We start from the raw sequence: 72,089 nt of genomic DNA, 5'->3' as shown, positions 1-72,089 counted from the left end.
TAAGTACAGCTTCGGTTACTGGACACTTGGGTACCTCTACATTTTTCCGTTGGTTTGAACAAGGTCTAGATTTCATTAAGGGTTAAATCTACTAATTGCTTATATACCTAAAAGAAATTTATAGTTCAGAGATGAATTTTATTTCACACTCTCCTGATACCCAGTTCAATAGTCATTAGTCCGAAAAAAATAGTTGCAGATAACTAGAAAATTTAATGGAAAATAGTAATACTTTCATTCATTTTGTTCAGATGAAGACATTTTTCTATCAATTCAACTCCGACTTCGGTAATTAGATTTGTATATCAAAATCTGGTATATTTTGGTACGCCTATACAATCCATTTTTTGTTTTTTGATAATCAGGTACGCCTACAATCCATATTTTAATCGAACAATTTCTTTAACAGAAATAAACAAGTAACTCAAAACATTCGAAATCGCCGCAAGTGTTAAAAAAAATAAGAATTTCCTTCGATTTTCAATTTGTTGATCATGGGACCCGTAATATTTTTCCGCCTTCTATATGTATTATTATTTTGGGCCGCTCCCAGGACGCTTTCCATCAAGTATTGAGCAAATTTCCAGTTACGCGTGTAATTTATTCGTATTAACGTATAGTTACCATTAGTGTGATAGGGTAGAATTAAATAGTTCCACAAAGAAGGTTTGATTGAAGGCCATAAATATAAATTATCTGGTCTTCAATCAAATTTGCTTAGACTAACGAATGTATTTGCTACACATTCATGATTTATTTTACTGAGGCTGCGTGCCATAAGTCAGCATTAAATTTTCCAGATTTTTGGATAAGGCGAATTTTTGAAAAAAAAATGTGCGTGCTCAAAAACATCTTCTGGCAAAGGATTTTCTCTCAAGAAGTATTGCTGGCGAGCTAGACAGCGCACCAAACAAGACAGCTCTCCCACAAATTGGACCTAACGATGAGCTTCCACGGCCAATATTAACGATGCTACAAATGCGGATTTATCGGCTTATAAAAAGCTTTCTGAGTGAAGAAGACTGTCGCTGCAACATAAGCTTGCTGCTGGACAGTATACAAATGCTAGAAAGTTGCAAATTTACAACGTGACAAATCAAAGGAAAAAATATGTTTGCGTTTGGCTGAATTTGGTTGACACAATAAATATTCATAAAAATATATGACACAATATAAGTTGAAATGCATCACCATTGTAGTTCTCTGTAGGGATAACGTAACAATTCATTAATTTACTCCTGGTTCCTCCATTTTCACTGTTGATATGTGATGACGTCAGACTAGTGAGCTGCTACAATTTACTCTATCCTTTGTATTGACCGAATCCTGAATACCATCTGATTTTCTAAGGATCGTTGCGGTTATTTTTTGGATATTACCGAATTCAAAATATGGCGTCAGTGTGCAGAAGATGCCGGCAGCTATGAAGCTCGGCTCTTGACTTGAATGCGTTAGACGTCATTTACATAATCTGATCAAACTAAAGCCAGCAGCTGCAGTCGCTCAGCCTGAGCGTAAGATTTTTTTCTCTCGATTTTCTGAATGCTTAGTTCCCTCCAAAAATATATGTGTTCTGTGTGCGTTATTGAGTGCTTAGTAAGCACTCACGCGCACTAATTAAGCGATTAATTTAGCAAAAAGTGCGATTAATTTAGCAAAAACACAATTAATTTAGCACTGGCACAATTAATTTAGCACTGGCCTAATTAATTTAAAACTAGCACAGTTAATTTAACACTAGTACAATTTGTTTAACACTTGCACAATTAATTTAACATTAGCAAAATTATTTCACCATTAGCACAATTGATTTTACAGTTGCGCGCTTAATTTAACGCTAGCACAATTAATTTATTTCTAGCACAATTGATTTACCACTTGTACAATTAATTAACACGTGCACAATTAATTTAACAACAGCACAATTAATTTAACAACAGCACAATTAATGTAACAATAGCACAATTATTTTAACACCAGCATAATTAATTTACCACTAACGCCACTAATTTAACACGAGCACAATTAGTTTAACACTTAATTACACAATTAATGTTACGCTAGCACAATTAACTTAACACTAGCACAATTAATTTACACTAGCACAACTAATGTAACACTTCCGCTTTATTTTAACTCGTGCGCAATTAATTCAACGCCAGCACAATTAATTTAACACTACCACAATCAATTCAATTGAAGAACAAATACTTTAATCATCAGGACGTCAGCAGCAATCAGGTCAATAAACAATAATCAATTTATAAAACTTTTTACGACTGTGCAAGTTTGCGATAATCTCGAAATCATTTCTGTCGGTAGACGGAAAGAAAATCCCGGAAGATTTTTTACAAAAGTAAACGTAATTTCAAACCTTTTAATGTGTAATGTTACGGTTGGGGACAGGAAAATCCCAAATGTTCGTGCAATGAAGTGTTCGGCACTTCAAGTATCGAGGAAATGTTTGTCAGATTTAGCTTTCAGTTAACTTACAACATAGTCAGTAAATAAACATTCGATAGTTTTTTTTTGAGTCATCTGTCATTTGTGATAGCAGTGATACTGACAAGACAATACCGTATACTCGGTGAATTGAAGAAACTATTGGGCTTTGTTACATAATTTTAGGTGAGATGCAATAAAATTAATAATGAAAATACTTGGTTCCCCTCTACTAAAACTGCAGTTTATTCAATATAAACAAAACATGGAACAGAATTTTTATCAATTATGTAACGGCAGCGATGCTATTAATATATTTTCTTGTGGCTCGCAAACCCGTTAAATCGTCCCTTAATTATACGTTTCGACTCGAGCAAGAATAATATCATTAAGAGTAGGCCGAGCTGGTTAGAGATGCATATCAAATGAGTATCTTGTCTGTCTCCGCCTCGATCAAAGTTACCAGCAATACAATGCGCAAAGTCATCAAAGTGTGTGCTGAAAATCAAGTTATCTTTCGTATCTCCTCTATAATGGCCTACAAAGCTCGATGAGTACAGGCAATCGCTGGTAATATACAGACCATTAACCACGATGCATGGCGGCTACCTAGCGCCTCTAAACAATACTCTCGTAATGAACGGTTCGACCATGGCCTTACCTCTACAAAATCTTCCATGTGATAACGGCTTCTAGGAAATGATGTCAAAATGGAGCGTATCAATGGTGGAAGTGATAAACTGGATATCATTGGGAACTCCCTAAAGAAATATCTGCGCACGTAATGTATTTTAAGGTGTCTAACACAGCATTCACATGACATATTTTTAATCTTCAAGTTAGTGTATAAAAGTTTGCATTGAATGCGAATTGCATAAATTTTAAGAGGCAGTTACACAAATCTTATCGTGCGCATATAACTTAATAATCAATTAATTGCTAGTACAACAAACGGATGTGAAATAGTGACTAATATATGCACACTTAGCCGTTGTACTTAATACTTATCTCTAATTGCGTAAATCGCGACCATATCAAGAATAATGGACTCTAGTTCTATCTAAAGTAATTCAAATTTTTCTCACTGCGCTGTTGAAGTAGCGTAAATTTTTTCACTCAGCGTAAACTTTTTCACTCAAAATAGCTGTTGTTGCAATGGGAACATAACGCACTATGTAGTGTTGTGAGCTCCTAGCAGTCCACCTCAGTTTCCTGATGTTTATCATGGATTTTATTTGCTCTAGATTAACTTTAATGACCTTGCAAAGCATTTATGGGGCCAGAAGTTCAACGCAATCGCACCCCCTGATGGTTGCAACACAAAGGCCACCGTGACGGACGGCGCGAGCTTGATCGCTATCTCTTTCTTCTCTTGCAGCTGCTCCACACAAACTACTAATGTACCCTAATTAATTCAGTGAAAAGTGAGTGGCAATAGCCCTGTTATGGCTTCTTTAATTTCCATGCCCTTTCAAAACTATTTCGTGCAATCATGCAGTAATGAGCCACGAACAAAAGCGCCGGCATTAATTTATCTCAAATGTATACGATGGTGTGCGGATTTGTTCCATATTTTCAAGAGGCTATTAATTTCTCGTGGATCACAATATGTGCTACGTAATTGCACAATCAAAGAATTAATCTTCTTTCATAAATTTGGTGAACTCGTCTGGCTCTGTGCATTTCAAGGCGCGCCGGGACATCTTAAATGACCCTAATAAAGGCGATTTGCAATCCTCCATATAGTTATTTAATACTAATAATGAATTACGGTTCATTTAGGTAGATATTTCCTCAATGAACTATTTTCTTTACGACTTTTAATTGCGAACAGTAATTCAATCAATCAATCCTCTGAATCAGTAATTCAATCCTTTCATGAGAAAATTTTTACCCTCTCTTAGATATTTCTCACACATGAGCTCGAAGAATTAACGTCTTAAGCTAAAGGCACTGAAAATTTTTCTCCACATGTATTTACATTTTATTTATTTATGATCTCGAGAACACAACATTTTCCAATAAATATTTCTCTTTTCACACTGGATCTAATAACTATTATAATTTAGTTATTAGTTTTCCTGGGTATATTTCAAGCCGTTTATTTCATATGATTCTTTCCCATCTTTATTTGATGTTATTGTAATATAGAAATTTACTTCATATATATGATTCCTACATGTCTTTTGATGTCCATTTAAATAATTTATCGTTCCTAATGGTTTAATTCTACAGAAAATTTTAATATAATTTGCTTTATAGTCCGTGAAAACAAAGACAATATATTCATTTGTCAGGGAATTTCATGATAATATGAACATTTATGTCTAATACGTTGTCTGCATATATTCTGCATTCCTCTTTACAATTCTCAAACTCGGGTGGTCAGAAACTTTTATTTGCATGGCGTTTCAAACAGTTAGGCCTAAATGTTCTCTTGAATTTGGCGCACTTCAGTGCATTTCAGGCGACCATGGGCAGTTTTCTTAGGTGTATTAAAGTAGTCTATGAATAAATTAAAGCTTGCTGCATGCCCCTTGCTTTGTCTTGGGGGTAACGATGGACGCAGTTGAGCAGTGAGAGCTACCGCACATCAACGGGAAACAGAATTACAAGTACTTTTATTACAATTGGTTCAAATAATACTGTAAAAAATTATTATTTTGAGCCCATTGTAATAAAAAAAATAAATTCTTTGTTAAAAATATTATTACAATGGGCTCCAAATTACACTGAAGGTCTAGGATTTTGTAACATTTGGTTTGTTACGATTGAATTTGTCTACAAATGAGAATTGGCTTTTTATTGTTAGGCTGCAGAAAAAAATAGCATGTAACCAAAATAAATCTATGATTTTAACATGTAACACTCAACGACCCTCTGAGGGGAACGGTAAAAATTGTGGTTCAAAGACCAATTTTTATAGTTTCAAAAATTAAATTTTAATCAAACTGATTTTTATTAAAATTAAAAGTATATTTAAGAAATTTAAATGTAGATTCAGCGTTCAAACTAGCTCAATCAAAACGATATACATAATTATTTATTGTTATTAACTTAAACTTTATTTATTTTAAACTTTAACCTGGGCATGAAACAGGATACACTCCGAAATTCGCACGAAAAGTTTAATAAATTAATTTTTATGACGAAATTCATTGGAATGCCCGTTTCATTTATTTCTATATGATAATCTAAACCAATTATATCTCAATCACTGTACACTTCATCACTAAATAAAATGCTAACTATTAGCCATGCAAACAATTTTCGACCTGCCATAAACATTCAATATGTTTGGCCTTATTATTATTTACAATGACGTGGCCATTTTTTTCCTTACCTGTGTGCCGAAACGCAATATTTTGCTGCTCAGAATGTTAGCTCGTTAGACGGCACCTCGTTAACTAATGGGTAGAGCCATTCAAACACAGATATTTCCAAAAGAACTTTTTCATTGATTTCTGAAAGAAAAACCATATTTTGATGATACACGGATGATTTTGCTTTCCTCAGAAATTCAAAGAAGTGGTTAAAAGATACAGTGCAGAGTAACTTTGAATTCAAGGTTTCTGGTCGTTATATTACAACACTACACAGAAGAATAATTTGTCTTTGAAGCTTTCTGCACACATAAATCATAGGATGTAATAACCGATTAAAACTATATTTGCAAAACTCACAGGATAATGCGCAAATATTTCGTTCGAATCATAGGAGGCCAATAATGTTTAGGTGATTTCGAATCGAACTATGAGTTATTTGCTGGTATAAATATGCACAGAATATTTATCCTACGCAAATCGCAGAAACACTATAGCAAAAACCGAACATTTTCCTAGTCCGGCACTGGAAAGGCTATTACCCTTCACGAAGCGAGGCTGGTAACGCCTATCACCGGTTGGCGAGAGTAGGAGGTAATTCAACGCTATAGCCTCGGTCAATTGCCGGCAATGTACCCTTATAAACAGCCTCTAAAAGGCCTACAAAATAGGCAATTTCAGGCATCGCGCCAGCCACGCAAACTTTCGAGAGGTGAGGAACGGTACTCTTCGCATCAAAAAGAACTCGTTCCCTTAAAGCTCCAGGAATTATTCAACGCATGAATGTAATCACTAGAGGATCAACTGAGTTTAGAGGGCTGATTTTTTTCAGTTTTGGACTACACAATGTATTGCATTGTAGTTCATATTCGAAACTTTAATTGTTGAGTTCCCTCGTTTGTTTATTTAGTTGGACATCTAATTTACCCTAGTGCATTTAAAGATTATTTCCTTGTTCCTACCAAAGTGGATTTGTTTGGATTTTCATTCTGACACTGATTTCCTTAATTATCCTAACTTTAACATGAGTTGAAAGAACAATGAAACAAATCTTTTCATCTTCTTTCCTTACGATGTGCTGAAAAATAATTCAAAGTTTGTAGTCATTGCCAAATTATTCTTATATATGTTCGTTTTACGACATTAAATTGATCACTTAATTTTTAACTTTGGCCATAGTATCCTCAAAAAACTAGCTTTCGAAATCCCCTTTTCAATTGAAAAAAGGAAGAAGTAGTTTCGAACGGAGAAGCATTTAATCGAAAATTTTCAGACAAGTTGGTTCTAAAATTAACTTTTACTGATTCAAATTCGATTATGAATGTGTTTCATTTGAATGAATTCGACGCTCGGTCATGCCACTACGAGAAGGAAGACTCATGGTTCAATAATTCTGTTTGCCTAAGAACAAAAAATTGCATTATTGAGTCGCAAATTCTTCACTTTCGTTTGAAATTAAACTCTAAACTTCAAATAAGAACTACTTTTTGCGACCAGCGGAGTTTGAAGTGATGAGAAACTTTGCGACATAAGGCAAGTTAATAAGAAACTTGGGATGAAAGTCCTTTTGAAGTTTGGGAATGGCTATTCGACTGCATTGAGAATCGGTAATGGTTTGACCGATTCTCGGAGGGAAAGCAGCGGGATTCAATACCGAAGAATCTGACCTGGAATTCGAACTTATTGGCGTCGGGGGTCGTGATAGGAAAAATGAATTGACGCGATGGTCACTTGCCGTGCTTCAGGAATAATGCATAGACAGGGTCTCTGTAGCTCGGCTGAAATTCTTTTAAATTGCAATCTGAAAGCCGCACCTTTTGTATTCGCTAGGCAGATGGGAATGCGACTGGCCTGCAATTCGCTTTGTCAGGCTTCAGTGCTCTGCATGTGCTAGGGAATCTTTGATTCGTTCAGAGTCACTTTCCAAAAAAAAAATTGCAGGATTATTAAGCCTAATTCTAAGTGCTATAATCAAATTTTTTTGTCCTGAGTGACTCTGAAGCATGGATAAATTGACGTTTCTCTCAATTACACTGAAATCAGTTTACGCATAATCAATATTCATGAAAGAAAATTTGTATGCAGGGAAATGAAATGAATGCGTTTAACACAAAAACATAATTACGAAATATTTTGTGTTCCTTTGAGTCATAAAATGCAAAAATATTATCAGTTACACTAACGTTTATCTACTTTTTAAATAGCAAGTGAATAAATTATAGCTCGGCAATAGGAGTAAAAAATCTCAAAAATAATTATAATAATTATCCACATTTTATGATTAAATCAAAATCCAAAACCAGTCATCAATTCCTGTTTGACCATGGGCGAAAAAACTCATTTAAAACATTCGTGTACAGGCACCAAAGCCGAAAAGCCTCGTTTCCGAAAATTGAAATGAAGTGAATACTTCCTGGTGACAAAATCTGTAGCGCAGAAAATGCGAGGCTCGCGCTCATCAGCATATTATTGAGAATCACCGGCGTCAGCGCTAACGTTTTACGTTTTATTGAGAACCACCGGCGTCAACGGTAACCTTTTTACGTTTTACTGAGAACCACCGGCCTCAACGGTAACGTTTTACGTTTTATTGAGAACCCGTTGCATCAGCTCAAAAGCTTCACGTTTACGACGGAGCTCTCGCGGACATTGTGAATGCTCTAAGTTGACGCTTCCGGTGATCGTGACTGTCATCCGTTCCTTCCAAAATCCCTCATTTGACATGCCTGGTTTGAGCTTGACGATAACAATCCTGAGTTTAACTCTGATATGATTGACGCCTTACGAGCTGCTGCTGATCGCAACGGGATTTTCCGTGAAAGAAAATTCAAGCTGCTCAGTGCAAAAGCTCAGAGTTTTACAAAATCAATCAGTTTCCCTATAATAACAACGTTCTAGCATCAGTAGCTGTAAATTAAATTTAAATCGCCAATAAATCATTTGCTTCGTGCGATTTATGAGGCACCTCAGAATAAATTTTCTCCCCCTGCCCTGACTTAATATTTTCTCCATTAAGTGGCGATGCGTTTTTTCCACTGGACCGTTACACGGCGACAGCTGTTGATGTCTCGATGAACTATTAGCAGCGTCGTGAATTTTGAAACTCTTATTCATTATTATCTAAGACAGGAATGCGACGAATCATTAACTCTGACATGTTATATTTCTTAAATACCCAGAACACTTCAAGTCATTAATTTTTTTGCAATCAATCTTTGAATTCATTGACAATTAATCACGCACATTCATTGAATTCGTTCATTTAATGTTTAACATTCATATAATGTTTAATTACATTTTCATCGCGAACGCCAGGTCGAGACTAATATATCAATCGATATGTTTTAGATAATATTCCTACAAAAGGGCAACCCAGATATCCCATTGAAAAAATGTATTGCTAGGATTGATTTGCGTAAAAAGAACGAGGAACACCCGAACCAAAAACCAGCTGCCGCATCGGGTTCGTCTACTCGGTGCACGTTTTCATTATTATTATTAAAAATTGATTCATGACCCATCAAACTTCATCAGGATTGATCATTCCAACTTAAAAGCAATTTTTGCATAATTACAAAGCCCAAGAAATTAAAATTCCATTTAGAAGTTTCTTAGAATCTGTAAGTTGAACGTGGGAAATAATGTAACACAAATCAATACGAAATGACATCTCTCACAACGATGATAATTAACATCAATTTATTAAAAAATTTAAGTGTCACTTAGAAGTTTCATAGAATCTGTAAGTGAAAAGTGATGCAATAATGTGACTCATATTAATGTGGAATGACGTCTCTTACAACAATTATAATTAATTGGCACTGATTTGTTTATCGCCACATTCAAGTTATGGCTGTAGAAAATTATCTCATCGTGCACGTCGACATTAATGGAATACAAACAAAGTTTTTAATTCATGTCGCACAATTTACTTAAACAAATTAAATCATGGAGTTGAGATTCCTGGACTTGGAGTAAAATTTCTTATGAAACAAATTTTATTTTACTAGAAAGACTGACACAAATTACTTGTTCCATAATAGCCGAGGACAAATCCACAAAGTATATTGCAAGTTTTCTCCACATTTATCATTTATGACAGGAAATGCTTCAACTGCAGACTATATGTGTATAATGAAATCTAATGTGTTCATTGTCTAAGCGTGTCGGTGAGCGAAACATAGTCGTGAACAAAGGCCATGGTATTGATTAAAGATTTTCGTTCAAATTATAAACTAGCTTCGGTGATTTTCAATGATTATTGTAATGAAAATTCACTTAAAATGCTTTTATTGGGAAGAAATGTTATCATGAAATATCACAGAACGTTAATTGCTTTATTCAGTGATGATCCTATGTGAGTTATAGAATAAGCCTGTTATTTTTTATCACAATTAATGTCATCAAATGATTTATATGAATGTCTCCATATTGAAATGGATTCATATTTCGACATATTTATTCAAATTCTCAATTGAACCTTGAAGGGGACATCTTCCCATTCGCGTCTCGTGCACAGAATTTTGTCTCGGAATCCAGTACTATTCAAGACTATAAAATACTGGTACTACACCTACCAAATTTCTGTTAATTTCTTTCCTGAATGCAATCAACATAGTTCATTTGTTTCTGTTATAAACTAAAAAATTTGCCGCGTGTGTTCGCTTGAAGCCTGACCCCGTAAATATATCAGAGCTGTTCCAGTGTGTATTCACTATACCTATTGTGTCGGGACCTGGACCTGAAATTGAACTATTAGTGCAAAATCGAATTATAATTGGAAATAATAATTGGCCTTGTAAATTTTTGCCAAAGGTCAGAGTTGGAGCTTAATTTATAGATTGGAAAACGTAAATTCGATTTGACACAGAGGAAATAACTGTTTCATGTTCCTAAACCGGACTTCTATGTTGTGAAATATGAGTCTGAACATGTAATTTTTAAATAACTATAAGATGACTTTTAAAAATATTGATTTGATTGGGGATAGCATGTTTCTCACAAGTCAGGAATTTAAAGTGGCAGTAAATAAATCACATCAATTAGTCACAAATTTACGTTTCCTTCTTATTTCGTATTGGGATATCAATGGGTGCTCAGTGTTAATTGTTGCTTTGACTGATTTTTCCTTAAGAACATTGAAAAAGGTTTGGCCTGATGAAATTCGGAGTTACGGCAAGCGTGGTTATTCGCAATACAAAGGTTCCCAAATCTCTGGGATTATTTATCCCGGTTAATGCCAGGTTGACCTGCTAGTCTAACATAGTGTGAATGTAAAGACGCGTATTTAATTCGAGCGCATATCCACGACATACTCAATGTCGAGGCATCACGGTACACGCATCTGTATCTGATAACTTATTCGCCACGTGTAAACTGTAATGCGTTGCAAAACGAGAAAATTAGTGAGAAAATTTAACAATGGAAATGTGATTCTTAATTGGTTACGTACAAACTTTATTTTCAATGTAAAGATATGGATATTCCGCATGATAACCAAAACGAATTGAGAGGAAATTCTAGGCTAAACCTGGGGTGGGTTAGTGCGAATGTATTTTTTCAAGTAACATACGTACTTTTTGAAACTTAATACTCGGATTTGGGAATCAGGATGGAGGGATTCAGGATAGCGGGATTTGGGATTTTGTGATTTTAAATTTTCGTGTATTATCTGTTCCGAGTAGCGGAAGGTTATGTTGCTAGAATTGTTTGTTCTAAATTTGAGGTTTTTGCAATCGTATTTTTTTGTAGGCGTTGGAAATATAGGAAAATTTTGAGCGCGTATCCAAAATCTTTATGGTGTAGTGATTTGTTACTCTGATGTTCTCTCTGTGGGAGTTAAAGGAAATTGCAAAACAAGCGAGTGGTAAGAAGGATTGTGCACGTTACATTTTAAAAGTGACTTCAATTTTATTTCAAATAAAACAAATGTTCTACTATTGGTCATATTTCTCAAAGGCGGCGTTGATAGACTTTCTATCTCTTAAACTTACGTCTCCCGACACAAAGCACGTGATCGTTTTTCAATCAGCTTTTTCTAGACCAAGAATTTTCTTCAATGAAAGAAGAAAATCGTTTTTCCTGCAGCTTTTCTGGCTTAATTGTATTGGTCCGCGCCCGTGCATGCAGTTGAAAGTAAATATAAATACTTATATTAAATATTGAAATAAATTATATTAAATATAATATAATTAATTAAGAATAAATAGGAACACAACACAACAAACCTAACACCTTAAAAACCTAATCCTAACCTAACCATGCGTTTCAATAACTTCCAATCTACTTCACAAGTGACAAGTCCAGTAATTGAGTCCACATTTCGAGGCCTTCCTGAAATAGAGCAAAATAACGCTCTAAATACCTAACTTGAGGATGAATATATAATAACAAATTAACACACAAAAATAACCAATAACATGAAATGATTCACTTCTAGAATTGAACAATCAAAAATATAATCACAGAGCTATCGATTAACGTACCTCCACCGCAAGAACACTAGACACAATGATAAACAAAACTAAATACTGCTGGAGGTCACGGCTAAGGTGATTGAAAGCTGAAAATGATAAATCAAAATCCTAATACCTAACACAATGCTACTTAAGATTTATATATACATCAATAAATCTATTTCCTCTACAGAGGTAAAATGGGACTTCTGCAATAACGGATCTGCGTTTAGGTAATATTTGTTTAAATCATTAACTTTATACAAAATGATTGTGTTCGTTATAACTTTATTCTGCGGAAAGATATTTTAAAGCTCCAGAGATTATATATCCCGAGCGATTCCGGTCAAAAGGTGCTTACACAATGGTGGCTAACATAACTATGAAATAATAACCGTTACTCTTTACCGTGTTATATGACTCGTGAATATGTGTTACTTACTGGCCACTGGAAGACCCAGTAACCCTTTACACGAGGCCAGTAGCATGACAGGTAAAAGTAGGAGTAGGACGAGGCCAGTAGCATGACAGGTAACAGTAGGAGTAGGACGAGGCCAGTAGCATGACAGGTAACAGTAGGAGTAGGACGAGGCCAGTAGCATGGCAGGTAACAGTAGGAGTAGGGCGAGGCCAGTAGCATGACAGGGAACAGTAGGAGTAGGACGAGGCCAGTAGCATGAAAGGTAACAGTAGGAGTAGGACGAGGCCAGTAGCATGAAAGGTAACAGTAGGAGTAGGACGAGGCCAGTAGCATGACAGGGAATAGTAGGAGTAGGACGAGGCCAGTAGCTTGTCTCAGTTAGCATTTGAATGATGTATTGGCCGCCATTTCTGTCCACGTTATCCATCACTTTCAACTTATAGTGAGTAATTTTTTCTCATAAAATTTTAGTTAGTTAGTTTAAAACAATTAGTTTAGTTTAATTAAACAATTAGTTTAAAACACCAATTAGTTTAACACAAAGAATAAGCCACAAAAATCACCATATTTTTACTGAAATCATTTGAAAGTCCTGCTTAATCATCAGCTCGAACATTCTAAAATATGAAGAAGAAATTAATTATTGATAAATTCAAAATTAAAATAAAGATGAGTTAAAACCAAAATTGATAAATCATTTCAATTAAAAGATATCCAAACACATATAAAGCCTATTTATTCACCATTTCATGTATATAAGAGATAAATGCTGCATCCACTAAGCCTCCGCTTGAATATATACAGTAATTCTACAATTCGCAAATCAGAAGCACCAGAAGTGTAAGCTAAAATTTTACAGTAACTATCGATCGTTCTTCAATGACAATATCAATATGACAATGATGTTATCTACCCTTAAGTTTGTTCTGTGCTGCCTTCCTTAAATTATTGTAGGTGCGATTTCTCTTCACTGCGCGTGAAAAGGCGATGGATCCGCAACTCGCACCCGCGTCTGCGAAACACGCAAGTCCTGAAGAATTATAAACGATGTTTTTATAATGAACCTAAATATTTTCGAAAATTAAAAAAATGTGTAATGCGGTATAAGGCTTCTTAAAAAAGGTAGAAAAAGATGCTCACCGTAGCAAAAAGTATACCGAGTGAGTAAAAAAGGTTACCATACGTTCTATGCTGACAACTTTCATACTTTTAAAAAATATCATTTAAAGAACGCATATAAATACGTTAAAGATTTTATTTAGAGTTTAATGTGTTGTTGATAATTACAAGATTATTATTTATTCCTGTCTTAACTGAAACAGAACAGGATTTATCACCTCCTTGCTTTGTGCCACAGGGTGACGTACCGTAAGTGCTAAAAAATCCTCTAAGAAATATCGTTGCTTAATTGGCTGGCCCCATTATTGGTCCACGCCCGTGCAGATTTTGCAAAGTTGTAATGGTAGCCGCATTAGATTGGTGGTAGAAAGTTGTGGTGGTAGCTACATTAGATTAATAGTAGAAAGTTGTAGTGGTAGCTGCATTAGATTAGTATAGTAGAAATTTGTGGTGGTAGCTGCATTAGATTAATAGTAGAAAGTTGTGGTGGTAGCTGCATTAGATTAATAGTAGAAAGTTGTAGTGGTAGCTGCATTAGATTAGTATAGTAGAAAGTTGTGGTGGTAGCTGCATTAGATTAGTAGTAGAATGTTGTGGTGGTAGCTGCATTAGATTAATAGTAGAAAAGTTATGGTGGTAGCTGCATTAGATTGATTAGTAGTAGAATGTTGTGGTTAGCAGAAGCATTGATGCCAGAAAAGTCGGTCGAGTCGCAGAAGAAACAGAGTTGGACACGAAACTTCAAGCAACCTGAGAGTCGCTGTCGCTGAGTCATCCAACAAGCTGTCGAAAATTTTTGAAACGAGGTAAAGTGTGTAAAGGAGGGGTTTTTGAAAGGAGAGTAAATTTTTGAAAGAAGGGTGGTAAAGTACACTGGGCGAGTTATATCTCAAGTTAAATGTTCAGGCTGAAGCTAATTTAGACGTAACCTACTATAAAATGAGGCTCATAGCAATTTTGAACAAAAAACCGTGAACTGAAATTATTTTCTAAAAATAATTTTTTTTGGCTTTCTCTCTATTCACATACACAACAATTTTTCAATGATTTAATCTGAATCCCTGTCTTCTACAACTCAATTTTGGGAGAAAAATAAAACTAAGATAAATAACCAGCATTAAATACTTTATCCAAATCGCTTCAACTACACGTTATTATCCGAGTGTTGAATCCCATTATTGTGAGTTAAATAATTAAGCCAATCCGAAGCATGCCCAATCTACTGGCCAAGCTGGGGGTAAATGGTTCGATCTTTCACGCGATTGTATCTCTTCATTAGCATAAATTAAAATGGATGCAAGAACGAATATTACGAGTAAGAGAAAGTTAGATCTTTTCTTAATGACCGGTGCTTATCGACATGAAGAATTGCAATGGCTTCTGAGCCATTCTACCGAGGAAGCCTAAATGAAATGAAACGATAATGCCGGCTTTAAAATTTCCATAAAGACTGAACTACAAGCACAACCTGCTATCATGCAGGGACCTGAACTACAACACAACCAGCTATAATATCATATCATATCATGTATCATGTCATATCGTATCATATCATATCATATCATATCATATCATATCATATCATATATCATATCATATCATATCATATCATATCATATCATATCATATATCAAATCATATCATATCATATCATATCATATCATATCATATCATATCATATATATATCAAATCATATCATATCATATTGTATCATCATTTCATATCGATATCTTCACATCGAGAACTTGGATTTACCGATTAAGAGAATTCTTTAAAAAATTACTTACGACGCACAGCGTTCAGATAATTTTTTTAACGCCTGAAACTCATCATTTGCAGATCATTTGTATCAATTAATATGAATAATCATGAGCCTCAATATCATATAACACAAACGCAAATGCACATATAACCTTTCAGAACGAAACTTAATTGCATAATCGTAGCAGTCTGGCTCTTCAATAAAGAATAAATAAACATCAACATTGGGAAAAAGAATAAAAAATCAAACGATGCATTAACACAGTCAAATATGAACTGAGGCATAATGCAGTGTAACAAGAAATTCGCTACGCGTTGTTTCATATATGGCAGGGTACAGAATTACTCAATTTTTACTGCAATTTCAGAACGTGAAGTATCTACCAAGACGCTTTTTGGCGTAATCTTGGAATCTTGAGGCAATTTTTCGGCGCTGTCAACAGAATTTCTCACTCGGCTTTAGATCAAATTCAAATATTTTAACAGCTTCCTCGCGTCCAAAGTTATGCATCAAGTAGCCTTACAAGCGAACGTTGCTCACTTTTATTTTTAAACATTCTATCTCCACCCGAATTTTTTCGTATGCTATATTTCGTTCATTCTAGTTTGGTCATTTTTCCGCAGATATTGTCATATTCCCACTCAAGTGAGGGTTAAAGCTAATCCCGCGTAAAACTTCTTAAGTTTTACTTCTACAGAAAATTAAGAAACTTTATTCACATTGCATGAAGCAAATCTGGTTTTAAATAAAGTCGGCTAAAATAAGATATGGCTATTTTATTTGTGCATATTTAGGTGATAAATTTTTCGGTTAACGAAAAAGTTAACCTAATACTCATTGTAATTTAGGACCGTAATCTTTAATCTAACTTATAGTTGAGCTAGTGATGCAGTATCACATTTTGATAGTTTACACATAGTAAATCTTTTAAAATATAGTTCAATTGACTGAAAATAAATTTCCTTCAATAATTACCAAAAGCCTTGCTTCAGCTCCTTCGTTGGTTTTCAAATTCAGTTTTACTTCCTGTTCCGAGTCAAAGCAAATGATTCACTCAGTATAATCACGATTTACTAATGGCTTCACCACCACCATCAGCCTTTTCATTATTTGCGTCTCATCCATCTCAGGAACCTCGTCCATCAGTCTGATAATAATCTTTACTTACTAGCGGTCTCTGCCACGGCATCTCAGACGTTAAACTGGCTCCATGTTTTCAGTCCTGCAGTAGGCGACTTTAGTTCATGGGTATTTTGCATTAGCTCGGCAAGTTGTCTGCAAGATAAATGCTTCTGGTGTCTTGTGGGACGCGGGCATATGTCCTCGTTGAGCCGAGCTGAGGTATGGCGTCCAGTCACTCACAGTAGAACATTCGAAAAAAAACTTAGCTTTGAAATTCGAAAATTGAAATATTTATTTCAATTGCTGAGTGAAAATAGTGAAAAGTATTTAATACAAGCAGGTGTTCTTTAATATTTACTGATTGCGTCGAAATTATTCAGGGACAAAGTAGGTTTCTATATGCATCTTAGTCACATTCTACAATACTAAAATTACGCTTAAATAACGACTAAAGACGACGGTGTCAAATTTTGGGTTAGTGTTTTTGTAAATTGATTGTTGGAAAGGAAAAGTTTGAGTCAGATATCAGACAATTACAGTAAGCTGAAACATTAATAATTTCGACCTAACAGCATTCAAAGAAGTAATCGTAGAAGTTTGTTTTTCTATTTACAAGCCCCCGTTTATCTCCGGCCACAAAGGTTATGCAAATATTCAATATACTAAGACTTTAATTTGTGGAAAGCTTTTTAATGTAAGCAAAATAATAATGCGAATAACAATAAAATTGTTGAATATCGTCCATTCGTGCATGAGTTTCATTATGCGTGGCAACCTCAGAGCTCAGCTTGCTTCTCATCGGGACTTTTAGTGATATGGTGACTTGATATTCAATGCATGGCTTCGCAGTGCTGTCATATATTCTTATCTGTAACATTCTCTCATTGTATTATGCATACAGTCTTCTCCGAAATAGGTGAATAGTGAAACAACGCGCCCTGGGATGATAGAATTCATTATTCATTTCATTAGGAGCTCGATACGTGTCCTGATTGAGCCCAATCTGTTCAGATCTCTATGGCAAATTTTCATTACCAAGTATTGTGTTTTTCGCGATTGAATCTTGGTTAATTAAGTCCTTGGTTTCTTTCTAATAATGGATTTATTCTAAATCTAATGTGACTATTTTTCAAATATCATCTTCAAATTTTTCGCTTGCACGTATGTTTGTTGAAGCAAATTCAATCGTTGATATCCGTGAATAGCATTAATCATTCCATGATCTTATTCTGTGGATAAAATAACAGCATCACCACCAGCAATTTTTGAATACCAGCAACCTAATAACAACAGCAATAATCTACAGAGGGAGATGTAAGAAGTTATCATGTTCATGTTATTTAATCCTAATTTTAGCTATTTGCACGTTTACGGCTCTTTTTAGACAGTAAATCTATTGTTTATGCTCTGTGAAAAAGGATAATTCTGTAACATAGCTGTACATATATGTTCATTTGATAACGATTTTATCAGTTGAACTTGATTTCTTTTAAACTTTGTATTGGAATACCTCTGAAAAATAAGATAGTTAAGGAAATTTCCAATATATATCATATAAACAGTCGTATTCAAAACTTGAATCGCTTATTCTCAACGCGTTTTGTATATTGTTGCATAGGAACAATTTTATAAAATTTCAATTAAATAAATATTCATCTACTCACCATTTTACGGAAACTCAAGCCCTGAAAAATCATTGGCTATTTAAACTTCGCGCTCTGGCTATTCCTGTCATTCGTGATACAAATATTTTTCTTCTGAAAGGCATACTTTTCTATCACAGCATCCACACAATAAAATAAAAATTCGCTACGACTTCTCCGAATAAAATCCCCAGGGGAAATTTTTTTTTGCAGAATTCTTCTAGTAACTTCAGTAAAAAAGCATCGGATCGTTCGTCGCCGTTGGAAGTTTTTGTGAGTGAATGAATGATATCAAAGGAATGCGAGACTTCGTTAGAAGATCTTAACGGAGTTCGGCTTGTTTGTGAATACAAGTTATACATCACTAAAAGTTTAAGCAATTCATCAGAATATTTTCCCGTCTGTCTCAATAGATAAATTGTTAATTAACTAAATAAAATTAGTTTGTAACTTTTCGGAAATTATTTGAGTTTCATATGCATGTTGGTACGGAAAGTTGAAAGTTATTGAGTAGCTATTTAATTACGCCGGTGGATTGCACTGTGAGTAGGAAAAATTGTGCTATAAATTTGTTCACCTCTAATTTGAAAGTTAACTCAAAATGTATATTTTTTTTAATTACTACAGGTGCATGTTCAAATCATTTCTTTAAATTCACGTGCTATATTTGATTATGAAGTTCACAAGCAAAACTTGACCTAGCATAGTTTGTATCATATGATGCTATAAAATTTCGGGCTAATTTTGTTTGATGACTAAATAATTTTCAAATAAATTAATGGTCAAATTATGAACTTTAAATCTATCTATTTTCATTTATGACTCATGTGAACCATGGCAATGTCATCATGGCACCAATCCTTACAGCCGAGACGTTCTTTGAGGCAAGAAATTTCTTAAATGGACGTTTTAAGAACTTCCTTTAATACGCAGAAAAATCGTCATTGCCTCTTCCTGCTCGCGATACATCAAAAATTGTTGTTTCCTTATAAATTCTTGTTTCTTTTCCAGTTCATTTTCTTGCCACGTCTCTCGCAGGTATTGCTTAAGTTTAAAACACTGCCGGTGCACGTGTCAATATTCCGTTAATGGCAGTTCTGTCTCGTCGTGAAGTAGCTGAAAGTTCTTAGAGGCGAAATCAGTTCGTACGACTTTCCCATTGATACAACGCAAACCACAAAACAAACAAAAGAGGTTAAAATACTAAATTCAGCATTGTTTACTGGAATTTTGCTTTAATTTTCTACTTATTGCCATATCGGATGTTTATTAAATTCTCAAGCGAGTACTAAAGCCATCCTCGCTTCTAATGTAAATTGAGGTACATAGAATATAAAATATTACCGCATAATTGACATGCATTGACCTGCTTGCAGTCTTCGACTGCTCGGTATTTCGCCAGGTAGCACAAATAAATTTTCTGGCGCAATTCAATTGGTACTGCGGCGAAATGCATAAATGCATCCGTTGAGGCTTACAGACTAATGATGTAAATAGAAATAATAAAGCTTCCAGTATTCTTAAGCAATTTTGTTTTCATATTCGAGGACATCAGAAATTTTTACCCTTAGCAATATCTGCGGTGTGCGTTTAAAAGCTATCAATTCTTACCATGCAGTGGGCTTTGAAGCATTGCAATAGCACGACTCTTCTTCTCGAGGTCTCGAGTGCCGCGGCCTTTGGTGTATCACTATTGATTTGACTGCGTCATCAGGTGACCATCCTGCATAGCTCGGTCAGAGGACCAGCTCACATTTTAGCCCACAACGACCATCGCGATATTTTATTTGGCATTTCTCCACTGCGGTGCGATCATTTCGAGGCAGCAAAGCAAGCTCAAGGCTTACGGAGAATTTTTTGTGGAGTTTAGATTTTCGATGCGCGTTAAAGGCCAGGATATCACCCAGAACACTTAGCCGCACGAGCCTCCGATAGCCGAATGCTACCTGCCAAAGTCAAGGCAATATCCCATTGGAACTTTCTTACCCTGGCTGTCGTGAGCGCCTGAATGTTAAACAGACTAAACCCCAGGTGATCCCGAATCCCTCGCTCTTTTTCGAACCATTTGCTCTGAAATACTCGGGTGTACTCACTGAGAGTCCATAAAGAATTCAAATACTGAATTAGTAATTGAGGTCGCGAATGGACTGAGCAGTAAGTCAGAAAGTTCAAGTCTTCACAGCATCGTTCAGTTTTCCTCTCCCTAGCGGCATAACGATATACCACGTCAAAGTTTTGAGTGGAGTTTGGATTTCTTTTATTTATTCCATCTATTCAGTGTCCTTTATATATCGAATACTCCAAACATTATTCGTGCCGGCAGGTTAGAGCATCTCCCTTAGTTTAAACCGAGTGAAATTGTATTTCATTCCAGAAGGTTCTTTTGATGCACTTAACAGAAGCTCGAACAACTCTATTTCAACGAGTTGCTGGATGAATTTTCATGGAAAGCGCTTAATCTACTTGAACTGAAATTGGTTCGAGGTAAAATATTTTTCTTTATTCTAGCCGATATCTCCTTCACTTTCAAATAGAATACGGTGAGCTGCATCAATTGTATTAATATTTCCTATGTATTTTCTCTCTGAAGCTTCATCAATAGTTGGATACATCAAGAATTATTCTCTGCCCACACCACAGCTGCGTCTCTATAGACCGACAGATGCAGAGGAAATTAATTCTAATATCGACCACTGATCGAAGTAACATTGAAAGCCTATAACTATTGTACTATTTGTTGATTTGGCACTAAAGAGGGCAAAACGATAATAATTTATATCACATGAATGTAGTAAGATGACAGCAAGTTAATTTAATTTTAAACCGTCTGACTGGAGCCTATTGTGGCCTCGATATATATGACTGTTAAACCATTATTGAATCATATTCTCGTATTAGCCTGATCATGATGGAGTAATAACACGGAGGGCAGGCATAGCTGTCCGTTGCTGTCACATTTTATTGTTGCATTAATTTTCATGATCGAGCAATTGACTAGGAAGTGGTTATTTTCGTTTTTTTCCCGGTCAGAGGCAAATTAACACGCATGCGAGCACAACTGACGACTTAAAAATATATGGATAAAGTTTTTCTTTGTTTAATTGTGATTACTGATCATTCGTTAATCTAATCGTGTATACTCTACGTTATGCATGTGATATTTGAATTCGTTTTTATGCATTAATATTTTCGAAAATCATCGTCAAACCGTAAAGTGTACCGACAGCAACGCTCCCTCTGGCCCAGATGCATGGGAATTTCAAAGAGCCGAGAAGAACAGCCTTGTGCTAGACATGCAAATTGATGCAGGAGGTCGCATTTTATGATGAAGGCTTTGTCTACTCCACTTTCTTCCACAGGTTCTTCCCCAAAGGGCTCTAGGGTCTGAGGAACCGTTCCTCTCACAGAAATTAGGTGCTGATGAGCGCTCGTGACACCGAAATTTTGACAAGGAAATTTCCTCGTCATCAAATAGGCGACCAAAATCGTGGAATAATTTTAAGATATTTCTTGTTCCTGACGCCACTGAGCTTCTAGTGAGTTGCCGAGGTACACGTGGAACAGGTGATGTGATGAAAATGTTTGAAAAAAAAATGTCCCTGTCTTAGTCAAGAAAGGAACCACACACCAAGTGAATCTACGACGTACGAGATTTCGGTCAATTTAATAACTTTAAATTTTTAACATTCAGTATTAGATTTTTAAGCCAGAATAATAAAACACAAGCACTAAAAAAATTTTTTGGTAAACATACTCTGGTCTGTGACCTCAATGACAAAATAAAACATGATTATACAAAAATAATTTGAAAAACAAAACTAGTTATTTCCCGTAATCATTTTAAATGTAATAAAATAATAAACCAAGAATCTTTTCGTATTATTTTAATTTCTATTTAAACCCATGTAATGTTGTATTAATTTCTAATTTCAATACTCCCGTTGATATTGACTACTTAGAAGTGTCGTATATCATCTGGTCTTCCTATCTTCCTCCTTTCAATCGTTAGTGGATGTACCACTCAGGGGATGCATATACCAGTTAATCAATAATATAAATATATATTTTAAATGTCTAGCTTCAGCCTCTGCATTATCTTGTTATCTTTTCTGAGTTGAGCCTTTGCATCATCTAAGTGGATACAAAAATAATTGTAGCAGTCTTCGGGAGCATTTTTTTCAACGCTGTTTAAATTTACGCCTATTCTTCTCTAAAATTTTAGTTAAATTACTTTTATTTAAAAACTCGTAATTACATTTTCCTTTCATAATAAGTGTCCTCATAAATATTATGAATGATCTAAAAAATTTTTTTCCATTTCTTAATAACTGCCTGACGCCTTTAACTGTGCTATGTGATTGATTGTTAAGTTAAATCTTTCCTATTCTAAATAAACGCAAGAATGCCACAAAAAGGAAAATTATTCTCGCTATTAAGATGTAGGTACTATTTCTGCTTTATTTTGAACCGTTGCAATAAACTAAATTCCTCTGTGGCTATCGCTGTACGAAATTAGACATGTCCAGCTAAGATACGTATTATTTTAAATAGAGATCTTCCGTTCCCGAATTGTCTTCGCCCATTTTCAGCCGACGGTGCATCAAATAACTTAGCCAATGGTATAACAATCATATTTTATCCTGGACCTCCAAGCCTAGTAATATAATTATTTTTGGTTATTTTCTCGCTCTGCCAATATTGCAGCAAGTGCAACGTCGCAAATATCGGAAGCTTTGGTCGTTCAATAAAGATTACCGGCAAGGTATAATATGCAGCAAATAATTCCCACCTTTCGGAGCACCAATAACACTTTATCTTCTCTGTATTGGCCCAGACGATGCCCCGGCCAACCAGGCTTAAAAGAACGGAATCGTACCGGCTTTATACCAAGATCTTTAACGCTGACCACGGCAGCTCGAACTAGGTAGAAGCTGGAGAATTCTAGAGGAGTTAAGACAAGAGCCTGGCAGGCGTGGAAAAAATATATGGACGTGTTTATGCAGGGTGAGGAAAATGCACACTTCCTGAATTACGCGGAATAGAAATCCGGGAAGATGAGAAGACAGAGCCTCGTTCATTATCTGCAGAATAGGCAGAACCTACGCACTGTCCCATGGCTCTTGCTCGATCATAAGGTGCAGAGTAGCACTGATTACCATATATCTTATCACATTATTTTCTGCTTAATATTTGTGTCGACACTCCCACAAGGACCCCACACGCGATAGACCCACATAAATGAATATCTATTTGCCCGGACTCAAGAAAAGAAAGACATCGAGACAAGATCGAATGAAATGTTAATAGTGCAGATGTTTTCTGCGATGTTGTATTGTGTACGTTGTACAATATATTGCAAAATTTGCACGCCGCTCTCAGCGGGATACAATTTCACGATGTATTTGGTTCTCAATAGTTAGAATTTATTCGAATCCATCAAAGGTTACGGAAAATTGCTACATCGATAAAACATTTACGTAGATGAATACTGCTGAGATGCGGTCTATATTTTCTGGCGGCAATTGAATAATAGATGATTGCTTTATTTAGGTTATTTTTTTTACTACTTCCATAATTTTTGTTTATGATTAAACATAACTCATAAATTGAATTAATAAACGGTTCAATATCATAACTAATGCATGAATGAAACTGTGTAAAGTTCTCTTCTTTATTTTCGTTGTAAAATAACACTAACTTTTCATTGCAGGTATTTGAAAACTAAAAAAGTAATTTAACAAAATCGCAAAAAATAACACAAAAACAAATAGACGAAATTCATCTTTACTTTGTGTGAAAATTTTTAGTCGAAATATTTGAATCCACAAATCGAAATGAGAACTAATGGATTCATTTAGTAATTCTAAAAATTTTAATGAAACAGTTACACCACGGGCCTCACAAGGTCAAAAGAAACAACTTCACAGAGTTCACATTTGTTGAACTTTGAAAAAGGTGACGTGATTTGTGAACCTAAGGCAAATTTTCTCTGTTAAGCAATGTTTCCTCTGAAAGTCTTTGTGTTAGCTGTAATATTTGTAATACAACTTCAGTTTGCCTTCTCATCAAATAAACATTACGGCAGTGATGAATGGAAAACATTTTTCTCAAAGAGTGGCAATAAATCTGACTGGAGTCGAAGTTTCGTAGAAAATCCGCGCGTGGACATGAACGTTTCTGAGTTACCCACTCTATATCATAATATTTACGGAGGTAACTATTTTATTCCTACGGTGACGAGAAATTATAGACTATCATGGGATAAAATTTTACCACGTGTCGAACAAGGTGACTCGGCGCCAGACCAGCGCCTTGATATTTCTAATGACTTTCCATCGATAAATGCAAAGTCTTCATTTGCTCGTCGCTCTGCATCAGTGTCTGAAACATCACCCGGAAATACAGCCAACTTTATTACAGACAAAACTCGTAACGAAACTGAGGATATCGATGACGATGGGGTGGATATTCATCACTACGACTACTCAGCGGTGAAAAACATCGTGGCTGAGAATCCTTCACTCGATGTCGGTGAGTTTGCATCTGATTTTTAGTCCATAATAATATACGAGTTAGTTTCTGAATATTATTCAATTTGATAGCTCACAATTAATTGCTAATTTCATGGAATGTTCTCGAAATAAATTATGCTATATCGGAAACATGTATCGGGATACATTCAACAAAATTTTCAACGAAGCATCCTTGTAAGTGTAAATCCATGACATCGTGCTATACATAATAGCCCTTCTTTTCCATTTCCTTTATCTTGCGTTAAATTTTCGACCAAAGTTGCCCAAAAGACTGAGATTTATTTCATCCTAACTTTTGAGCAAGTTTAATTTATAGGGATTTCGGTTTAAGCAGAAGCCTGAATACTTGCAAGCTTTAGCTTAAGGCATCAAACCTAAAAGCCGTTGCTTAGTCAGCAGAAAATAATGAGAGTTAATTTTTTTAATTTCTAGGAGCTGCTGAATAGTTTTACATTACTTTTGCGCTATCTATCGTTCAAGTTTACAATGTTTTACGAATGTTCAGACCAAAGGCATCAGCTTAGATAAGAATTTTCAAACTACATTCTCTATTCTATTAAAAATCGTACTTAATTTAACACTCAAATCCGCTAAAAATTTTCCTCTCGAGGAATAAACCATCACAAAAAAGTCCGTCCTAGAAATTGCTTGTCGCTAAACAAGCATCGATAAAATATCTTCGGATTGGAATCTAATTCTCTTGCTTTCAGCTAGAGCTCCCCTTGTTTTGATAGATTCGATCTCGGGATTTGATCCCAGAGATGCCATAGTAAAGGACGGGAACAATTTGACTGAGTGTTTGTTTTCCAGATCAGTTCCGTAAAAATCGCGTTTATTCGATGCACGGAGATTGCACCTGCAAGCAATCAAATATCTATGATTCACTCGTACAAGAATAATGCGTTGTTTCTTAAATAATTTTAGCTGAAATGTCTTCTGCTGATATATGTCATTTTTCAATTAAATGATCACTGGATGTCTTCGACGTCAACTGAGAAATGTGAACTTGTATTTGGCTTGAAATTATAAAGAAAAAGGTTTGAAAAGTTTATAAAGTTTTGAAATTTCTAAAGAAAATAAAAGAACTTGGAGTTCAATCTTTGGCGGGTAAAAACCACCACTATGACACTATATTTTCATGAGTTTCTACGAGGATTCATCTGATATACTATTCAATATTTTGTACCTAATGGCTAATATCTAAACAACAGAAGAAAATATTATTCAGCCGAGGTTTTACCCATACAAACGTAGGAGGTGCTTGTCAACCAAAATGTTTTGAAAAAAATATTGCTCCTCAAAATTTTTTAGCTAATGAAGAAATCAAAAAGAAGAATTTTCAGTCACAAAACTTTAGTAACACTCTAGACAAAGCCACTCCCCATCGCCCTAAATAACTTCGACAACCTGTGCCATCTGTTGTATACCTTTAATTTTTAAATCTTAACTAAAACATTATGAATATTTCTTTCGCTTTCTTTTTCATTAATTTCAAGAGGATGCTAGAAAGTTTTTGGTTTCTAACTAGAGAATTTTTAGCGCTGCGTTATTGGCGACGAGGTTCATTAAGCTGCCGAATCTTAGAACGACAGCAAAAAATTTATTATGAAAATATTTTCATCAGAAGTGAAAGATTTTAAGCGAGAACCATGACAAAATATTTGAATGAAAATAAGTTCATCGGATGAAAACAATTTTGACGTCATTCTTCATCCGATTTATTTGTCACGCAATTCTGATTTGCAGAATAAATTTTGCGAAATTCAGTTGATTTAAATATTTATCATTCGAACAGTTAAACACAAAAGTGTTCAATGTTCTGTTCATTTCGTCATCTCCCCATGGAATGAAATGTTAGAACCAGAAGACCCTTGTGAACTTCAAACAGTTTTTCTGCTGGAAGAAATTCCAGAGGGAAGCTAAAGTTTGGGTGGCCCAATCATCAAGGTCTTTTTAACCTTTCACGGAGAAGCCCGTTAATAGAAGTCACAGGAAATGTCAAAAGAAAATAGCTTTTCAGCGTGGATTTCTAATTTACAAAGCGGACCCTTCATACACAAGTAGACCATTAGGCACTCGCAAAAATAGCTCTCGTCCAGACTTAATGTGTTAATAGAAGGCATCATAGGCATCCCCGTTCACGAGAAGGCTCTTATTAAAGCAGAGCTTTTAACAAATGGAAACGCTTTCAGTAGTTGGGCGCTGGCCGCGCATCGTCGACAATAAAGCAGCTACGATGTTCATCATTCCACATCTGCCTTTGAATGCAGTCCAGCCAAATACGCTACAGCACTCGAACAAATAGTGAGGCTTTTAGCCATACAAATGATGATATTGCATACGGTTGATTGCTATCTATGGAATAGCTGTGCTCTCTTCTAATCTATATTAATTAACACTCATGAAAAATATAGTTAAATTCCAATGATGCGAGACCTGCTTTATGCATCCAATTTTTTGGTGTGTATTTTGAAACGATTGAGGCTTTTTATCGTAATAACTTTTAACTTCAGCCAACACCTTGCCAAACATATCTAAATTCTTTAAAATAGCCTTTGGATACAGATATTTTATAGTAATTCATGACTTCAACATAAGATCTGGGCACCTCTGTTTCTGACGCGTCAAATTCCGCATTCGGGTTTTTCTGGATTCATCCCGTTTCGAAAGTAAGACATGATCTGTATGTAGTTTTTGAACGAAATCCCTTTATAAAAATCACAAATTGATCTCAAGTAGGTAAGTCGACCCAATTAAGTACGCGTCATTTATAGCAAAGCCTAAAAGTTAGCCTCATCCGCATCCGAAACTTGGATCCGGTCGCCCCGGTCTGGAGCTTCATGAAAGGTTCCGCCACGTGACCTCATGTGGCACTCACTAGCATCTAACATAACTTTCTCATGGCACTAACATAACTTTTAAGTTAAATTATACGTAAACTCTTGAGTATAGCAACCTGAGGACGTTTATACGCAACAGAGAATTTTCTAAAGTTGTCGTACGTGGCGGCAGCCATCAGTGCAAGACATTTTTCGCTCACTACAACGTATCCTTTTTGGTAAGTAGGCGCGTGACAATATTGCACAGATTACTCATGTCAGGCGGTAAAGGGTTAATATTCTCCTTGTAACTTACCTCGCATCAAGTACACGCAAGTAAAGAAAAGTAAACTCGCGAGTAACCTTTAATCAGTTATTTCAACAAAATTTGAACTAAATATATTTTCTGTAAAGCCAAGTATATATTTTGAGTCTTTCGCCTCTCATATGAAAAATATCATAAATTCAATTGGTTGTATGGGATCTACCTCGGACAAGAGATTTAAAATATTTCGAAAATAAACCTTGAGCGACCATTTTCAATATTAAGTTTCGTATTATATTTATGTGCGTATTATATTTTATCATCAAAATTTTCAATGAGTAGATGTTTTTCTGTGATCACTTATCCCGGAATATTTATCCGTAATTTTGGACTACGCGTTAAATAATGCAATAAGGTCGTATTTTTCTCGTGTCTCTATTTCCTTTGGTTGTCTTGCAAAAGAAGACAATGGAGCAACGCTCCCCCGTGAGTTCCATAAATATTTATAGAGTCGCATTCACAAAAAAAAAATCATTTAATTAAGTTGGGGTCAAACTTAAGGTGCGAACCTAACTATAAGTTAGTCAAAAATGAAATAATAAAACGCGTATCCTGAAAGTGCGAATAAATATATCGGAAAAACTGATCGAAGTAAAACATCTGCTCAAATAATACGAACGATCATTTGTCTATAGGTGATGAATTAGTTAATTGAGTTACATCAATAAGTGGAACTATAATTGGGCGTCGAAGGAACGTAAACAATATTTTTGAACTATGACGCATACCTAAAATATTTTCGGGTATTTTAATTCTTGGAAAGACGGATATTTGGATATTTATTCTAAAAAGACCCTAATAAAAAGTTTTAAGATGATAACATGTGTCTAATCTAAATATATGGCTAAACTATATAAGACCAACGAATAACTTTTTATTTCTTCAAAAACTTTGGCCTCTTGTTGCTTAAGGCGAATTTTCAGTCGAAATTTCGGACTGGTGGCACAATGTATAGCATTGCATAATCCGGAGGGCAACAAGCTAAACTTTCAGGACTGAAACATGACTTTTGACCTAAGCAAAAAATTTCATATAACAATGAATAATATATAATATAACAATGAATAAGCAAGCTCTGCAATTGAATAGGAGTTTATTAATCACATATTACTAAATAACAGATTGGGTCTTTGAAACATCTTCAAGCAATGTAAAAATTGAACACAAATTTTATTAGTGACTTCGAATGCTTCGAAGCAAATCCCAATTTACAGAAAATCTGTGGATGAAAATAAAGTATCATTTACACCGTAAAATTTACCTGTACAAGTGTATCTATGATTGTACCTAAATTATATGCTTTTTCGTAATTATGTTGCGTAATTTTAATAATTTTTCAGTATTATCATATGGAATGAGTAATTTCTTCCATTTTAATTACAACGAAACAATAAGCATAGATATAACACTATTATGATAAATTCTTCTGCACAAAAAATATACTAAATTCAGGTATTGTCTCCTGTTTATTCTTTAATCCTGAGATAAATCAAGGGAAAGGATGGAATTCGTTTTGCAGCTTCAGCGAAACTCTTTTAGCCTAGGGACCCTAACTCAATTAAATTGTTTTTTTTTTATGTGGATGCGACACTTTAAATGTTTACGGAACTCACGGGAGAGCATTGCCCGCTTCATTAGCTTTGGTGATTTGAGAAAAAGTTATCCAAAAATTTTACCAAAGAAAAATTCCTCCGCAGTCCATAGAAAAATTTGTCAAATTTTGCGTTCTCCACAATTACACTTTATTGAAGGATTGGTGAAAATTTGCAATAATATATAATTTTTGAAAGGGCCAAAATGGAGGCAAATATTTTTATGGAGTTTTAATCTCGCCTTCAAGACTTATTGCAGTGACAGCTGGAGAGCGCATGTCAGCCGGGCCATCACTGAATTAAAAATGCCACCATTAAGTGCCGTTCAGTAAAGCATATACATTCATAAATCCTATTGCGATTACTGGATTTACGCATTTATGACAGCATTTTTAGCGCATTTTCTCATTTATGGAAAAAAAGGCGCTATTGTGCTTGTCATGTCCGTCCGTCTGTCCATCCGCCGTCCGTCTGTCTGTCCATCTATGACTTCACGTTTTCGTCGATGCGCTCTGTCACTCACTGCATGTGAGTGACAGTTATACTGATATATATTTTATACTAATTTCCTGTAATTAAAAGTATAATGAATTTTGACAAGGAATCTGGCAGATAAATTCAGCCGAGGAAAATCATAAGCTATTTCGCTAAAAACTGTTTGGAGATTCGATTAATTAATAAAACCAGGAAATCAGCGTAATTTTCAGAATTTTCTCTGTTAAAAGTTTTTCCAGCTAAAATTTCGTTGAATTTGTGGTCAATCTTGAGTCAATTTCTTTCATATGCTTCGATAGGAAAATTTTTTAATATGTTTGATTGAAGAGCGAGAGCTTAAGTAAATATGACAGCTATATAATGTGATTAATATGTGGATGCTACATCATCATTCAGTATTTTAACTCATCAAATTGAGTTTGAAGTAAATGAAAAAGTCTAATTTGATGGAAAAAAGAAGTGTACCTGCGGCTCATTTGGCGGTGAGAGAATCTACTGTCGTAATTTTAACTATTTTTGTATCATGATGAAAAGTTTAGCTTGTATTTAATAATGCTTTTAATGTCTTTACATGGTGTCCTAACTCGATCTTTAGAAGCGTTTAATGTGTAGAACGTTTTATTCCTAGGCAGCGTTCTATCATTTGCCTCTAATGAGAAAAAATTTCAAATGAGATACGTTTTTTATTTTTTGTTTTCATTTGCGATATTTTTTAGCTTGCATTGCTTTCCGATTAACGACTTTGATGCTCGTCCAGGAATTTTCATTTGAAAATTTAAGACAAGTTGAATGACGCTCATTTGATGTTGACACAGGCACAAATGAACACACACAAATGATGTTGACACAGGCACAAATGAAAATTAATAATTACCTCTGGGGAGTTGTTGATGATTCCCAAGGAAAAAACTTTCTCTGAAACTTGGATTCAATATTTTTCATATTCCTTCAGAATTCCATTTCAACTGCAAATTTTTGATGATGTTGACATTATCATCACCAACGATTATTGCATCATTAGCTTTTACCAGCAGGTAATTAAGCGGCCGTGGTATTATCACCCGTTTCAAACAAAGCGTTGTCTTTTAGCATTCATTTAGCATGCTAACTTGTGATGGACGAGGCAGATACTACATACTAATGCTTATTCGGGGCTCTGGCTTAGCAGCGACTCAGGGGCTTAGCGCACGCGTCCCGACTTTAGCAATCGGCCAGAGCAGAGCTGGGCTGCTAACGTCGCGGTCTGACAACTGGTAACGCTGCGTGTTACCGACGATGAACATAAACATACAAATTATGAAGTTTTCAGTGAATGATCGAGTGAGTTTGTGAATTGCGGCTTTACGAGGAGACACGTGTAAAACTAGCATGAGCACCTAAAGTTAACTTTAAGTCTTTCGACTAGCATAATATTCAACACCACTAGCAGGGGATTATGTGAAGCCTTCTTATTAACTGTAATTGTGATATTTCTGTGTAGTTCAAAATATTGCGCTTCCTAGAAAAAATCCGAGAAATTTTCCGTGCAATTTTAGGTACACACTTAATGACTTTAAAGCACAATAATTTCTCAAAATGCCAGAGTATAATGATTTGAATAACATGTTCTTATGTAATAAACCATTTACCTAAACTTTATTTCGCAAGTCAAGAAAAGACCGACCGTGTAATGATTTTAATCTTACCTCGCAATAAAATCTATTATAATAAATAAATTAATAATTTATTTATTTATTAGCTCTTATTACTAGGTCTCATCATTTATAATGATGAGAACTTCATCAGCAAATCGAAGCTCAACTATGAATTTTTATTTGTATGTTATTGCTACTACCGACAATTTGAAAATGAAATGAGTAATTTTGAAGTTGAACAAAAGAAAGATGTAAGCATTTTACTTCAACACAACCTTGTAAATGATTACTTTGATTACACAATTGTACTATCCCTGTTTAGTATCTTTTTATGCTAAATTGAAGGCATGAAATAATCTTTCTTTTCTTTTCCATCGTATGTACGGTTCGTGTCGCCGAAAAAAGCAAGTGTTAACATAGCCTGCAAAGATGCAGCTCGTTTTATTTCAGGCATTTGAGCTTTAGGTGAAAAGTCCACATGAGTCTAAACAGAAATGAGACTAGCTTCGCTCCATTGATTTGAAACTCTGTTTCTATGTTTTTACTATATGTTTAAAAAGTATGAACACCCCTTCTAACTAAACTTCTATTTTTAGTTAATAAATAAATAATGCTGCGAACACCTTATATAACTTGCGTGGTTAAATCATATTTACAGATAATATACCTACTAATGTACGATATAAGAAGATAATCTAGAAAAAGTAACTGAATTGAAATCGAGAAAGCTTGTAAAAAGTTTTTATTTACACTTTGCAGATCGCGCATGAGGGTGTGATAAATAGAAACCAGTTTTATTCTCCAGTTGAATCAAGTCAAAAATTTGGTTTTATTATATTCACTGGATATTTTTTTATTTTTACTCTCGGAGTTATGTTATCAAATGTATTATTCATTATTTCAACACAAACTTGCCAAGCGAATTAATTAGGTATTAACTCTCGATTGCAATCAAACTTGCCTGATTTTAAATGTTTCTTTTTTTCATACTTCAACACCATCGATATTTCCACAAAATTTCGAACCAATTAACCAGAAAAAAATATCTGCATTTATGGTTTAAAGAGAAAACGACTTTCGCGCTGCAGTCTGTAAATTCACTCATCATCATCTTCAGAACATCATAAGCAGCATTAATTTCGATCAAGAAGCTAACGATATTCGCTTTGTATTATCAGATAAGATTGGATTAGTTCTGCGTTTAAAAGTTAATTGTGTTAAACGGGAGAATATATTAGGACTTAATTAATGTTTCAGTTCGATTGGGATATATGACTTTTTCTGGAACTAAAACATGTTTTGTATCACATTTAAAAACAATTTGTTTAACTGTTGTAGTTCATTAAGTCCTATAGATAATAAGCTGCAATATATTTTTCAGGTCTCACGAAGATTAGTTTCAGATAACAGCAATGCTTTTCATATTTAATCATTTTGACTACGCTATCATTATTCATTTATTGCTAATAACATTTTTGAGTACCAACGATCAATCCCAAAATATTGCGTGCATACAGGCTAACAATATATGTATATGTTTAACGTTTTTAGCGCATTTTCTCATTTATGGAAAAAATGCACTATTGTGCTCGCCATGTCCGTCTGTCTGTTCGTCTGTCCGTCCGTCTGTCCGTGGCCTCAAATTTTCGTCGACGAGAAAATGCGCTCTCTGTCACTCACTGCAGTGAGTAATGAGTTATATTTTTTTATTTAATCCGAGCGCATTCAACTGAATCTCGTCTGTCTCTTCACTCTGAACAAACAAAGCCCCAAAATACTGATATTTTGCCCAGCAGTTTTTCATGCTTCCTCAAATGGCGCTGCTGTGTAGATTGGCCCTAATACGCCTGTGTGATGAACGTTTACATTAAAATTATTACTTGTTGTTGAACTCCATCCAATTACAGATAACGATATACGCCTCACTGGTCACCTCATCCTACCAAACAATTCTTGAAACAACTTCATTGGCCCGTAAAAAACAGATTGTTAACGATTGCAATTAATCAGATAAACGGTACATTTTTTTCACTTGTAGGAATTAAATAATTTTAACTCATACTAGATATGAATCTTGAATTTCACTGAAATGACCTCGTATTTTCAATTGACTTTTTGACTTTTTTATTCACCAAACAATCGACGGTTTAAAAAAGAAGTTATTTTAAAGCGTTTTGTCCTACGGGAAAAAATAATTGGCGTAAATAGGGCTCCTGAGTTTCTCACGCAGTCCTGACTAATAATTAATGGAGCTCCCGCGGTCACGCAATGAATAAACGATGAGGATTTCTGAAATATTGGAACATGGAGCGCTGCATGGATGCTAAATGTGCCACATTTAGCATCCATGCACACAAACACTGTGTGCATGGATGTGTATAACTGTGTATAACACATGGATGTGTATAACACACATAACATGGATCTGTATAACACACATAACATGGATTTGTATAACACACAGTTACACTGTGTGTGGCTGTGTAAATTTCGCAGTTCGGCCACGCGTAAATGCGTGCGTCTAATTTCCGTTCACGTCTTGCTATAAGGCCACGGACGGAATTTTTATTAATGTAAATGATATTCTGCACCATTTAAATTTGAGAAATCGGTAGTATTGTTCATATCTGGCACACGTTCAGTTTTATTTAGGTATTGCGAAGGACTTTGTCGTATTCTAGTCCGTCGGGAACTTCAAACTACTGTTCTATGACGCGCCGCCATGGCAGGATGAAAATAAGGGCTCAATGGCATACGGTTTGTGTGAAATAATTACAAAATATTCATAAGAAAGATGTACAAGGAAACATTCATAAGAAAAATGTACAAGAGAAAATATATACATTAAACGGCAATACAGGAACTAAGACAAAAAAATTATAGTAAAACAGGGTAATCGATAATCGAATTAACCGAGTTGAATAGCTTGGTTCCTAGGGGTACCACAGGCAACTCTTTCAAGGTCTAGATAAAAATGATCAGGACCTATACTTTCAAAAAAAGTTAAGAGATCGTAAGTTCATCAGCCAATCATTGACGGCCTTTCAAGCCAAATCCACCAATCATAGACAAGAAAATAGAGCGTAAGCATTTACGTGCACATAGCGAGTTTTGAAAGACATGGCCCCAGGAATCTGAGAAATGAACTACGTCGAACGGATTAATTCTTGTTCGGCAAATTCGATTGAGCATGATAAATAAAAAATGCTGAAACGACTACAACAGGCATTTCATACTAAAAATTTGTAATACCTTCTCCACTTAAATGAAATATTCTAATGAATTTTATTGCAGGTGTTCGGTTAAATTTTTTCTTTAATATAATAGTTCTGCTCATCTTTCAAGGGACGCCAAATGATAGATCCAAAAAAAGATATTCTCTTCATTTTGGATGTACTCTCGTTTCCATAACTTTATATAAAATATTAAAATTAAATAAAATAACCTTAAATAAAATTGCTTTAGTTGTATTATGTCCTACAATTGGTGAAAAAAAAATTAAAATTAACCTACCCGGATTGATTGCCGTTGCTGCCTCACAGTAGTTTATTTTAGCTGAATGTCAACCACGAGACGACACTCAGCAGCAGAGCTGTGGTGGTGCAGTGGTGAGAGACTCTCTCTCGCACCCAGCTCCCGGGTTTGAGTCCCACTGAGGACAAGTTCTACCGGGAAGCTCAGCTCATGGTCAACTCAGCCATTCATCCAACTATGGTTGATAAATGAGTACCTGGATTGTCCAGGGTGTTGTGTAATGCTAAAATGGTTCTGGCGGGTCAGCGAGCCAGTGATGGTCGTAGAACTAACAGTGGTACCGAGTACCCGGAAAAACTGACCTATCACCCCCCCTCCCTAGTCGCCACTGCCAGGATGGGCAATTACAACAACAACAACACTCAGCAGCTAATTTTTGCCACAGTTTAGTAATAAAGAGAACGAAATTCCTGTGCCCATGAAGTTTAACTTCTTCTCATTAGCTTCTCATTCCTGATCGAAAGTTGATGATATTTTTTTAATTAAGTAGAACGACTGGGCGGATTTCAATATTTGATACACCTGCAAGTCAGAATTTCTGTAAAAAAAATTTGCGTAGAATATTGATTTACCTGAATATTAGTATTGCTTTGAAATATTCTAAGTGAATATCTATTCAGCTATATTAATTTATTCTGCAATATTCGCATATACTTTTTCTACTGCCATTTCATATATTTCATATGACAGCAAAAAAAATCCACAAGCTCCAATATCGCACAAACAAAGGTCAACAGAAAGTTTCAAGTCGGGAATGGATTCGATCAGCATTGTGTTTTTTTGTGCGTAAAAGTTGCTTCAAATTCAAGTCGCGTCTTTTAGAAACAAATTAGATTCGTGAAACATGACAAGTTAGCGTCACTCGGCGCACCATGCAAATGTGCATGCAAGTTCTAAGCATCGATGCAAGCCTCTCAAAGTTGAGGCTTTGTGTTAGCTTTGAAATATTCAAACAGGACGAAAAGGTCGAGGCGAGCGTCCTGCCTAGACGGCCTTTTCAATTAGAAGCTTTGCATTTGTCGAAGATAAAGTGGACATTCGTCTTGCTGTCTGCAATCATTTCTGAATTTCATGGTTACGAATGTGGTGATTTTTTATTTTTCTACATATTTTACTTGTGAAGCCATGATTTTGGATCGAAAAAATATACGGTATATAATTGCCCTTATTTATGTTCATCTCAATAATTCACATGAAGGAATAATTTCCCATGTATGAACATAATATTTTATATATTTGATGCTCATGGTGAGATGTAGTAGAGATTTAGAAATGTGAACACATATCAACTGTAAAACTCCATAAAATATGTCTATGCTAATAGAAGGATATTTCGAAGATTGAAATCAATTTATTCCATCATCAAAATTACACGAGCATATCTTCCTTTATATGAAACATCCCGGATTAAACCCCATAGCATGGAACTTTTATGTATGTAAATTATTTCAGTCAAAGGTCTTCTCTTTGAAATTCAGAGCATAATCAGAATTTCAAATACAACCCGGAAAAGTGCATGGGTGCGAAATCCAATATAAACGGCAGGGCAAACTAGGTTCTCTGCAATTCGGAGGCCTGTATTCTGGCGCAGCACAAACTGCTCTGCATCGGAGGTTAGTGCTATTTCCGCCCAATTGCTGCATGGTTATTACCTGGGGTATTATACAATAAAGCATCTTAAGGTACCAAATCAAGGGCTATGTGTAAACACCACGTCATAACCCAAGCGCCTATGGCTTGAATGTTAAGCAGGACGATAGGAGCGTGGCGTTTGTTTCGATGTTTGCGTGTCTTGACCGGAGCAAACAGAAACTCCTGGGCTTTTCATTTCAACACAAAGTTGTTTGGTTTATTCTGTGTAGTTCTTCCCGAAATACGCAACAGGTTCTTTACCAATACATATACACTTGTATGAATGCAATGCTAAATGGCACTGCTGGTCACAAATTCGATTAGGAAGGCCAGAATTTTATTAAAACCCCTCTCCGTTAGACCATATTCTTGAATATTGATATAGCTTCACGTATTCGATGCTATTTTTTTCTGAATTTAAAATTTAACCTGTGGTTAATAACCCAACATTGCTTAACAATTCCCTTAACTTAAAATCGAACTACATCAATTTCAATTATCAAATCTTTCATTCAGGTATCAAGTGTATGCGCCAGAATTGATTAGTTATACTACTCTTCTCATCCCTTATCCTTATCGCAATCACTTCTTCTATTTTTTCCACCCTGTCCCGCACAGAGGCCTGGAAAGACGGAGCTTACAGGGCTCGGTATTTAATCCCGCAATCCATTTATCATCAACAGCCACCCTGATCTCTAAATTCCACTACATCGAGAAAATAATCTTTCCTTGAGAAATTCGCAAGCGCGTTGCAATTTAATTTACATTCCTCAATTCTGTGATAATCTACAAGTACGTAACTGAAACATTGAAAATTAAGGTAATCATCTCAACTTATTTATTCAGTCGTTTAATTAATCTGGATCTCGAACTAATAACATCGGGGTATGTTCGAATTAAATCAACGGATTATATTTATTCCAATAGGACGTGTATTTTTACTCGCTTGTAACTGAATCACGCAGCAAAGATTGATTCATGAGATATCATGAATCATGAGATACGGATCTCATATCATGAGATCCGTAATTTTCAGAGATACAAGTATTTTGATACATAACACGCATTTAAAGTTGGTATTGTTCGTATAGTTGTTATATGATATTCTTGCAACTTGCTCCGACTTTCATCATCAGATGATAACAATGTTTGTGCTGAATTTCAACGCAGTGTGAAGGAGACCTTTCATAAGACCTTAACCTTTCCCTAACCAATTCTATTATGCAGTGCGGTTTCATCATGTTTTACCAACTTGAGATTATTTTGGAAAAGGTTCTTGATCAGTATTAGAGGTTGGATTAAATGCTAAATTATGTGTTAAATTATTTTTTCGATGCTTTAACTATATCAAACTAATATATAAAGATTTCTAGCACAATTTTGGTGCCTATTCCGTCCATGTTTATTACGCCAGATCACAATGTTAAATTATGTTAGAGTGCGGTCAAGTACTATTTGCTATAGTGAATAGAGTGCAGAAAAAAAGTCATCGGTGAATTGACTTCAAATTATCACAAGAATGTTTAGAAATGAAAAAGATTCACGAATTTGATCATCACATTAATTAATGACTATAAAACCTCGTAAAGTAAGTGGACTGGACAGTTTGATGAGTGCGAAAGGTCCTAAATGACGAAGTTATTTTTAAAAAGTTAATCCCTCTTGCGTCATTCATTACGTGCTCAAGTGCACTCAGGAGCAAAGTTAAAGCTGGAGAAATTAAGGCTCCTCTTGCATCTATGATGCTCGAGGGTGAGATTAAGTTAAGTCTGCCCGGCAGCTTTATTAGTCCAAGCAACTTTGCATTTAACAGAAAATGTTTATTGGATTTTTTGTCAGTTTTTACTTTACTTCTTCATTATGTAAACGATTATTGACTTCATGATTATATAAACGATTGACTTCTTATCTTGGACATGTGGCGGGCTGAGACCTAAGAATAATTTCAGTTTAAATTCTTTTATGATACATTGTAAATCGTCTGACTTGCTGTCCTCAATTCCTCTGTTTCTTATCTTCAGAAGTCACGCTATATTTCTCATTATTCAGGATATAAATAAATATTTAATCAGGTTTCGTTTTTCCGACATTCAGAGTTTACATTTCGTCTGTGTTCTAACCTGAGATTAATTAAATTTCAAGTTTTCGAGTTAATAATGACCTAATTTTTTTCCTGCTGTATTACAACGTGCGATTTTTTATAAATAGTGAAAAAATTATGTACATATGAGAAAGAACTTAAAAATTCATCCACGTCCAACAATAAATGGCAAAAGATAAATTTTGTGAAAGTTTTGACCAGGTTTTGGAGCGACAATATTGCGTGTCGTTAACACAACACATCTTAAGTTTGACCCCTCATCAGCCCTGAGGTGTTAGCTAACTTTGTTGTCTTGATTGACTGTCTCTGAAGCCTGGGCAAACAAACATTCACGAAGATATTAATAAATAAAGTACAGTACAGTATTATTATTTGTAGCAAATGTTCGAAAATTTTTTGTTCTATGCTCATAATCTCCGCTGAAAATTTTCTACTTTATAGTTGGAGACATTTCTTATTGAAAGAGAAAAACTTAGTTCGTAACTCGAGATAATTTATGATGAAAGGAATAAAGTTACAAGCATTTCACATTACCAACATTAATCAAAAAATTTTAATTAAAAAATTAAATTTTAATTTAAAATTAAAATTCAATCTTCACCTAGATAAATGCTACTAATTAATGAGCTTCTTATGTCACAGGAACGTTTCTGGATCAAATTAGCAGTTGCAGATATTTCTGCTGACTTGCTGACTCAGCAGGAGATTCTCGTCAGCTCTAATTTGTGCTGATGGAGTCAGCGCTCGCTCTTACATGCCCACTAACGAGTTCTTGAACATGCACCTCCACCGAATATTGACGTACTCACTGCTGTGAGCCTCGAGGCTTCCATCCTTTGTTCTTGATGACAAAACTTCGACTCAGGATTTGAATATAAAGGGTTGGGTACGTGAATAAATCCCTTTGATTTACGAAATAACTCTGAAATTTCAACGTGTTACAAACTTTTACGCGATAACTCAACGGAGTTATTACGACAAAATTTAATCCAAGTAGAGAATTTTTTCGTATTCTGTTGTATAAGAATCGACGGTAAAACCGTGGTCGCAAAAATTCAGATGCTCGCTAATGATCAAGTTTTCCGCTCTGATAATTTGAAGTGCGATTCTCAAATGTTTCAATACTGCCAAATTTGACTCCTATATTTAGTGCATTATCATCTTCACGTACATTTACAATGCAGCATATTTATTATCCACAATTTATCAGTTTGAAAGATTTAACCTGATGGTATTTTGAAAATTGATGTCTTTTTGGCAGTAGCATACATTACAAATCATACGTTCGTACGTTACAATACATAAGTTCATACAATCAATTCGCACATGCTGCCAAACAAAGAAATCAAAAAGTATTAAGAATAAAAACGGTCTACGAATGGTTACCTCGTAATTTAGGTAAAAAACTTTTTTCATTTAATTACAAAAATTGGAAAAAATTACTCAAGGGAGGATCAAACGGCTTACTAGGGTTCTACGAAATTTTTGCTGTTCAATCTAAAACTCTGAAACTAACGATTAAATATTTGACGTTGGAGACCCACACCCGAAAGAACAAATTTTTATTGACAAGTTAAAGGCCAATAATTTTTTATTGTTTAAAAGTTTTCAACGATATCTAAGGAACTCCCTTATTGCATTCTCTTGAATCTATAGACATGGTCAAGTCTCCAGACATGTTGAGATCGTAACACTTATTCTTCTAGGGCCACAGGACGACAGCTTATATCTTTCTCTAATGTGAAATTTACATCTTTTGATTGTGAATAGTAATTATTCATTTACTAAAAATAACCTTCCAAAATAAATAAATAAAAATAATAAATAAAATAAAATAATAAATAAATAACCTTCCAAAATAACCTTCGAGGAGTTAAGTCATTGAAGTCCCATTTATGAGCGAGTTGGAGGCTATATTAAATGGGAAGGAACTCCACGCAGCGGACCTCGCCTGGAACGCGTGAAGAGCTTTAGTTTGAAGCCAGAACGTAGGATAGCAATTATCACCAACAAGTTGTGCTCACTTAACTCCTCAGAGTTCAAAGGACCCGAATAGTTTAGTGATGTTATGTTGCTTGCACATCTTCCTTGTAATCCTCGGTTGACTCGGTATCTTACAATAAATTCAACGATTTGAAATTTAACTCTTGAGCCGTACGCAAGCTAAAAAGTTTCTCTATTTTCAACTTTAACTTTCACCTTTGTAATTTTTAGCTTCCATATGCCGCATCTCTGCAATGGCTATGCTCAAATGATGCTCTATGATGCTCTCAAAACCGATAAAAATCCACTGGGACGAATATATAATCAAAATTAGTAAATTAATTTATCTTTAGTAATTGTGATATTCAACACGGAGTATCATAATTTTGATTCAAAAAATAGTGTTAGAATCAAACAACATACACTGGCGTCAAGAAAGACCAAGAACAGCATAATGTTTGTTTCTAATAAAAATCAAACGATTTTTGTTCGAAATTTCCAACTTAAACTCCCAATTACGAATCATTAAACATCTCCTTAGTTTAAGATAATCCTTACTTTTGATAATGAATGAACACGTTCTAATATTCTCATTCTTTTAGATGAATTCGACATTACTTTAGTTAAGTGTGTCAATGCGCGTTTATAACGACCAATGCAAATTTAAAGGGGAAAAGGCTTAATCGAGTTACAGGCAAGCAGAGGGTACAATATTATTGTTCTCGTTTACAAGACAAGGAAAGCGTTGAACACGTTCTAATATTCTCATTCTTTTAGATGAACTCAACATTAATTCAGTTAGGGTATTAATGCGTGTTTATAACGACCAATGCAAATTTAGAAAGGAGGAATAGGGTTTAATCGAGTTACAGGCAAGCAGAGGGTACAATATTGTACAATATTATTGTTCTCGTTTACAAGACAAGGGAAGCGAGCTTTGATGCAAATATTAACGAGGGTCCAGCCCGCCCCCGTCCGCTAAAGAATACAATTCGGCTAAATGAAGTGCCCCATTCTGCTTTCATTACATCTAATGCGGCAACACTCACATAAAGTGCGCAAAATTGAGAAGCTAATTTGAAGTAATACCGAGGCGAGCACGGCAAAAAACGGCTTCAAATAACCCAATGAACTTAGCTTAGGCAACGAAACTGCAAATTTGTATCGTCTCGCCTTCTAAACTTTATTTAGAAGATTAATTTACACTTCCGATGTATCCAGGCATAACCGTCCTCGACAGGTACATGGTATTACTCTTTTAAAGATTAATTTAACAATTTTTGTGAATTTAATTGAAAAATATCGCGTTGTGAAATATTTCAGGTCGTAGGGCAATAACTCACTTGAAATCAATCTCCCTCATCAATATCTTATGTAGATATATTTTATCAACTTCAAATAGATACACTTAACAATCGCCACTTGGAAACATGCTATATCTTGTCTGAATGGAAACTATACATATGTATTAAAATCAGTTTTGTAAAACAAAATAATTACTCAAGAAATTTCACGCTAAGATCATACTAAAATGAAGTTATTCCATAAATTTTATGACTGTCCTCATCACATCGTTCACCCCCATATATCTTTCTAATAACAAACCACCGTCTTCATGTTTAATCACGCTTCGCGAACTTTTACTGGGGGCTCATAATATTGGAGCTGAAAGAAGAAAACTGGACCGAGACCTCACGCATCGTCCTATGTCAGTCAAATGAACGAAGTTTTCTTTTGTGGCCAGAAATTTTTTTTCCAGACCACTGATGGTTGAAGACGGGAAGCATTAAAACCAACTCCAAGACTGAAGACAAGAACAAAGACGCCGCTATGCCTCATTTTTCTGGTAAAATGGCTGTAAGACAATGTCTTGAATTGAAACGAAAAGATTCCACTGTAAAACACCGCTTTTCATTATTTGGATGACATTTATTTTATTTTCACTTTATTAATAGAGGAAATAGTAACTTGCAATCTGAGTTTTTCTGTTAACGAGAAGTTAGGCATTTTATGCATGGAAAGTACAAGATCCGTGGAACCAAAGTAAATTTCCCTTATCCTTTGTGCTGAAAATGCCTATTTCCTCTTCATCTCTGCCGACCGATCCTCGAGATACGCGAGTTTTCGGTCAGCAAACATTCTCTTCTCCCGACCCATCGACCTGTGAAGACTGATGTGAACTTTTCCTATTGTTTAGTGAAGCCGACAATTGGTCTGCTGAACAAAAAAACTGCGTCCAATAATACGGTAGGATCTGACTGCAAGTTGAGGGTCGTAATATTTAGCGGCAAGCTGGATGGGTGTAACTGAACAGAGAACAACTCAAGAGCGAATATGTTAAAATAAGGATGAATGCATTAAACTTCATCCGCATAAATTCATTTTGAAGTGCAATCAAGAAATTGAGATATTTACTCAGCAACATTGTTCTAATTATTATATATGCACTTAGTCTCGTAAAATCACATCAATTACTTACTCGGTTTGGTTCGGCGCAAACGTCCGAATGAAACTTCTGGAGTCAAAACAGTGAGGTTAAATTTATAATGGTTATACTACATTCATGACGAATTTTCATTATAGTAATTTACGGCACGTTACCGGTCAAGAGAGTACAAATACGTGCGTGCATTAACAATACTGCGAGTGTAAATTTCCATTCCGGCTGCATGAAAAAATTTTTAAATCGCTCCCAATCGCAATGAATAAATCGTTTATATTTAAAAAAAATACATGAGAGCCAAACCTGTTGCGATGGAAATCTTTTTGATGGAAACACATTATATCTAAATTATTATTCCAGTTTTTGGATAGCATGCATTTTAAATAAATTCAACACACTTTATTCAAATGAAATATTCTGATAGAATTTTGCTTTCATTTCATAACATAATGTCCATTGGGTAAACCACCAATCAAAAGAAAATCATATAAAAATAATTAGAAAAAGTTTATGAAAATTTTAGGCTAGAAAGAATTTATAACACTTTACTTCATTTCAGAATTGAATGAATATATCTGCCACGCTGACTGTCATCATATTATGGTACAAAATAAATATTTGAAATTACCTCGAAGAAGAAATGAGAAGAAACCTTACTTCACGAGACTTAAATCTCACATAAAAAAATACTTCCATAGCTGTACATAAAACGTTTGATTATTAATCAGATGTGTAAACAAGGTGACAATTTTCATTTTATTATCCAAGTCCTGGTTCGTTAAAATCCCGATAATTTGGGGACAATAAATCCTTATCATGAGGCTTTAATGGACTATTAATAAATTTTTCATGTATTACAATTGAAAATTTACTACTTTGCATCACTGTTTAATATTAACCGCTTAGTTTATGTAACATATGAATTTGTAACGGTATTTCTAAGGCACCCATAAGTTTCATCATGCTCATGCTATTCATTTACTATTTACTTTTCACAAAACAGCTTGGTCCATGAGGACATTCATGTAACTCGTGCCTCAAGTCACGAGTTACATTCTAGTGAAGAAAATTGTGGTGACATGCATTAAAATGTTTTTTTTAATCGTATGCGTTTTTAATATTGATTTCTTCAGTGCACGTAATCAAATATATGCTCTACCAGTACACTACCAACAAGTACACAAATATAACAATAAACAACAGTATAAGTCTCCGTTGATCGCAGAAATTTACCGTAACAGAATTTTAAAAATATCTAATTTTCTTAGGCTACTCCTGAAGGGACGAACAGATATTTATTTACTCGCAAGCTCACCATTTATTTGATTGCATCAGCATAACCGAAACAGTAATGACCAATTTTTGGTGAAGATGCTATAATTAACGAAATATAGTAAATTTAACGACAAGCTACGAGAATAGGTGATCAGTAATTTATTATTTTAATTTTTAATAATGCTTATATGACATTAAAATTTGAATCCTTCGCCGCCCTATAAATATAATAATTTAATTTAAAGAATTGACGATCGCTCGCAAAGATACCGCTAATTGTATTTATATATTGTGATGCAGTTATGAGACAGAATGCATATAATGATTGAAATTACAAACATCAGTAAGAGTTTGGATTATATACCAACGTTAAAATTTAATGCTGCCACGCAAAATCAATTCATTAAATATATTAATTATCGTGCACTAATTAAAATTATTATCCTGGTCGTCTTTTTCAATTTAACGTCGACATTTTCTACTTTTGCATCATTGTTCATAAAATTGTAAGCGTGAAGGAAGTAATGATTGTTACTGAAATTAAATGACTTATTTCTAAAGAAAATTTACTTAACAAATCAGGTCAGAAATTAGCACGACAAAATTTTCATTTGAAATAGAATTTGTGAGCTTCATTCCATTTATTGAAATTTCCTTTAGAATTAGCAAACCTTGAACTCATTTTAACAGTACATTATCCAAAGCTTCTTATGCTTGGTTAATTCAGCCTCCTGAATATTTAACAGCGTCTGAATATGCTTGGATGCATCAAAAACTGTCACATAAATCATACATTCTATTTCTTCTAGTATTGCCGCGACCCGAGATCCTCATGTTTTCCTCTAATATATCAGATGAATAATTTTGTTAGGGAACTGCTGTGAAAACTTACTAGATATGGCGATTTGGAGAACTCCATCTCCTAGTCGGAAGTGTGTTCATTCATTGACAAGTAGTGATAACGTGTGTTGAATCTGTGTAAATAATAAATAATAATTAATGAAGCTGTGTAAATAATTAAATATTTATTATTAAATAATAATAAATAATTAAAAAATCAAAACATTCCGTCAATATAATTGGGTATAAATTATAACGGGAACGCAGTCTTTCAACGTTACAAATGTGGAACTAATATATAAAAATGCTAATTACTCGGTTAATAATTTAATTTTATGGCGTCACAAATCGAAACAGGTAAGCAACGATACCCTATTCCAAAATTTTAACAAACGTTCCAATTTCATACGATGAAATGTGGTGCACACCAATTCCTATACGTATTAAACCAAATATCAGACGACAAGTTTGTGAACAAGAATGCGACATACTCGGCAAAATATAATTTGAATATGTAATATATAATAATAAAAATAAAAAAATTTTCGTCGTTCCTGTGCTAAGAATGTTCCGAACAACAACTCCATCATCTGTTTAAAAACTCGAAGAACTAATGAAAAAATAAACTATATATAACCTTCAGTTACATGATGCGTTACAGCGCACGCACGGTCACCTAAGCTTGAGCTTAACCCACACATTCGTACAAGAAAATTCCTTAATCACCGAAGAGTTGAGAGAATCTCCGATTCTCCTGTACACGCGTTCCTTATGAAAGCATGTGAACCATTTCATTTTCACTTATTTTTGTTACATATGTTATAGTCACATTCATGATGATTTTAGTTGTTCAATTCAGTGATTCTCATCTCGGCCGACACATCGCATTTAATTCTGAAGTCATTTCAACGCGACCAGAATGGCAAGCTTCGCACTCTATATCGCTGCAATTTCATGCTTGGCGCTGGGCAGTCTGCACGCAAGCCGTTGCATGTTGTGAACAACGCAATTATTTTGTTTTTGCCGTAATGTCTAGGCTCTCGTAACCCTTCAATTTCCATCGAGCACATTTTAGAATTTATTCGAATTAGGAAGCTGCCTAGGTCGAACAAATATTTTGTAATAATGAAAATATAAATGTCGATATAAAACTGCGTGTTGAAATATGTGTTGATAAATGCGAAATGCGTTGTTATAAAACTGTGACAATCATTTAAAATGTGAAAGATAAAGTTCGATGATAATTTAAATTATTAATCGAATGACTACATCGCTAATTCAATGAATTTACCAATAAATAAAAAGTATATATAGTGCAACTTGCACATTTACAAGACTATTAGTCTTTTTCATTCGCGGGGATTATTAAAGGATCCAGTTTCTCGTGAGCGAGAGCGCCTCATTCCAGGAATGAGTCAAATCAGCGAAAAGAGCCGCCCTTATTTTTGGTCTCAACTAAATAGCCTCATTAGATAAAAAATATGTAAGGATTCAGTGCTTAAATTTCTTCGAGATAGGCGGGTAGCTGACACCAACACAAGAATACATGAGAGATATTTAGTTGAGGGTCTAGTTTAGAATCTATGAAAAGTAAATTTTCATTGGTCCTTTCATTCTTAAAAAAAGGTAATTATATATTTTAAAAAGATTCAATTGGAGACAGACCTGCCGTAACACATTATTGGTAATCTTTATTTTAACAAGCAGAATTACTTCGGTAAATTTTAATTAAAAGAACAGTAACGCAGCTCTTTTTTGTTGGAATCTTTAATTTTAAATACAAAATGAGCGTGAGTGTGTGATGTTCAATTTAAAGAGATGGAGCAGCCATGTGTCGGTTTTTGCCCTGCACTTGTTTATTCTAAAACTTTCCCATAGTTTGTCTTGGGATCCGAGAAAAAATAAACAAAATTTGTAGACATAAAAACAAGTTCATTTTCGCAAATTCCAATTCCTATCACAATAACGTAGCCAAAAATTAGTAATTCATTCATCATTTTACTATTTAGGCATGATTTTGTTTGCTAAAATATCGTTCATTTTAATAAATGTTTTCTGAAAATACCATGTGTTCAAGAAACGTCTTGTGAACACGCTGGACCAGCCTCCGATGTTCCGCGTTTATAGCTTCAGTTGACATGTATACCAAATGATGCTCATTCTGGCGCCCAATGATTTCATGATCCAAGGCCGTAAGCATTTAAAATGACTTCAATGCTTACTGCATATAATTGTTTCTGTGTTTTGCATATTGTAAACCTGAACTTTTTCGACAGGTCTGTCATCAAATGATCGCGAAATCTTAGATTTTTTATCCCTTATTGTTTAAGAATTTGTTAAAAGTTTTGTCATGCATTTTGCATGCAAGTCCGGCGTAATCAGTTGCTCTAAAAGTTTAAAAATAGAATATCTAAAATTAAATCTTAAGACTAAAAAAAGTGTCTAAAGAAATTTTAAATTTATAGATATATATTGTGCTCAAATTGGAACATTTACAGTTATCTTATACGTATATTAAGTCAAAAAGTCCGAATGGCTTAAAATTGATCATACTACATACAACTGTAAGCATTTCCTAATAAAATTTGGTAATTTGATCAAAACAATGCATAGTATGACATTCAAACCTAATACTGGATTTTCGTGTATTCAACCAAAGTAATCTGAGAATTAAATTTGTTTACATAACAAGCCGAAATCGATTATTTTAAGTTCATATGAAAAATTAAGAAGTATATATTATCGAAAGCTGATATATAGATGATACTTAAGATATAGATACTTAAGACAGATACTTATAGATAGATACTTATTAAGAAGTTCGAATTCCTGTCCCAGGTCCATTAGTGTTCGTTTCCGTGGGACGCGGCGATACTGCGCGACTTCCCTGCACCCGACGACCTCTGCCTCGTGACGACGCTGTGCGCCTTGTGCTGTGGTACCGCAACCACACCACTCGACCTCTGCTCAGGTACGCAACCACACCACGTGGCCTCAGCTCAGGTACGGTACAATACCACCCGACCTCTGCTCAGGTACGGGACAATACCTGTCTCTTATACACATCTAGATGTGTATAAGAGACAGGCTCAGGTACGTGACAATACCACCCGACCTCTGCTCAGGTACGGGACAATACCACCCGACCTCTGCTCAGGTACGCAACTGCACCACGCGGCCTCTGCTCAGGTACTCTACCATACCACCCGGTCTCTGCTCAGTCATTAATAGACTTGCCTCTTCAAAAACTTCTGGATTCATTTGTGCTATTTTGAAACCACTACAACGATGTTATTCTGTATACTTAGTTTTTGAAAATAGGACAATTTTGGAAAACCTGTAAAAATAATCTTCAGGTCCACCTGTTTCCTATTCCCATTCTAACTAATACGCTAATTTCCTTCCCTAGTTTCGATTTCCGCGAAGAGCAGGAGCAGCTTCGTAACGTGTCAACGCTGCCGCGGGACTACCCACCCAACTCGCTGAACTCGCTCTTCGCCACGCCGCGTATGTCCAAGAGTCCGCCTAACGAACCGCGGCTCTCGCTCTCCAGTAAAGGAAGAACGTTGGTGGTCAGACACGCGACACGCAGTGATCAGGCCGAGTATCGCTGCACGGTTCACTTCAGCAGGTCACCTGCGGTCACGCATCGACTGAGTCTCAGTGTACTCAGTGAGTGAGGTGCAAAGTGTTCATTTAGAGGTGCAGCGGAGTGAGGAGTGAGGTGCAAAGAGTTCAGCTAGAGGTGCAGCGGAGTGAGGAGTGAGGTGCAAAGTGTTCATTTAGAGATGCAACTGGGTGAAGGAGTGAGGAGTGAGGTGCAAAGTGTTCATTTAGAAGTGCAGTGTACTGAGTGAATGAGGTGCAAAGTGTTCAGTCAGAAGTGCAGTGTGCTGAGTGAGGTGGAAAGTGTTCAGTCAAAAGTGCTGTATGCTGAGTGAGTGAGATGGATATTGTTCAGTTGGAAGTGTTGGGGGCTTGGTGAGTACGATGCAGTTTTCAAGTTATAGGTGATGTGTGAATCGTGCTTAGCAATTAATATTCAAAAATAGTAGCTGTAACTGCAAATGTTCTCAAAAAGTGCTCCTCAAAAGTGTACTGCATATACATATATGTACTGCTAAGTATGGGCATTAAATTAAGCTTCTCGGCTCACTCCCTTCAGTAATCCCAGTGAAATCCGGATCGCTATTGACTCGCATTTAGCATAACCAATAACGGGAATCATTAATTAGTAAAATCCCTAGCGCTGTCTCGTCAATCTTTGTTGTAGAGAATGTCTTAGTATGTATTGATTGGTCGCTTGTAGGTATACGTTGAAATTAGGATCAGATTTATTTTGTATGTGGACTTATAGCTTGCGCAGGAGACTTTGCTGCAGATGCCTAAATGGAACTGACCGATTTTTCTAGCAAATTTCACGCTGACTGATCATTTGAGGAAAGCTACTTCAATTTTATTCTTCCGATTAAAAACCGAAACTTTAATTAATATTTTCCCAATTTCATCTTGAAACAATTCTATGGTCTTAATTGGCTGAGAACCTATACCTCAAATCGACGTGCAAGTCTAAATCATTCTTTGTCGGCGGGTCACCATCATGCAACTGCCTCCAATATCGAGTTTGGCCTCACTTGGTATCGACAATGCCCCTTACGAGAGAATACCTAATATTGTGCCCCAATAATTATTTTCTGAAGCTTTTAGGTCAGCCACCGCACATGGAGAAGTGAGGTTCATTTTTCTGCTAAATTTCTACTACCCAAATTGTCAGGCAGGAGGTGTGTCCAAAGTCGGCTTAGTGATATAATTAAAGTGGATAGTAGAGCTTCATTAATAAGGAAATTGTTCGAAATTACGATTTTGGATGTTACGTACTTCAAGAAGTTATTGAAAGGCTACTTAATTAATTAATCATTCTCTAATTAGTCGCTATCGAAAAAAGACGAGGAGATGAAAGTCGATGTCAGGTGATTGATCATTAGGATAATGCACTATTTATGACGATGCTAACAAAATAAATAGTGCACAAGTCTCCATATATTTTGGCAGTTTCATTGTAAGCGACACATTACTTTGACCTCAATGCCTCTAGCTATAAAGATCTCAAAGAAAAGGGGCCGTGTAAAGAAATGAACAAATTGAACACTAATGATGTTACGAACAACTTCAATTTAAACTTGAAAACAATGCTTGCTTCTTCGATGAATTTTGCTGTTAAAAGATTGTATGGGTCAGGCTCCTGAGCAATGTAAATGAATGAAAACTGTAAATCATGAGTAACTCCGCTGAAAGTTCTTCTTTAGCGAAGACTGAAATTAAATCGGGCATGAGTTAAGTGCGTTTCACTAAACGCCTGAAATTAAATCAGGCGTTTAGTGAAATTTAAGACTGGTCTGAAGACAGCTAAAACTCGATGAATAAAAATAAATGCCTAACCAAGTATAGATTTTAACACAAAACTTCGTAAAAATTATTCAGCTACTGTGAACTTAAGCATTTAATTGTTCCTTTAGCATTTTCACTTGAAAATGAACACTCACGAACAAGTTTAATGAAAGCCCAAAAAGCGAAAATTCTCAACTCTAATTTACACCAGAACCTACATACTTCGCACTTCCCACTGCGTCAATACCGCATATACACTCGCTGGCTCCGCTACGGTCTCGTTCAACATGCTCTAAACAACGAATGAAAAACAGCACGCAATTTCTGTCTGTTTCCTTACATTGAAGAAAATTTCTCTCGCTGTTGGCTGTCGCGGTTATCCTCATCACATCAACCACGGGGATAAAACTGGGCTTAGCTCAGCATACAACTTTTTTATTCCCAAAATCCGAGTGCGGACAGTAAAAAGCAGCGGTATGAGGGGTTGTAATCCGGTGTGCAATTTATCACGGCATCTAAGAGTCGTCGGAAAATCCTCCTCCAACTTCGTGAATTCAAAGCAAACAGCGAAAGCGAGCAATTGCTTGTTAGCGCTGTGCGCTGACTCGGCGCTTTCTTCTGTACTGGTAATGATACTCGTGCTGGAGGGTGAGGTTACCAAGACACTTTAGCCTCCTCTGTGAGGTTACAAGACACTTTAGCCTCCTGTGTGAGGTTACAAGACACTTTAGCCTCCTCTGCTCTCACGGAACTGAAGCTCGGAATGCTCCAGAAGTCTCAGAATATGTGACGTGAAATGAGATGACTATAGGAAGACATCTTTGTAACGGTTTTGTCCTTGTAACGGTTTTATTGCAGGCTTACAGACGAAGCCCTGCAAACCAAAAGGGTTCACGGTTCTCAGGTGTTTCCTATGTACCAGAATACTCAAAGAACGTCTTCTCTTAATGTTTTTTTTTAACTCAAAGAACGTCTTCTTCGTTGAGATTGTGTTTTATAATATTTTTTTTTTTACCAGAATACTTTTAATTCTTTTAATAGGAACGTCTTGAATTTCCGGCATGAAGATAATCTCTTATTGAAACCTTCACTTGACGGTTAGTAATAAAAAATTTAAAGTTATTACAGATTTACAGTTATTCATTATTTATCCAAGATTAGATTTAGATGATGTTAAAATGAAAGCTTTAGCCTTCCTTTTCATTAAACACCTGCAGAAAAAAGCTTGCGTGCTAATTCCAGATGCAATTTGATATCTTTCTTACATCTTGAGCATCCATTTTAATCCGGGTAGGATTAAATCATGCCGTTCTAATGTGAATTATTTATTATTTTAATGTGATACATGTAGATAAGACATTACCTTCTCATTCATAAAATAAAATAACATTACTATGAAATACAGTAATTTCAGAAGTAATGCCTAGGAAATTTCAATATTTACGATGCACCAATCTCACCTCAAACAAATCTAGGAAGAGATAGGCCAAGTGAGGCAGTAAGAGCATCGAGTTGTGATCCGGGTTTGAAAGTTTGAGTCGAATCGAACAGAGTTTCTGTATTGGATCTCACAAGATAATCCTTCTTACTATGCAATACAGTAATTTCAGAAGTAATGCCTAGGAAATTTCAATATTTACTATGCAGCAATCTCACCTCAAACAAATCTAGGAAGAGATAGGCCAAGTGAGGCAGTAAGTGCATCGAGTTGTGATCCGGGTTTGAAAGTTTAAGTCGAACCGAACAGAGTTTCAGTATTGGATCTCACAAGATAATCCCGCAGTCTGTTTGAAGACCCGTCGATTGACTCGGAATGGGAAGCATCTATTGCGAGAGGCGAGACTCCATGTTAACAAACGCCTCCTGTCCGCCTCTTATTGTCAAAATCGTTCCATGAGATCGAGCTTTCTTCTTGAAGTAAGGGCGGCAGATTGGATGCCCGGTTTTAATTTTTAGATGCGAATTTGGCCCTGTGAAACTGTATAATTTGAATGTTCGTCGATTAATTTTGAAGTTCTGTAAGATTTTTCGGATGTGAATTCAGCCAGCCTCGTAAAACTGCATGATTTGAATGATCTTCGATTAATTTTGAAGTCCCGGAAAATTTTTCGGTTGTGAATTTAGCCCCTAGACGGCCGTACTATTCTCATCTTCCTTGATTTGGTATGGCGTTAAACAGAAATTCTGATGCCGTACGATTTGAATTTTCTTTGACATGATAAGAAGTAATCTAAAAATGTGCCTTCGTGTGTGCGTGTCGTCCACGCGGAATTTTTCAGATTTGAATTGGTGTTGGCTAATCGCGCACTCGGGCAATGTCTCATTTCGATTTGTAGCAATATTTTATGCTGGAAAAAATAGTCAAAGCGTTAGATTGGTTAATTTTATGTAACAATAAGCTATATTTCTTTTTAGCTTGAATACTTCTTGAGACAATTCACTGAGTGAAAAAAAAAATTTAGCTGAAAGTTCCATCTATTCTGCATTTATTAAGCTAAGCTCAGTAAGTAAATATAACTCTTAAAAATAAAACTCTAAAACTCAATTTCAATTACTTAGTTATTTGAAAAATTAATTAATTAACTTGAGTACCTAATTGTCACTGATATATATTCTGACAATGCCGTTGCGCAGGTCGCATCATGAACCTGTCACTTATATATATTATGTAAGTGACAGGTTCACGTGAACCTGTCACATCGTGAACCTGTCACAGTAACTATTTGTCACTGATATATATTCTGACAATACCGTTCCTCAGGTCGCATAGTGAACCTGTCACTAGTGGACGCCGCTGGCCACTCAGTGGGCACGAGAGTGGGGCCCTTCAATGAGGGGCACCGCCTCACACTCACCTGTAGGGCCCACTTTAGTGAGTCATCAAAACTTTGTATATAATTCTAAATGTTTAAATGCAGGCTATTGATTAATAAAAATTGTTTTACGATGACTATAGAATAACAGATATATTAACTGAAAGGAATTCTCGAAAATATTTTCAATACAAGATTTGGATTGAGAGAACTATCGAAATCAAGGCTATTGGTTTAAAGAAATACTTTAATACATTCTGTGGAATTATTGAAGTATTTTAATGCCCGTTATGGATCCACGTATGTATTATATGCAGGCAAAAGATTTACAAAAATATATGAGTACAAGATATGTGTTCGGATAAATTTTTTAATGCAGGCTATGTATTAGCAGAAAGATTTTAACGCAAACTTGGGATTCTGTGAAATATTTTTATGCAAGAAATTGCTGAACAGGGTTTAATTCAGCAGCATTTGCAGAAATATCAATTATAATAATATTAATATTATTATATGATTGAAAAAGCCCGTTTCACGTCAATTATTATTCTGTATTTAATATATACCTCCACAAGAAGTTTAATATAATATTTCAATTTCTCTCAAGTGTTTTCCAAGATGGCAAAAAATCTTTTATCAATTCTCAAGTCTTATTTAGGAATAGCAGAGGCATAATGTGAAGAAAATAGTCTTGCTCAACTAAATGTGAAATAATGCTCATCTTTATATTTTAAGAAATTTCAGAAAATGCTTGATGGTGTGATTGGCTTTGCTAATCAACCTTTTCGTTAATTGACACAAAAGCAACCGCTCATGCAAAAATGAGCCGTTGTTGATGAGCGAGAAAATGAGCGGTTTCATAAAATCCAATCAGTTGATCGCTCTCCAAACTTAATTATGCCACTTAATTCAATGTTCTCATTTATTGACTATTTGGGCTTCGATTTGTTGAATTAGTACACAATTGTCCTTTGTCAATTTTTCTAATATGTCAGTGCAGCAAAATAGTGAATCAGAGCAATGTTACAACTGCGCATATAGATATATTTCTTGAAGAAATAAATAGATATATCTTTTTCTGTATGATTCATTAATTTATTTTTATGAATATGGTGACCAAATATCGATAAAGTTTTTTCCAGAATTTGGCCATGAGTTAGCTATCATTTTCAGGTTGCCATTAAAAGGAAAATACTTACCGAAACTCATCCTAAAATTTGTTCTACTTGCAATTTTTTTCAACTCTAATCCCATTTAAGCCGTTAAATTTATTCACAAGTTTACAAATTAGCCTCGAAATATACTTTAAATTCATGCTGTTGTAATCACTATAACTGATTTGATGGGCACGCAGACACAGTTTAAAATAGTAATCAACAAACTTACAACAGTGAACAATCAGCGATGCCTAGTCTGTCTTAATGAGACGCGCAATTCTTGGCACTTCATGAAAGGCGTTATTAGCATACAGAGTGTCTGCTCTCACTAGCAAGAAATTATTCTTGAGAAAGTCATGTTCTATCTGCCTGGTTTCACCGACAACAAACTGTCGATATTCTTGAGCGCTTGTGTACAAGTCGAAGAGAACTGCTCTTTGATCATTTGAACTTTATCCTCCCCATGACAAATACGAAATTTGGAATATCCATTGATCAGTGGTAATTTCTTCCTTTTATTTAAATTATTTCAAACCTGAACTCTAATATAGGTAATGACAATATTGCCATTCAGGTTACTAACTCTGTTTATAAAGAGTGAAGGATCATATTTCTTTCATTCAATTTTTCGCTGACTTCTATTCTAAAGGACATTTTTACAGTCTTGCAATTACTCACCGACCATAATAATGCTTTCCAATATTTTGATGCTTTAGATCCGACTTTATTTACGCGCTCCGATTTTTTCAAATAAATTGTGCAATTATCGGATTTATGAGAACTTAATTTAGTGAACTTTCGCTTCAAGTCATTTGAATTTCAGTTGCATGTCGGACTTGGTCTAAATTCGATCTCTTAATTTTAGTTGGCACCGAGTATGACTTTTAACTGAGCGATAAAAAGTTCAGAATTCGGAACATATACTCACTGCTGCTGGTGTTAGAGCCTAAATTTCAATTATTGAATGAAAATTTCAGTTATAATATGAAAAGTTCACAAAATATATCACCCATTTATGAACACATGCATGCCCCTGCCGTCGGTGGGAGTTTTTTTTCTGTCATTTGCAATTTAGAAACTTATTATAAGCTAATAAATGAATATTAAAAATTACCAAATTAGGAACATACAACCTCTGCTTCAGGTGGCAGAATGTTTTTTATTAATTATTAAAAATATTCTTATATATTACGAGACAAAGCATAAATACCACATATTTAAAAGCAACCCTACTGAACAAACCCTACTGAAAACAAACCCTACTGAACAAGCCCTACTGAAAACAAACCCTACTGAACAAACCCTACTGAACAAACCCTACTGAACAAACCCTACTGAACAAATCCTACTGAACAAACCCTACTGAATAAACCCTACTGAAAACAAACCCTACTGAAAACAAACCCTACTGAAAACAAACCCTACTGAAAACTGAACAAATCCTACTGAACAACCCGACTGAAAAAAAAATCCCATCATTCGGAGTATACACCACCCATCCGCAGGTGGCAGGCTGGTGGAGCTGCAGTGGCTGGTGGACGGAGTTCCGGTGAGCTCGTCTTGGAGCAACCCTGAGCCAGGGTTCGCCGAGAGCCTGCTGGACATCACCTTGGAGCCTCGCCACACGGGCGCTGAGCTCACGTGTCGTCTGGTCACGGCGCGGGGCCGTAAGCTGCCTGGCAGAGGCGGCGCACAGCAGAGACTCAGAGACGCTGTCGGCAACACCGGGGCTAACATTACTGACCTCTCCACGGTCGTCATGCTGAAATGTGAGCTTGAGTGTGGTATGAAATTTAAGGATGTTTTCGGTTCTTCATTACTTATGGTAATTTTACTTATCAGGCCTTCTAATGTCGTGTTGATAAAATTTGAGAACGGTCATGGAAGGACAGGTTTGGATGTTAATAGTCTAGTCTAGTTATTAGGTCTTTTGTTGTTGTCAGACTCATAAGTGATCTCGGGCATGCAGGATGTTTTCTAGAGGATACGTTGAGGTTTTCTTCCCGCTGTCGACTAATGGTATTATTATCATGTAGTAACATGGCTTCATAGGCAGTCATGCTAAAATATAATCCAGAGTGTGTAGAGAGAAGTGTGGATGTTATTAGCTATCTCTCTACTAATAGTAACTCTAATTACCCTTTTGTACCTTCTCGTAGGAATGGAATTGAAAACAATCGATATATCGGTTGACAAATTTTAAAATGTGTATCGATGCCGTTAATAAATTTGATCAATTTCAACTAATACCTTCATGCTCACGCTAGTAAGCTGCGTTAGGAAGGAAATGTGTGGAAGTTTTAAGCCGACAATGAAAGGATGTTAACTCCATTTAATATGCCTTCTAACGAGTACAGAATCGCAAACAGTTGACGTATCGGTTTACAAATGGTTAAATGTCGAGTTTGTCTGTGATTTCGATGGATAGATAAAGATTGAACGTGACACTACCAAACAATGTAATTGCAGTCATGATTTTAATTGTTGACATAATAACACTAAAAACCAAACAATCAAATTTTACGATCAGTACTTCCTAACAAGCTTCTGAATACTGCTTTGGCTAATGCACAGCCTGAATTATTCTGCTCTTCATTCATTTAATCCCAGCAAAATGCACTGTTTATTCAATTTAATAATCCTCGAATCCTCTTTTTCCATTAAATTGATGTGAGGCTTCCTCTAATAATTACCAGATTTACCTCATCGACATAAGGTTTCCTTTAATTATTAGCAGATTTACCTCACTGACATGAGGTTTCTTTTAACAATTACCAGATTTACCTCACTGACATGAGGTTTCCTTTAACAATTACCAGATTTACCTCTATTCATTTATTATTTTTTTGATGATTATTTACTTAATTATTTGTTATACCCTTTTGTAACCTTTTCACTCATTATCTACTTCTGGGAATTAGGAAGTGTTGCCCCCATTCATCCGTTCATCGAAACATAACTGATCACATGTTCCATGAAACATGGGGAATTAGCCGCTTGGTTTCATGAAATATTTAGAATCGTCCGTTGCACGAAACATGTCTTGAAGCCTGCTTCACGACAAGTTTGCCAATTTTTTTTTTTTCTTGCCTTAACGACGGATGTAAAACAATAAAATAGCTGAATTTTTAATCGTAGAAAAGATTATTTGCCTCATTTCTATAAATTCAAATATCGAGATATTCTAGGACCATTTCATATCGCATCGTAGCCACGATCTCGGGTATAACTTAGTCGCTGAAATCCCTGAACTGCAGACATTGAGTTCCGCGTCTCTGGTAATCCGCGATTAACTGCAAGGTAGCTGAGCAGCTTCCCGGGACATCTGACGTTGTTTTAATCAGTGTAATTAGCCATAAACAGAGCAGAGTTTATTATTGGAATAATTAAACTGCGCTTCATTATGTTCACGACAGGATAAATAATTTTAAATACGTGTTAATGCAAGTTCCTCGAAAAACAAGAGTGTTTCCACAAAAGTTGTTTAAATAAAATAGTTACAATTCGCTTCCACATGAGTTTTTCAAAAAAATGGTTGCGATTCTTGATCATGGCAACCAATGTTTAATACTAATTAAGTGGAAATAATTCATTTTCGTAAGAAACCTGGATATTGAAAAATGTCTATTCATTTTCCTATTGACTGGAGTTTTATTCAATTTTGTTCTATTTGTTACCAGACATACATCAAAATTAAATATATATAAATTCATTCACAAGTTACTCGTGCATTCTTTAACGTTTTTGGTTAACGCCATCGATATCAAAATGAGTTACAAGAAAATTCATAAATTATTCTTTTGAAATCAATGGAGCAACTAAAACATGCATATGTTCATTAAAATTAGTGGAAAATTATTGTTTTCATAACTATTACGTAGCACGTTAGTTTAATAAAAAGGTTGAAATTACTGTTAAAAAATAAACATCGTAGAGTCCATGTTTATTCATTAAATTGGCTTCCAATCAAAGATAAATAATCTAAATTAAATAGTTTAATCGAAAAAATGATACAAAATTATCCAAAAGTTACACATCACTGCTAGCATCAGAATTAAGTAACAAGAATTTTAATCAAAAATTGAAATGAAATTGCTTATCAACATTAACCGGATCTAATACTGGTACTCGGAACGAACTACAGTTAACTTCGTTCTTAATATTTTCATAATAAGAGCTAAATATATTTTCCTTTTTCTTTCTCAGCTCTCTATAAACTTTGTACAACCAAAAACTGACTGAAAAACCTATTTCAAACCCTAACCATATGCGGCAATACCTTCTCGTGTTTCGAAGCTCCCTAGAAAAATTATTATACAAATTATATCATTAATTTTTATGCAAAAAACAAATTTTCTTTCGATTCTCTAAATATTTTGTTTAATTAAAATCATTTTGTTAGGCTTACCACATAGCGACGTTGTTTCTGGTCACCGCTGTATCTGGTGTCAGTGCTGTAATTTCTATTGCCTGTAATTGCTACGCTTATGTTGAGAAAATCTGTTCCATTGTGCCGTGATTGGACATGCCGCCGCTAATCATTTACCAGGCTTAAATTAATATAGAATTCGACCAGAGAATAACGTCATAATTTAAATGGCCTAACTATTGATATTCAGTAGCGCCATATTGAGTCTTATATTACTTCTGTTAATTAAACCTTTATAATGAGAACACCGAGCAGCTCTTTGTCTTCAGTATTGTTACAACTCTCATAAAGTGATAGGAATTATTTTTCTCGGTGTGTTTTATCATTTATGGAATAGAATTAATATTACATTATAAAATTATTCCTCTCAACGCAATTGCCCCAAAAATCCATCTGCCACTGATTTTTCATGTGATACCGAATAGTCATCCTACTTCATGTAAGATATTCGTGATGTAGTATTTTGGTTTAGTTCCGTTTTTCATTCATATTGAACTATTCAACATAATTTCACTCCCACCGAATTGAACAAAACTACCGCACTTGTTTGTTTGATAATCTCACTGTAACAAGTTTAAGTAAATCTTAATTAAAATTGAACATCGGATATTCTTCATCCACCAACATATGTTCTATTGTCCAAGAATGTTTTCACTTGTTTTTCGGCAGGGTACCGTGCTAAGCGAATCAGACGCTGAATTGAAGAGCAACCAGAAGTTCATTTCAACAGGAGATAATCTCTTAACGTTTGTCTTCACCCCACGGAATCAACTATTGTCGTCATCGGACGACGCAGAAACCCTAGACGAGGAAATCACTCCAAATCCATTACCGGCGCAGCTTGGCCCAAAACTCTACGGGGAGTTTCATCATCATTTCAGCGCGGGGCGTCTTGAGTCGAATCATCCACATTTTGCAGCACAAATCCAGTCTATAGCAGCACCGCTCAAAGTCCTCACATCAGACACGCCACATTCGACAAATGATTTAGGATCACATTCTCTGTTCGCTTCACACCTCACACTGAGCAACAATAGGAGTATTTTACAACTGAGGCCTGTGCGTAGAGCAGATGCGGGGCTTTATACATGCCTTGCGTCCAATTCTGAGGGTGACGGTCAAAGTAATGCTGGTCTGCTGAGAGTTACTCGTAAGTAAGCGAATGAATATTTATATCTGAATTTTTATAGATGTGATGGGTTATCATTGTTTTTAATTATAGTCATTCAAAACAGTATCACTAACCGTTCAAACAATGTTATAAAGAAGTTAGTCGTAACAAAAGTTATCTCATGCAACAAATATTATATTCTGTCAAAAAAATTAGAATGATAGGAAAATATAAAACAAGATTGCTGCTAATAATACAACAGCGTTTAAAATTTAATTTTCAGACGCGCCGTACTGCTTGGCACCACGAAACGAACCTCGGATAATAGTCGTTGGACGCAACACTTCCGTCACTCTGGTGTGCGACGTAGCTGCTGAGCCCGGCAACAATTTAAAGTTTCTTTGGATACGTCAGACCGACGTCTTTGGATACCAACGCTCCTTTGAGAAGGGCGGGGTTGTTACAGGGGAAAGTCCAACTTTTCCTTTTCCTGGAATGATCGATCTCATTCCAACAGAGCCTAGCAGCGGCAAAATCAACACATCAATTCACCACCCGCAGGCTTTACATAACTCGAGCCCAACGTATATTCAAGGATATACCAGCAACACTCGTATCGCTACGAATCAAAATCTTGGCCAGGCTGGAGAAAGAAAAGCTAACCTTGAAGGCCATTACCAAAAAGAAAAATCAGCGAAAAAGAACGATATACCGCCATTTGCAGACCTTCCCTTCGTGCGATGGGAAGACGTGCTTGAGGGAAAGATTGATCCAAGTGACCCGAAGAGATCTTTTCTGACGCTTTCGGCGAGGGAGGCCACTAATATTTTATGCTACGCTAAAAACATGGAAGGCAGAAGCAGGGTGCCGTGTGCGTACTCCATTGCAGTGGTTGGTGAGTGCTTTTGTGGTTCAGGTTATAGAGTGGAATCTTGCTTTACCGAACAAGCTAATTTATTTTTTTAAATTAATGATCCAAAAATTTAAATTGGTAGTTCATCCTATCCAAATCATCTAGAAACTGTCATGAGTTCAGTCAAATTAGTTATCTTCATAAGGATAGATACAGCAAATTCAATATCTTTTCCATCTTTTCCGGTATATGCTCGCTGGAGTTTAATTAATCTTTCTCTGAGCTAACCGAAGTACAAAAACCTTCCGATTTAAACGATATAGTAAACAGCACGAAAGAATCGACGCTTTCCTCGCCGTATGGTCCTGGCAGTGCGTAAAACGTTTTAAGGCCCAGTTGCATTGCGGATAAAATTCCGCTTCTCGAGATGGCCTCGGCAGTAATCACTGCAAGAGCCCTTAAACCAACTTCCAATTGTGCACTGCAAACTCCAATGCCTCAAACGATTTGATTCTTAGAAAGCTTAAATTAACAGTCGTTTAAAAGAGAATATCAGGCGAAAGATTTTTGTCTTCAACTCGTACTGAATTAACTATTTACTGAATGGATTTTCATAATAAAATTTTTTCGATTAAAGATTTTGCTATAATACCGAAGTTTCATTATTAGAGAAGTAAATATGAATTTTTCACAATGAATCTAGAAAAGTTATAAATCGATGCCTCTCAATCATGCATAATTAACAAACAGATGCTTGGACAAACTAGCCGAACAATAAATACAGTGCTGGATAATTCGGTCGTGCATGATACGAGCAAATGGATCCATAATAACTAGGTGATCTAGAATGGAAATAAATTTTCGAATGGATCCTGAAATATTTTGCTATTGAATCTAGGGTCCTTAGCCTTTTTACGATGATCCAAGAGGCTTTGATGTCGTTACTCAGCATCACTGATGCTCGTAAAACTTAGAGTCACATCCACAAGCTTGCAGCAAAATCAGTTCTCTGCCTCAATTCTTTTCAAGATCTTACGAGTTTATTGAGGCTGCTTAGAGTGCAGAGCGTCTTAAGACTAAATACACAACTGAGAAGATTTTGAGGACCGGGATCCCTAAGTGAACAGGTTTTGGCCATTTGCTGAATGAGTTTGCATTGGAGAGACAAGACATTGATGTTACAAAACTCCACATAGCGAACAGAACACAGTGAATAATTTGGGCAAAGCTTGGAAATTATTCCCTTCAAATAAATACTGAGGATAATGATCGAAGAATAGTAGTGAGCCTGATAGGCATACATAATGAGAGAGGAGTTACATTCTCTCATTTAATCACTTCAATTAAAAGTTACCCCAAATCCCATTGCACGCAAAAAGTTATTTTTCTTTCAATGCATTTTTTATGGATTATGGGAAACAATAATAAGCCTTGGTACCTACTGTAATGTTGGAACTTTAAACGTGAGTATGTAAAATTGCACCTTCTTTACACATGTTAATGTAAAATAGTTCAGAACAAGTCAAGAAAACTTATTTGTCTCACGATTGGTTCTGATATCCAGTGCGTTATGTTTCTGCTGGATGAACTTTTCTGATACGTCACTTTCAATATTTTTTTGCAATTATCCATTCATTGGTTCTTTACTATCACTTAATGAGCGTATCACAGTTGACTGCGTACGGCAGTGTTCTCTTAAAATAGTTCAGAATAAGTCAAGAAAACTTAATTGTCTTACAATGGGTTTTGCTGTTAGATTAATGAGCGTGTATTTCTGCCAAGCACGCATGATCTTTTACTTGAAATAGACGTTTGATGATCAATTTACTTTTTTCTACTATAATATGAAAAAACCTGCTCTTTGATCGTTATAGTATAATTAGATTTTTTACTTGTCAATTCCAATTACGTATTGGCATTGGGTGCCTATTGAATATCGTGAGCAAGTCGCTCTAGTTAAGATAAAGATAAGAGAACTCAGCAGCAGATAAAGATAACAGAACTCAGCAGCAGACTTGTTCCTCATGCGGTCAACTGTGATACGCTCATTAAGTGATAATACAGAATCAATTAATGAATAATTGTAAAAGAATATTGAAAGTGACGTATCAAAAATGTTCATCCAGCAGAAACATCGTGAACTGAAGCTCTCGTAAAATATTTGATTATGAAATGCCATATTTCATTAAATGAGTTTGTTAACAAATGTTTAAGGCAGTCATCGGTGATGCGCTCATTAAGTGATAATACAGAAGTAATGATTGAATAATTGCCAAAGAATATTGAAAGTGACGTATCAAAAATTACGCATCAAATTTATTTATCTATAGCTAAAAACTAATAATAATGTTGATTTTTGTAATTATTGGTAATTTAATCAAACTCAATAAATCTTAAATTCAATGATCGGTGCAGGGAAACATCAAGCATTGTTCTTTTTACATTCAACAATAAGCAAATCCTTGCTCCGATAATTTTTGTTTCTACATTCTAAATCCGACCATAGCTGCATACCATAGTATATGCATAGGTGCATACCTATACTTTTCCATAAATAAAACTAGTCCGACATTCAAAATTCATGTACTGCATTTTATCCTATGAAATATTGCAACAAAAAATTCAAAATACAGCTTCAACCCTTGAATTTTTTTGAATAACTTGAATTTAAGAGTGGATACATTATTCCTTTGAATTAATACACACCAGATCCACCGTCCCCCCCGAGCAACTGCAGCGTGGAGGAGGGGGGCGACGATGGCATTAAAGTCTGGTGTGTGGGGGGCGGTGACCCCCCCTCGCCCCCCGGCCTCAGCTATGTGAGGTCACCTCAAGCCCGCACCACCACCGCCCTCGAGGTCAGCTCTCATTCAATGACTTATTTTCATTCAATGAGAACTCAAAATATTCTATACAAAAATATTCTATAATACCAAAATATTGTATATAGGAAATATTTTATGTGACTTGAACGCTTATTTAATTCTATTTATTTCATGCAATTCTCATGTTCCATAATAAAATCAAGGATAAGACTTTCGTTGCATCAGTACAGTAACGTCAGTTCAGTAACAACTGTACAGTAATGTCCTTGAGTAAAATCAGTAAACTTGATAAAGAAACCTTTTTTATTTAACCTTATACGGTATAAGTAAATAACAACATTTATTCTTGCTATTTTTTACTTTTTTTTCGTTGATGTATAGGATAGAAAAAAATTCAGTTGAATCCTGAAAACTGTGAACTAAGGTACATTGATTAAGACAATAAGTTGTCGCTTCAATTAATAACTCCAGCACCGTTGTTATACGTTTTTTCGACTCGAATAATTAATATAATGTGGAATAACGGTAATCATGTATTTATGGTACTTTTAATTACTTACTGTTTGTAATTGCGTTTCGTCTTTAACCAATAAATGTTTTTCATTTGATTGAAATTTGAATTTTGGTCACATTTTGGAAATCGTTTATGCGCCAAACGAACTATGTCTAAAAATTACCGTAGCAAAATAAACTAATAAATGCAACATTGCAAAGAAAAATAGTGCAAAATTCAAATAAATGTTCGGGTTATTATTTTGTGTACATAAAGCGCCGTAAAAACTCATGACTCAAGCAGATCAGAAATTGGTCGCAAAGAATCAACTACGAAATGCAAAACAGCATATAAAATTGATGCAAAATGCAAACAAAATAACAGCTTATCATTTAATGTATTTATATCTTCGTAGGGAAGCTCCTAGCCACGGCAAACTAAATAACAACTAATAATAATAAATAATAACAAAATAACAGCTTATCATTTAATGTACTTATATCTTTTTATGGAAGCTCCTAACCACGGCAAACAAAATAACAACTAATAATAATAAATAATAACAAAATAATAACTAATGCAAACAAGATAACAGCTTTTCATTTAATGCACTTAAAGCGTCGTAGGGAAGCTCCTAGCCAAGGCAGTGCAGAACTTGGTCACTTAGAACTTGCGTGCGCGGATAAGTCATTCCCGGTATTATGGAAGCCTTATTGATGGCCTCATGGGGCATCTAGGAGGCTTACATGGCCTGATTAATTTCTAGTGCCCATCTGCCTCATCGACAGTGCCTCATTCTAGGTCTCCCTTCATAAATAGACACTAAATATATACAGTTTTTAATAATTAAATCTATGTATCTTCATCACTATATCTATGAATCTGCATGGATTGAATCGTATGAAAGCAAATGGAGACATGAAACAAGATTTTACCGGCCAATGGACAACAATATCAAGCACTCAATCATCAATAATCTAATTATTAATCATAATTATTACTATTCATAATAGTTGTAATCATATGATAGAAAAACGAGTCTACTGATGGGCATGCTAAAGTTGTCGATTAAATCAGCTGGAGATGGGAAATTGAAAAATTTTCGGATGTAAAGACAAATTTTTTCGGATCCTATTCCTGTTAATGAATCTCAAAAATAATGGAAAGAATTTGCCTGTAATTTAATTTAGAAATGAAATATTTGGCACTACAGCTCGGTTAAATTGAAAAAAATGGAAGCGTGTCATCTGGTTTCCCACCGAATGTCATGCTAATAAACACGTCCAGCTCACGTCCAGTGTTCAACTCGTGTCTTAAATCTCAAAAATAATAGAAAAAAATTGCCTGTAATTTAATTTAGAAATCAAATATTTGGCATCTCAACTCGGATAAATTGAAAAAGTGAAAGCGTGTCATCTGGTTTCTAACCGAATGTCATGCTGCTGAACACGTCCCACGCCCAGCTCACGTCCAATGTTCAACTCCTGTCTTAAACCCGTTCATCTTGTGCCAGGTGTGGCGCCAGAATGTCATGCTGCTGAACACGTCCAGCTCGCGTCCAATGTTCAACTCCTGTCTTAAACCCGTTCATCTTATGCCAGGTGTGGCGCCTGAACGTCATGCTGTTGAACACGTCCAGCTCGCGTCCAGTGTTCAACTCCTGTCTTAAACCCGTTCATCTTGTGCCAGGTGTGGCGCCAGAATGTCATGCTGCTGAACACGTCCAGCTCGCGTCCAGTGTTCACACTGCGCGGTCTACCAGGGGACGCGGCTCTGCAGCTCAAACTCTACACTGTTGCTCAGCAGGCTCGCTCTGCACCCTACGTTATGCACCTTCGTACCAGACCCTCCGACTCTGCACATGGAAATATCAGTGAGAACCATGATTGCTCCGGTGTTCTACCTGACATAACTTTTTGCCAATACCATGTGTCTGACTCATGCAGAGGCGGGCACAGTCTGCTAATCCGCTAACCGCTAATTATCGTAGCCGGTGTGCCACACTGATGGCTGAATACGTCAAAATATGTACGTCAACCAATCACGTCAAGCACAAGTTTTTAAGATAAATTCATAAAAAAGTATCTCTCAATAGTGATGCGCCAAAAAATATTCTGAACGATAGAAGCTTCTATTTACAATATAATTATCAAATTAGAATTAAGAGAAAACTTTCTTTTGTAGAATATACATTAACTGTGATCATAATAATTGTTAAAATCCGAATCCTGTTCTTTTCAGAACCCTCTATTCAAAATTTCGATGAAGAGGAATCCGGTTTATCAATATTTTTCGACGGTCGTGGAAATTTTAGCCTCAAAATGCCCAGTTTGATTGGTGCCATCTTGGGAGCTATCCTAGCTCTTATTTTCATAATCCTGGCATGCGTCTCTGCTATTATTTATCACAAAAGGCGACGCTCTAACCAACATCCTCAGCTTTCCACGCACAACCTCTCGGCATCTCAACCGAGTTCCCGGTCGTCGTCGCATCGTGGATCAACCCACGACGTGCAAGCTTTTACTCAAAGATCGTCGCCTGAACGCGAGCTCGAATATATGTCTTCGCAAGCGTCCAAAAATTTTGTTGGCTCGCATGGCTCGGTCGCTGAATCTTACCTAGGGCCCGTGTCCGTAAGTGGAGGTTTTAGTCCAGTCGTAGAATCAACAACGATGGCAAGTACTATACCAAAAATGAACCAAGATCCAAACTTCGAACAGGCCACAGAGCCAGGGACCATCTTGAGTCCCAGATCAATTGGACCTTCCTCAAACATCAATTCATCAATGGACACCAGTTTCAATTTGGGTACCAGTCCTATGGACCCAAGTGTGCTCTGCCCTGCTAACACGAGACAAAATTTTTCGTTGACGCAGTTCCCACTTCTGGTCTCATCGGACGCCTCGCTTATGACTTACATGCAAACTCCTGCCACCTGTCTCGCAGGTACGTTTAAAATAGCCCGACAGCTTTCTACTTCCGAGCTAAAATTGCTAATTAATTTATTTGCGTGTTATAATTATATGCCCTAAGAAATCTCGATGATTTCAAGAAAAAAATTATCTATCTCATTTTCAAGCTTCCAATTGAGTGACGTTTGCAACAATATGACTTTCGCGAAAACAATCCAATTTGGTCCAGTGTGTTTAGATGGTGTTTTGAAAGGTGCTGGCAGGCTCTAGAAACGTACTCCTAGGGATCAGCCTCTCACAATTTGGTGTGGACGTTGTAGCTTTTACGACATCTTACGTGGTCGGTAAAGTGGCATGCCTGAGGCACTGCTGCTACAGTGTACCTTAGAACGAAGCGATGCCTCGCTCTGAACATCCTGTAACATGTTACATTCCTTGACTATAAACCGCTGACGATCTTCATCCTTAAAGCATACAACATTCATTCTTCAAGTAAAGTTGTATCAACTCTCAAAACTAACACGTGATCAATAAATTTTATTCAGTTGAACAATTACACTGTTAATCTCATTTCTGAATAATGTCAAAATTCAGCATTTTTGGCTCAGACAATTTTATTGGAGCGTTCCCATAATATACATATGTCTCATTTCAAAAGCGAAATATTGATAGACTAAATGAAAATTAGTTATTGATAAATCAAGAACTCAACATAAATTTAACAAATTGCCCTTCTCTAGATTGTTATCTAAAAGTTTCCTTTATGGAGTGGGTTGTCGATTAAGTTAAACTGCTACTTTTTGATTGACTAATTTTTTAACAACGTGCAAGATTCACTGAATTTTTTCATTCGTTACTTCATTTTCAATCTGTGCTGTGCAGGGTCGCCATCTCGCCAAGCATCCGTCTCATCAGCCCCAGCTCCACCGGTAAAAGTTTGAGATTTTTATATACTTCCAACTAATAAGACATCGGTTTATTTCGAATACTACTTACTTAATAGGACATCAGTAAGGATATAATAAGTATTTAATAGGATAATAGGACATCATCATATCAGGAGGAACACACACACAGAAATTGAATGAGTACAATATTTCTTAAGCATCCTAAAATATAACTACTATGATATCATTATTATCCATGCTTATTTACGAAGATTTTCACTTCTAGCGTTTGTGTAGCACTTTGAAAATCGGATAGCAGTTTAACTCGCATTCAAAAAAATTCATTAATATATATGACTAACTTTCTCAAAACTTTATTTTTGCAGGCTCAGTTTCAAGATCAACATCAGCCAGTATATCCTTTATCTTCGCTAACAATGACACAGCATTTACCGCCGTTCTCTATAGAGCAAAACCCAAGCTTTGGCATCCCCCAGATGTCTTCCAGCTCTGGCAGCTGCTACCCGCTGTCGTCACCTCCGTTATTATCAAGCGTGAACCACACGCAATGTTCATCCTTCCACGCAAATCGCTTTCCAGTAATTTCTTCCATTGCAGTTAATGCTTCTCAAGGAACCCCTTCGATCCCTTTCTCTTCTGTTGCTGGCCAGTTACCAATTAACTCGTCCTTGTCTGTTGCCAACCGTCCAGCCCTCGCGACTTCAACCCATATTGGGATGCCACCGACGCCTCTCTCCAGTTTCACGCCAGCCCAGATGTCTGTCACTCTTTCTTGCAGCCCCTCCACTTTATATAACCCAAGCTATGCGCCTGTATCAGTATCTAGTATGTCTTCCACAACTATACTGTCTCCCCTTCGATTCGCTTACTCAACTCCGTTGCAAATTCCATCTACTCAACCTCGTGATTTAGGAAAAGGGTCTAAAAATTCAGAGGATTCCGCAATTGCCAGAATATCAGGAGTCGAACTGAATGCTGAAGTTTCTGTTCCTGGCCAAGGGTCAAATTCTTCGCTGACGGAATGCTCGATGAACAACGTTAGCACTTCACCTCTGGGAAATCAAACTCTTGCTTTGAACCCTTCGTCGAAAGAAGAAGTTCGGGGAGCGGCGGTTATTTCAACCCTAGATCAGCAATCTTCTCTCGAAAATGCAATGCCTGCAGGGCTGCAGTCATGCAAAGTGAAGGAACGAAGTCAGGCAAGCGATTCTCCCCATAAAACCGATTCGATCCCCAAGCCTTGATAGATCTTTTTTCAGTATTAACAAGTATTATGAAATTAACCTTTCATTCCGGGTGTAAATTAAACGAGTCGTTGCGATATCCGCCAGGACTATTTAAGTATCAGTTTTCTTATCAAATTTTTCCTCAAAACGTTTTACGACGCATATTTTGTGTTTGTCGAATATAATTTTAAATTGCAGCTTCAAGTACCGGAATATTATTTAGTGGTGATGCACGTTTGCTCGTAAGCTGTTGGTCATACGATAATTTCAATGATTCCCTGTTCGTATCATTCGATTTTATTAACCTTCAATTCCCATTTAAAATTGAACCCCCGATTCAAAAGGTAAATGATGATTCAAAAATTATTTAATCAGAGTAATCCAACTAAAAAATATAACTAAGATATATGCACTTTATGCCTGAAGTTAGGTTGGAAGCTGAATAGCCAGATCATATTTTGAAATTGTAACATATTTGGAAACTTAACATATATGGAAAAGAAACTGCCCTGTCGACTCATAAATCTACATTAAACTGGTTCATATTCATTAATGAAAATAATTATAACGTTATTCGATCTTGACATACTGGCGGAATGGTGTCAATAGCTTTTCTTTAAAATATCAACATGATATTTGTGCATCTCAATGAACCAATAATCAACAGATTCTCATCACCTGATAACCGGCTTCAAATTAGAGTTATTTATGAAATATTATAATGATGATTTCCATGGGATGATGATGTTCAAGATTGCCTTGCTAAAATTAATAAATCACACCTCAATTTGATACTATTATTATTCTTAAATGTATGCAATAGGTTTTTCAACCAGTTTCAAAGGTATTTACGCCATGCCTAAACTTATAATCATTGGGACCTCTTTGAAATTAGTATTTTTTCCAATCCAGATTAGCTTTGCACTTTTGAAATTAATTTACTTTGAAGTAATATAATTACTACAAATTCAATATTATATAAAGAACTATAAAATAATAGGTATCTAAACGTCCCATGTAACACGGCGTGAAACTGATCATAGCCACGCATTATAATGTTCCTGTGAGATGACCGCGCCATGTGGAGAAAATCACGCAAACCTCTCATGTACAAATTAAGTTGAGGTCCCAATTCCAGGCATTTCCAATCATGGTAAAATATAACAAAGTTCTGAAGTAACCGTACGAGAATTATCATCGGGCAAACAGGATATTTTCATTGTACAATAATAACTACAATTTTTATGCAGTGACTTTATAAAGCTTCTGATTTATGTGTCAGGTTATGTTAGTTTGTATAAAGTTATGAGTGTTTATATCATCCGATTAGTTCTTGTTTACCATAATAACTGCAAATTGTTATATATGATCTCATATTTTATTCATTCAAAAAACTTTTAATCAAATTGTATACTTTCCAACTTATATTCTCAATGATTTGACGTAAATCTAATGAACATTTAATATTTTTTGTTTCGTTCAATTTAACACATAGACTGTAACTTTCAGCAACGTTAAAATAAAATAAAATATACAAATAGTTTAAAATTTTTATCCCTAAAAGAAATTTCCCTGTTGTGATAGGTGCAGAAACAGACGCTGAATTAACTAACGCTTAAAGTAAAATTCCTTTTAATAAAATTTAAAAAATTTTGACCCACCTTGGTGATAGCAAGACATGATATATAACTAAATAAGAACTCATGCAATCATATCACTAATTTCTTATCGTTCGTTGGACTTCACTTTAACAGCATGACGACCTTCGGAATACAGATTATTAATGTAATCATAAGTTTGCTCCCATAACTTCCTTTAGCTAACACTGTCTCAAATTCAACCAATAAATTCACCGCCTTCATTTTTCCAACCTGATTCCGATCTTCAGCCCTTCCACGTCTCGCCATTTCGGCAGCTGAGCGACACCGCTACAGTGCTGAATTTTAGGAGGCAAAAATGTGAACTAAAATTGAACCGTTTGTCCATTTCAACGGCCTGTAGAATTTGCCCACACATCTCTGATCCTAAACGCCTTGAAAAACGAGGCAAGGTATTTGCATAAATCTTTTTATTTTACTCAGTCTGAGGATACATCAATTTTATCATCCATGTTTCATGTCTATGGAAAAATAAAAGGGACGATCTGGAATCATGCTCATTTTTTGCCGAATTTTAAGGACAAAACGACATTATTTATTTATGTTAGAATTTTATTTCTTACATTTACTCGTTGTAAGAAATAAGAAGAAAATAATAAAAGAAGACTCGGACACCATAATAATACTTGATTACCTTCATTCTTATGAACAAAGAATAATCAGAAAATATAATTCTTTAATTTATTAAATTTATATAAGGGGATTTACCGAAAAGTAAGAAAGTGAGTAAACTTTTTTGTATTAATAGCGCAGAAAGAGAAAGAATTCATAAAATTCGTAACAAAAATATTTCGGGCGCTTTTCAGTCGACAATTTTCCCAC

At 35.5% G+C, this 72,089-nt stretch overlaps 1 protein-coding gene across 1 annotated transcript; it reads left to right on the top strand.

Annotated features, from left to right (window-relative positions):
- Positions 1 to 24,008: 24,008 nt before the first annotated feature.
- On the top strand, positions 24,009 to 71,103 carry LOC108675200. The gene is made up of 12 exons (XM_018163192.2): positions 24,009 to 24,819; positions 48,333 to 48,465; positions 48,904 to 49,166; positions 53,644 to 53,754; positions 56,358 to 56,677; positions 59,951 to 60,431; positions 60,676 to 61,287; positions 63,955 to 64,103; positions 66,253 to 66,436; positions 66,805 to 67,509; positions 68,358 to 68,404; positions 68,749 to 71,103. Exons 1-12 carry the CDS (start codon positions 24,288 to 24,290, stop codon positions 69,625 to 69,627), a joined length of 4,416 nt encoding a protein of 1,471 aa, XP_018018681.2. The 5' UTR covers positions 24,009 to 24,287; the 3' UTR covers positions 69,628 to 71,103.
- The last annotated feature ends 986 nt before the right edge of the window (positions 71,104 to 72,089 follow it).

Source organism: Hyalella azteca, unplaced genomic scaffold, assembly GCF_000764305.2.
Source record: "Hyalella azteca isolate HAZT.00-mixed unplaced genomic scaffold, Hazt_2.0.2 contig2228, whole genome shotgun sequence".
NCBI classification, from domain to species: domain Eukaryota; kingdom Metazoa; phylum Arthropoda; class Malacostraca; order Amphipoda; family Hyalellidae; genus Hyalella; species Hyalella azteca.
The sequence above is the reverse complement of the archived record's forward strand: the minus strand, read 5'-3'. Positions and strand labels throughout refer to the sequence as shown.

Coding starts and splice junctions, on each gene's coding strand:
- LOC108675200 (XM_018163192.2), top strand. CDS start 24,288: ATGTTTCCTCTGAAAGTCTTTGTGTTAGCTGTAATATTTGTAATACAA. Junction 49,167..53,643: donor ACTGAGTCTCAGTGTACTCA/GTGAGTGAGGTG, acceptor ACCGTTCCTCAG/GTCGCATAGTGAACCTGTCA. Junction 53,755..56,357: donor CACCTGTAGGGCCCACTTTA/GTGAGTCATCAA, acceptor ACCCATCCGCAG/GTGGCAGGCTGGTGGAGCTG.